The 72,089-nt window shown below is 36.6% G+C and overlaps 1 long non-coding RNA gene across 1 annotated transcript; it reads right to left on the minus strand.

The window, feature by feature from the left end:
* Nucleotides 1-21,452: 21,452 nt before the first annotated feature.
* Nucleotides 21,453-30,163, minus strand: LOC113943009. Its single transcript, XR_003526153.1, has 3 exons — nt 30,053-30,163; nt 27,396-27,638; nt 21,453-23,623 (listed from the first exon to the last, which is right to left on the minus strand). It is a non-coding gene; the product is annotated as an uncharacterized LOC113943009 (long non-coding RNA).
* Between the last annotated feature and the right edge of the window lie 41,926 nt (nt 30,164-72,089).

Genomic DNA, 72,089 nt, shown 5'->3' on the forward strand with positions numbered 1-72,089 from the left:
AAACAAGATGACTGTACTGTTTAAAGGTACAGTTGCCAAGTAGTTAAATATGAACTAAGTTATTTTTGCTATGTCTGACTATGAATGGAAGGTTACACCTTTCTTCTCTGCTTTCTTTCCTTTACACTCCAGTTTTTCAGAGCAAAATTACCTTCTAGTGATTTCTTTCTGGGAGAGGTAAAATGGCAACAAAAGTACCACTATTGGTACTGAAAGTTTTAAAATAATTGTATGAAGGAATATTGGATTTGGATGATTAATTCTTCAATTGTCAATCGGTGGTATTATATAATCCCATTTAAATTAATTGATATTGTTATTTCGTAACATGACAGAATTTAACATACTTTGAGCAATTACTAGTTTATTCTGGCCATTTAATTTCTGATAGCAAATTTAAATAAAAAGGAGTACATCAAGCCTTGTAACTATTATCGCTACAAAGGACGTTTTTGTTTTAATCTCCTGCTGCCATCATTTTGAAACAGCTTTTTTTCCCAGGTTCCCCTGCTCTCTTACCAAAACTCAGTCTAGATTTTAATGATTATGTCAAAAATCTTTCAGATTAGTCTGCAAGATAATATTTAAAAAAACAAGAACTCTAATGATCCAATGAATTTTGCGATAGGCAGAATGGAATCATATCAGTGAATGTCAAAATTGTATTTTGAAAGATTGAAAGACTACTAACAGTAGTGATAGTGAGCAAAGCCCTGTAGCTCTCCTATACTGGTGTAACTAGAAAAAAAGAGAAGAAAGACATTCATTGAATTTATATTGCATATGATCATGACTTCTCTAGGTTACCTGGACTGGTATCTGAAAATCTCTTCTAAAAAGTTGCCAGTCTCTAGGCAGAGTGACATTACTATCCCAAGACTGTCGTAAGCATATGTGTGAGTGGTATGTTAGTATGTCAAGCCCAGCTTCTTGAGATAATTGGAGTCAGCTTGGAAAAAAACGCTGTCAGTGGAAAAGGAAGTTATTCTAAAGCACATATTAAGTGCCACTGCTATTTAATACACACATAATTAGAAATACTATAAATAGAGTAGACAAGTTAGTCTTCTGGTTGCTTCAGCTGTAGCAGAAATGTTTACAGTGCATGATTGTGTAAGCCCCTTCTTGTCCAGCCATATGATGAAGGAAAAGATTGGACATGACCTATTCAACAGCATGCTGACATTTGTATCACAAGGTTAGAGCAACATGAGACAGAAGATGACTTATGTAATGAACTTTTGAAAACGTTTTTGGAAGTGATTCCAAGAGGTTGGCTTATTTATTAGGGAGAATCTGATGCTGGGCCCATTGGGGAATTTGAGCAGGGGCCCCAAGTATGTTCCCAATCCTCTTGCAGCAAAGAACCTCAGGAAGAGTGTGAGAAAATGAGAGTGGGATATCTTTGGAAGATTAATTACTGAACATGGAAAAAGAGTCTTGGAGAGTATCACTTCTTCCCTCCTCCTGAGATATATTTCCCGTGACTACCAAAATTAATCATTATTAGAAAATGGGTTACTTTGATTGTTGACAGATTCCTAGTAAAAATAGAAAAAAAAAATCAATAAAACTCTGGAGATAGAATGAAACAGAACTCCATTCTCTTTCACTGCACAAGTTTTGTGGAATTTTTTCTTCTTTTTCTGTCTTGTTTTAACCCATTTTGCTTTATTTTTTTTTAATCCACAGTTTATACCACTCATAACAGAATGTATTTCTAATTATTTTTGTCTGTGTAGTCACATACAAAGTCATAAATACATTCTATCATCTTCAAATCTACTTGTTAAAAACTTTTTGCTAAACTTAGTTGTTAATAATGTATTTGTTAAAATAAACTACATCAAGTTTCCTTTCTTTTACTGACCAATAGTTAAATACAGCACAATTACAATATTGAACATCTGAATAATAAACTGAGATCTAAATTAGTAAACTGAATTACACAAAACCATGGAAACATCTGACTCCAAGTGTATAAAACATACTTGCTTTTAAAAAAAGAGTCATCAAATCTTAAAGTTGTAGTTTGGGATAGAGTGTGTTTATTTTTTCACAGAATAGATCAGTTAATAAAAGTATTATGCATATTTTTCTGAGTCAGACTCTTTTTTGCCTTGAATTAGGTCTGATTTTTAAAATAATATTAAATCTGAAAATAATGATCCTGTAATTATAGTTAGGGTTTATTTACCTTTGAATTTCAGGATAACCTGCAATGATAAAAATGGCATTCTTGCAAAATATTGTTGGTTTTGAGCAACAAGTTCAAATTTTTCCAGTACCTATAGGCCTCAGATTAATAATACCACACTTGGAAAATAGTATGAATTGATTCAAGGGATGTATTAATACAGCAAAAGGTAAAGGGAATCAGTAGTGAATGCGTACCAGGTCCATTTTTTTCCCTTTCTCATTCCCTAAATGATAGAAAGTTGGGTCTTGGACTGTTCTCAGATGTTTTTAAATTCTTTAAAATCCTACTGTGCTTGTCCTTGAAAATCACCTTTTTCATAAACCCTTCTGAGAATTTCACAAAGTTCTGAGTATTGAATAGACAAATTGATGTACTAAGTCAAGATTAAACTCATCCTTACAATAGGATTTAGTGTATTAGCTTTATAATAGGATTTAAACCCTTACTAGCATGGAGTAGCAATGGGTGTAGAGAAAAGTAATGTCTCTGTAATGATAAGTCATACATATTCTAGGACAAGGACTAGTCCTTGATCTTACATCTACAAAACAAAGATTTTTGACCACTCCAAGTAAATGTTACTCTTTGGTAAACTGTCAATTTCAAATGGACTTTTATGTATTCTGAAGGAAAAAGTCAATCAGTGTTGAGAAACATGAAAAAATTCCCCAGTTGTAGTCCCATTAAAGTTAATGCTTAAAAGAAGACCAGCTTAAAATTAACAGAATCGGAATTTGAACTTAAAGGTGGAGGAGTCCTGAGGACAAAAGCACTGTTTGATTGTTACATATTTTCTTTACAAATAATGAGCATGTAATTGTTCAAGAAATGAAGTTTTTGGAAAGTTTGAAAGGTTAATAATTGAGTTTCAGCATTTCAAAAGAAACCAGGGGAAGAGAAAAGAACAGGATCTTTACCTCTGAAGCAATAAACCTTTGTATTACACAGGAAGTCTCACTGCCTACATGCTAATTGCTTTTAACATCTATAACCATGCTTATATAAAACCAAGAGGAACATAATCCCTTTCCTAGAAGTACTTTAAGTTATACAACATAAAATCACTTTTTATGTGGGAAGAATTAACAAGCACAGGGGGTTTTAGATGTGGGCCTTCTTCTAAACACTTATCAGAGTAACATTTAAGCAGCAAAACAGCATTTTAATGGGTAGTCTCTCTGGAAATGTGTAAATAATTTTGGTCTTGCTTTTTCAGTTTGTTATTTTCTTTAAATGGTTTTATAAATAAATGCTTTGACTGTATTTAGTAATCTTAGCTTTTTGTCATTAATACTCTTCATTAGGAATAACACCATGTCTGAGCTTAGCATGTATTAAATTTGTAAATACAGACCAAGTTTTAACCCAGGATTTCATTTTTAGAGTCTCTAACAAAAGAGATCACATCTGTGATATGTGTTCCTACATAGAGCCCCTGTGGCTTTGTACATCTGGAATGAAACAGATGCCTTACATTAGCTGGAGTTGAGTGTAGCATCTCTTAACACTATGATGGTTTTATGGAAGGAATATCTGATATGTATTAGCTATAGGAGCTGTATCGTACTATTCCCTATATTATATCAATTTCCATAAATGTGACAAAAGTCAATGTCCCATGAGCACGATGTGGGTTGGTACCCAGAGATGAAATGGAGTTTATTATCTACACTCATGATGTTGTTTGCAACTAAGAAGTCATCTTGGACTTTCTCCTGTTTTCAAGTAACCAGGCTGCAAGTAGTGATTAACCATTTTATTCATACGTCTCATTGTTGTTTTTTTGTAGTTTGTTCATAAGGAAGAATTTGCCATACATTGTTTTAGGCATAGTCTTTTCCCCACGTGCCATGATCCTCACTTTCATTGTAATAAGGTTTACATTACATCTGAAGATGAAGCAGATGACATAGTGTGATGGTTGGCTTGCAGAAAATATGTGTTGCTTTATCAGTAGCGGCTGCATAAATGGAGAGCATATATTCCCTCTACAGTAAATACCAGATTACCACGACTTAAGGATAGGTTCACTTAACAATTGTGCTTTCACTTTGAAGGCCATGTTTTCCTTTACTTAAGAGATAATTTTAAATCTCTGCCCCTGTTAACATTAACCTCTAGCATTTCTGATATATCAGTATTTCAAATACTTTTGCCCCAAAAAGTTTAAACAGTTCAGCTTCTCTCAGCCTCAGAGAACATCGTTTCCCCTAGTAGAAGTTAGTAATTATGATAAATGGATGTACTTACATGTACTTTCATTTAACAGAAGGGCTTTCTAAATTCACTGTCTTCACATCAGCAATTTACTTATCACTGTCATCTTCAGGTTTATCTAACTGAGGTTTGATCTATTCAGTTCTAGGACTAGCTGCAGAACTTATTTCTGAGTTCGTAGTGTAGGATTCAGAGATTCTTTTGCTAATAGAGAGCATTTTTCTTTGCAAATTAAAAGCAAATAGTCTTGGGGGCATAGGCCTCAAATAGATCGTTATAAAGATGAATGTTACTTTGACTTTTGTTAGCAGTTGAATTTCATCCATGCTGAATATTAAGAATAACAGTAAGACAGTTTAATTCTGAGGGCTTGTCCGATTTAGGAGGGTATCTATATAGCACAGTGGAGCATAGCAGAGATACTTCTACTTACTCATGAATGCCCTATTTCTGGAACTTAGTCTACCACTACCAGATTTTTTCAAGACCTTAGCTCTGCCTGACTCTATGTCATGTGGATGATTTAGATCAGGTTAGCATCAGCATTGACAGAGCTCTATCACATGGTAGAGATACACTTTTAATCCTTTTGCAATTGCTATGTCACTGAGCAAACCTTATGTAACATGCAAATTTTACTGTGTTGCCGCCTTCAACCTAAAAGGCATCTGACATCTCTCTTGAGGTTGCCTGGGACTTTGACCAAAACTCCCTTGCACAGAGAAATCATTTAAACATTAAACTGTATGGTTGCGGTTACTGGCTGATAGAATGATAGCAAACACTACTTTAAGTAATAATTTAAATTTTAAAAATTATGTTAAAAGTGCCTGGTCTTCATTGAGAAACTTTAAGTATTAACAGTGATTAGTCAGTCCTGTTAATTAGATACCTACTGCACTAGAGCAATAATTTTTAGGTTATATAATATTTCCTTTAAAAAGCTGGATTTTATTTGTATTCCATGTGGTTGTCACTTCTACAGTTAATGGTAATGACATTTTTACTGATGGGGAAGTACATATCATCTGAAAGAAATCCTGAAGGTCAGCCAAGCAATTCATCTGGTAGTATCAGTAAATCTTCTTTTGCTTTATATCACAGTGTGTTGACCATCAAATGCCCTCTCTGCTGGAGGAAAAAGTGCTGAGTGTTGTGTGATATCATCCCTGGGAGGCAGAAGGAAAAAAGGCAGGGTTAATAGAAATATGTATTTGGCCAGTGGATTGTAACAAACCCTAACAGGTGTTGGGCTGTTACCAGCATATTAATCTGGCCAGCAGCTGATGTGCTCCTATTTTAAGGTCACTCAGTGCTACTGACTTTTTTGCAAAGTCCTCTTGGTATGGTGTTTCTCAGGGAAGTTGATTGAAAAGTCTTATAGGCTGACAATGGACTGAAAGGGATTATCATTTACAAGTGACTAAGAGCAATATGGCTGATCAGATCACATTTGAGTGTCTCAGCTATTTAGAGAGGATTCTGAGATATTTTCAGCAATTGGTTGCATCTTTAGATCTGTGACTGCTTTCTTTCTTATATTTTAGAAACAAAAAAAATATGTATTTGTATCAGACACAATTATGGTGATGTGGAAATTCCTTCATTGGAATTTACTTTTTCTTGTATGCTAGGATCTGCTTATTTTCCTTAGAACTGGAAAGAAAATACACAAGCCTAAAACATGGTGAAGCATCTTGCCTTACCCATAGCATCTCTGTGTCAGCTTGTTCTTCTGATCTGCAGGTAAGGTGAAGCTGTGGAAATACTTTAATTTGTAGAGTAATTTAAGCAATTTTTAATGCTGCATATGATTACAGCAGAAATAAAAATACCAGTAGGTTCTTGGCACACAATGATTAACAGTCATCTGGAGGTATAAGTAATGTTTTGATTTACACTTTATTTCTGTATCTGTTTCTACAACAAATCAATAGCTACTAGACCAGCCTGGATAATTTTTGAAGGTACCTTTTGAGATGTTTTCTTTTATATTTCACTTTGTAGCTTGAAGAAAAATGTCCCATAACATTATTCATTGAAACAAAGTGACTAAAACATTTTCCTCTTTGCCCAGTGAAATGATAATTCTTGCAACTGAAATGATATATCCTTAGGTCACATTATGTTCAGCATAATCTTTTCCTTATAAATCTCTGGTATATAGTTTGCCACACAGTCTAGAAATTGTGATTGATATAAATCTTATCAGTTATTGATAATGATAATATCTTGATTGGTAATATCTTAACAGTTATACTTTTTCAAGTACTTTTTCAAGTATTGGAGTCTCTGTAGGGGCATCATCAGTATTGTGTCAAATAGCTGCTGCTATTGAGACATTAGACCAAAATCATGTCCTTTTATTTCTTTGGCAACATCTGACACAGGTATACTAATTCTATGTCACAGCTCTCAAAGCTAACACCAGAATAATATACACTTTTGAATGAGGATGCTCACTTCTAGTTATGCAAAGATTACTAGCACTACTGCTGTATTTGAACATTCTTCTGGGATAATGCAAGAGAGCTTGGATGGCTCTTTGGACTTGATGATCTTGGAGGTCTTTTCCAACCTTAATGGTATTCATATTATCTTTGTAAGGTACCACACGCATAGCTGTATACTGAAGAAGAGATTATTAGAGCAAGGAAAATAAGAATAAAAACACATAAATGTGCAAATTGTTTTTAAAAAACTATACATTTTCTGTAATGTGAATTTTTTTTTTTTTGACTCTCTGTTCTTGCTATACAAGTTGTATAGCACTAGGTTTTAGTGTCACTTTTTTATGGAATCTCCCTTAGACTTTCTCACTTTTCTAACTTGTTAGCCCCATTGGACATATCAAATTTAGCAATTCAATATGAAAGGGTTCAGTGAAAACTGTCCATCCTTTCTACTGCAAATTGCTAGGAGGGCTGAGTGCTTTTAATTTATTAGGCAATAGTTTTTGTTAAAATCTTTATAAAGTTGTATCTAATGAGTGAATTAGTAGTTTGAGAATGGCTTTGTTGCTCTAGCGTTATTCATTCTTACCACTTTCATTTCATACGCACCACTGACTTTAAAAAGGCTGCTTCTTTCAGTTAAGCAAGAGACTGAAGGAAAAAATAGGCAATTATTTATCTCCTTTAGCTTGCAGCCTTGTATAATCTTGATCTTGTGAGATGTGTTTATCCATGTTATATCCATATCTTAGTTATGAGGACCAAAAAGCCCTAGTAAAAGAAAGGGGAATCCATGTTTTATCTGTATCATGGGACACATAATCCATCTTTTCTGCACCTTCAGAAGCACATCACCTCTTTTTCAAATTGCCAAAAGCTTTCTGACTCTTTACATTTTTAACTTATCCTTCTAAAGCAGGTACTTCAATCAAAGCACAGTTCTCTAACTTGTGTTTGTGTTTTGAGGGGCTCACAGGGAATGCTGAAGGGTGTGTGGAAGAGTGAAGGCCAGGATTTCTAAGTAACTTCTTTATTTTGCAGTCTTCAAAATGGAAAATTTCCATGTTTTAAGAGTCTCTTCTTAGCCTTTCATGACTTCTTACGGTTGACAACCCCATTAATGTGATAGTTCTTTAAACTATAAATTTCTCTCTATTTAGTCTTCCACGAAGCCTCCTTCTTTGCATATTTGCTGCTGAAATACCTTTTTTCCCTTTTTCTTAGACCTTTTTAGTACAACTGCTCATGATGGTTTCCCGGAATTCTTTCTTATCTAGAAGCTAAACCAGGTAAATGAATTTAAACAGCAATACTGCCTGAAGCTACTCTTCTCTCTACAGAAAGATTCACACATAGAATATTGCCTGTTTCCAAATTGATTTCAAATTTGGAAATTTGAAATATTTCCAGTATTTCTGGATAGTTCTTTTTGAAAGAATCAACAAATCTGCTTCCTTTAGCTTTATCACCATCTGTAGGAAAATTCCATGTGTGCCAGTACTGCGAAGGAGTATGTTGTAACACATTAGGTTTAGTGAGTGCCAGGAAGGGCTAGAGGTAGAGCAAGACATATGAAGGATAACCTACCCCTCTGGAGGGGAAGACTTTGAAGTTCTTTGCAAGGACAGCTGGACACCATCTGATAGTTTATAGGAGATGTAATCCTATACCCGCACAGCCCTCTGAGACTCAGGCAATGGCTAGAGGTTTTGGAGTGTGTTGTCAGTGGGCTCAGTCTAACTGAATCTTGATTGTTCTGAGCAGTCATCATGGGCTTTGCTAACACAATGTATCACACTCCAAACATACTGATGACAACCAGTCATTGCTCAATGGCATAGTAATTCAGTATTGAACACTCCATCTGAATGACCATCTCTCCTTCACTTTATTTCGTGCTTATCCTCATCCAATATCTGAGACATGAGGGTCACATTCCAGTACCATGTCACACCATGCATCCCCCTTTGGATGGCTACAATACAATCATGAAAGGTACTGTTACTTCAGATATTATTGTAGGATATGGTAAGGGCCCAAATCAGTCAGTGCCATCAAAATATGTGAATAAAGACAAGCTTCTCTTTTTGGGAACTAGCTCAAATTCAATACTTACCACCAAGAGTTATTGTAGTGGGTTTCTGTGGCTAGGTTTGGTAGTGGGGGGCACTACAGGGGTGACTTCTGCTAAAAGCTGCTAGAAGCTTCCCCTGTCCGGTGGAGCCAATGCCAGCCGGCTCCAGGATGGGCTTCCTGCCCCTGGCCAAGGCCAAGCCACTCAAGAGTGATAGTAATGCCTCTGTGATAACATATTTAAGAACAGAAAGGTATTCCATGGAAAGAATTCCAGCCAGGGAAGAGCAGAGTGAGAACATGTGAACAACGTGTGAACCAAGGTCAGTGCAGAATGAGTGGGAGAAGGTACTCCTGGCACCAAAGCTGAGGCCTCTGCAGTCCATGGTGAAGACCATGGTGGAGCAGCTGTGCCCCTCCAGCCCATGGAGGACCATCGGGGTGCAGAGACCCACCTGCAGCCCATGGAGAAGGCCATGCTGGATCAGGTGGATATCTGAAGGAGGCTGTGACCCCATGGGAGACCCAAGATGGAGCAAGGTCCTGCCGGGGACCTGCAGCTCGTGGAGAGAGGAGCCCACGCTGGAGCAGGTTTTTCCCTGGTAGGACTCATGGCCCACATGGGGGACCCACGTCGGTACAGCTCATTTGTGAAGGACTGCACCCCATGGAGGAGTGACCCACGGGACAGCAGTTTCATGAAGAACTGTTGCCTGTGGGATGGACTCATGCCAATGTCTCCAGTGGGAGGGACTCCACAGGAGCAGGGGAAGGACTCCTCTCCCTGAGCAGTGGCAGAAACAACAACTGACTGTAACCCCCATTCCCTGTCCCCCTGCACTGCTGGGGGGGAGAAAGGAGAATATGGAATGAAGGAGGGGTGGGGAGGAAGGTGGTTTTAAGATTATTTTACTTCTCACTGTTTTGGTCTGATTCTGTTAGAAATAAATTCAGTTAATATCCCCACTTAGAGTCTGTTTTGCCTATGATGGTGTTCAGTAAGTGACTTATCCTAAGTCTCTTAACTCATGAATCCTGAGCTGTTTTTTCTTTCTCTCCTCTGTCCAATTGTAGAGAGGAGTGGGAGAGTGGCTGTAGTGAGTACCTGGCATCAGCCAGGGTCAACCCACTACAGTTATAAAACCTGATGGCAGACATTCAATTTATGCTCTGGAAATGCTCTGGTTGTGTCTAGCTTGACACAACCAACGTCTGGGCAGTCATTAGCTTGCCTACCAGAATAGGCTTTAACCTTCCTGTGTCTTCTTTTCTCTGCCATTAGAGGAAGATGTATTTATAAGGCAGAATGTATACACAAGAGATATTTTTCAGAACCGTTTGAATATACTTTGACTAGATTTTGTTTCATTATAAACACTAATTAATTATGATTACACTTCTTTACAGGAATAGGTCAATTCTGACTCCATTTTGAGTATAATATAATAAATAGAATAATAAAATAAAAATAATTGAGTCAAAGTCAGAAAAAAATTACCTTGCATCCGAATAACCAATTTATCTGTGTTCAGTAGTGATATGTTCTGTGGCAAGACAGCAGACAGAAAATGGTCTCCTCTTGGATTCAGTCAGCTGATATCAGATACTGTTTGTGTTTATTTAAATACTTCATTGTTTTTACCATTATACTCACTGCTGCAGTATTTTATACTTTAGCTAACTATTTAGCTATTTTATACTTTAGCTGGTGTGAACAATGTTCTGTAGTGAAATTGTAATTGGGTTTGTAGGTTTGGTGAGAAGTCCATCCCTAGGTTCCTGAAAGATTTGTTAAAAAATTGCAGCAAATTTTCATTCTCTTATGTCTGCACACATGTAACAGTTGTTCACCTACTTGGAGATCTCAGTGATAATTTTGGGGGCAGTTTATCACTTCTTATATTCTGAGTCCAGGCTTCTACTTCAGAGATTATTTTGTTCTCAATGCTCTGGGTCTTCGGTCTTTTTACTTCTGGTGGTGCATCTATTTATCTCATCTTTGTAATTCCGTCATTCTAGTGAGACCTGTGCAATGCCTCCACTAATTTTTGACCATCTCAACAGAGGCCATGCAGCTATCAATTTCTGTCAGTATATAATTGCTTTGCAGTTCTTCCCAGTTCTTTTGTTAAAATGGGTTAGTAACTAACTTTGCTGTTGCTTCAAAATGTGTTGAGGGTCACGTTAATCTGCCATATTTTCATACTCAAAGACTGCCTTTGCTTAAAATGCAGCTATGCACATGTGATTTGCCTAAACTGTATTTGTGTAATTTTGATAATAAGAACAGAGTGCTTCAGAGTTCTGGTGTCTGGCTCTAAGTAATCTCAGTGGTCATGAATCCCTAATGACCGCTTTTTCCTCAAACATAATGCTTAAGCATTTAGCATATGCAAACATCATTGCATATTGGTTTTTATATCTGAAAGACCCTGAGAGTTTAAAAATTCTGATACTCTCTTCATTAATTGGTACCTGTAGGATCTGAACCTGTGCTAAAATGTTTGTTTGTTGTTCTCTGTGAGGAGGCCTGCAAGTATCATACCATAGCTTACTTTTTTTTTTTTTTTAAGATCAATTTCCTTGCCTCTTTATGGCAGAAGTGAGATTTTTGTGTTCATATACCAGAAAGTGAGAGGTGTATCTGAAAATCCCATTAGAATGTCTTACTGTCAAAAATAAGTAGCCATACTAATTAACACTGACACCACTAAATTCGTAGTCACAGATAACAGCAGCAATAGTGTTATTTTTCCACTGCAGATTTCTAAAATTCTTATCTATCAACTGAAACGAGATGAAGAATAATTTTCCCACCCACTTCTATTTGATTGTACTTTTCCATGACATTGGAAAATATTATGTTTAACAGATCTCTAATATTCTTCACTTGTACGCATGTAATAACCTTATCTCTTTAGTGCTTTTGTTTACACTATTTGGGCTTTGCCTTGTTTCACAGGATGACAAGTCGTCTTGGAGATTTGTTGCTCTAGACAGGAAGCATTTTTTCATATCCTTAACTGTTCCTGTTATAATCATTTACTTGTATTCATTGAATAATGAATACATTCATTGTATTCATTAACTACTGCTCTGATTGTATATATATATATATATATATTCTGTATATATTCCAGAATTTCCTTAAGTTAGGAAATAGTATTGAAGGCAGATGATGTTCTAGGTCAGTCAGTTTATTCAGTTTGAGATATAGTATACCTGGGGATTGAGTTCTTCAAAAAGACTTTGGCAATTTTTAGCTATTTTGCTGCAGCTCTGTCAGGCTGTAATGTTCTCGTGGATAACCTTTTGTTTTATTTGCATATCTATTACAGTAATTATTTCTTTCAGATTTAATCTTAGATTTCTACCTTTTTTTTCCCTGGAAACAGTGACTATTGTTCTTGCACAATTTTCATATTCTTCATACTTGTGATTAGTGTTGCTTCTATGGTCTTTTTAAATTTGATTTGCCATTACTATACGTAGATACATCATAATGTTAGAATGCCCACCTTTGGAGAAATCTCTGCCACAATACTGTGACTAGAATACAGGTCATATGAGGTCCTGGTATCACTTCGGGAAATTGAAGGGAAGTTACTTTTTAGAACCTTAAGCAGGATGCTTTTGAACCATGTTTGTGTTTTAAATATTGTCAATGAAACCATGTATGTAAGTATAAAATGCTTTATATAAAACTGATGATCTGCATTTCTATGTACTGTCCCACCACAGTAATTCCAAAACATTATTGTTTTCCAGTTTTTAGGTCTGATTGCTAGATGTAAATTGCTGCTACCAACATATAGATAGGTGCTACCAGGGTATTCATGTAGCTACTAGGTTAGCAGAAAGCTTCTGACTCTAACTAGCTTTTTAGTCGATAGCCTTACATTTGGACTTTTGGAGTATATACTTGTACATCATGAATTAAGTATGTTACAAGTGGTTGACAAAGAATAGCCAAGGGGCAGTGATCAGTAAGATTTTCATATCTAAAACAACAAAACACCTATTTTAAGTAGTAATTTTGATATTTCATTATTGACCACAGTGTATTGCAAGAGAAAATTGCTACTATGAATATAAAAACCATCCTCTGGATGCTGACAATTTCAATACAGCAGCATTTAATGCCAGTTATAAGGATTTTATCTGTCTGGAATGTCAGTACAGTTCATATGCACATATAGATTTTATATAGGAACCAATTATACTTATTTTGGACCTCAGTTTAGTAAACTTTACTCTGGAGAACACCTAAGCATATGCTGTCTTGAAGATGAAAACATTTTAATAGGTGTTTCAGTGGTTTATCTATTTAAGAATAGTTTTGGGGAGAAACAGTCTTGTATGTTCTCACAGACAAGGAGTGGTTAAATTGGTTATTGAAAACAAACAAACAAACAAAAAAACAAAACACAAAATTCCTCCCCAGGCTCAAAAGCTTTTTAACTTTTGCAAAGGCACCAAGCAGAGTACTTTATTTCTGTTACCAGTGCAAGAATGGAAGGTTTTACATCTATGTAGCTTGGCAACTCTGGTAACAGCATTACTTTGCAAGAGGTGTTTGTTTACTTTGCTGATGTTGGGGTCCATTCTTTTGTATTTGTTTTCTTTTTCTTTCCTGGGGTGATAGGGTTGAAGCAACAGGATGAGAGATCTCAAGCATGCTGCTTGTAGTCTGACAAATATTATAGTCTGGCAAAACTGTATGGTTTCCTTTATCAAGACAGCTGTGTTTTTACATAAATGATCTTAATTTGGCTTGCAGATGGATTATGCTTGATACTCAAATGTATTACCTTGAAAGGTCATTCGGGATGCCAGTCCGGAAAGCCTCACAGACTGACATATATTCTTGTTTAGTACTTAAGAAAATAGTACTATTCCAAAATAGCAAAGAAAGTTATTGCTACTCACGGAATCACTTTGAAATAAAGATTGCTGAATGGGCTGCTTCATTTTGATCACAGGGAATAGTTAAACTTTTTTAAATTAGGCTCCTGTTAAATAGATTTTCATGTCTCTTAACTGTCATCAGGATTGTTCATAGAAGTATGACAAGACTGGGATGAGGAATAATTCAGAGCAGTTATATATCCAACACTGCAATTTGCAGCAATAAAAGAAATTGGTCTTTTATTTTAATAATCACTTATTATACATAATTTGGCCAATGATCACGAAAACTCATTCTAAAGAATGTCAAAGATGAACTCAAAGATATTGCCCTGTTTATTAAAAATCAGTTACATGAAAATCATTATTTTACACTTTCACAGAAGCTGTATGTTCATCACATAATATAAAAAAGGGGAGATTTAACAGAGAAATGGATCTATTGCTATCTATGGAAATATTATGTGATTTTCTTTGCACTTCTGTGCTAATCAATACGTATAAAAGACCTTTCATGTCATGAAAATTTTGAAGATGTTTTTGTAGGTCTAAATGCTGAAAAATTAATTAAATATGTTCCTGTGTCATGTAACTACAGACTTACAAATCCTATCAGCTGGCTAGGTAAGATGCCCAAAAATATGCTTTAGTGGTAGAATTCACAGCTGATCATGAGATCAGTAATCTTGAGGCTTAGGTTTTTATCTGATTTGGAATCTGGCTGAGGCTGAGGCTTTAACATCACAATGAAGAATGCCAAAACACGTGAAAGAAAGACATGTTTTTAATTTAGTGACCTTATGAAGAATGGAGAGGCTCACATTCAAGCTTTCTCATCTGCAAGTTCAGATTGGATACGGGTGCAGTGAATCAAACAGGAGCCATGTCCCACTTCTGCTATTTCCAGTTGTCTGGCTTGGTTTTTATGTGCTGCCCAAAATAGTATTTGGACACTAAAGCAGTAGTTATGAAACCTTCTAGTCTGGTGTTTCTTCTCAGTGTGCACACCATCTATAAGTACAACCCAAGTTTTTACATTCGGACACATACATACATACTTGGAACAAATTGCTTCACATTTCCTTAAATATGGTGGTTTTGTGGCAAGAAGGGGAAGGGAGGATGTCTTGTGGTGTAAACTTCTCAGTATCTTATCCTGGTTTTATCCTTACCCAAACATAGAAAAAAATGCCCAGAAAGAACTTTATGAAGTCATGGTTAATATCCCAGGTACAAAATGCTGAAATATTAAATGTCTTTACAAAGGAGAAGAGATAGAGACCCATGATAACTGTTCAGCATTCTGAACTAACCCATGTAAAATTAAATCTGCATTGTAGTGAATACTAAAAGACAGTTAAGTGATCTGAAGTCTATTTTTCAATCTCCTAATGTCACATGTACTTCCATTAGAATATAATGGAATAGGAATTGTTCATAATGAACCATCAGATTGTCTTGTTAGCAGAAACAGAAAGGATTCTCACCTAAACAATAATATTGTAAGTAATGATGAGTTTCAGAAAAGTTCTTTCAAGAAATTGGTATTTTTCTTAGCCTTACACCATACAGCACCAAGCAGCTTTAAGTCCTATTTCCTATGTGGAGAAAATATAACCATATCCTAGCAATTCTTCTATGTATTTTGCATCTTCCTTAGGAAGACTGGGCTTTGAAACTGTAGACCATTTAAAGTCTTGTGTATCCCTTCCTTCCTAGAATTAGCCCCTGCAACACTTAACATCGTTCTTCCTCAGCTCACCAATGACCAAATGATCTGTAAAATTTTCACTTTTTTCAAGAGATTAGGCTGTAAATTTGGGCACTTGTCTTCATATTCATATTTGAGACAGAACTAACATGCAGTAGTTTCCTGAAGCATTTTTCACTGAAAAGCTGAAGGCTTCTTAATGTTCTGTTTCTGTAAAGCACGTCTGCCTCATACATTAAAATGTTGACAGTAAGTGACTGGTGAAGTTACAATTTGTATTTCGTGTGACTGAATCTTACGAAACTAGAAATTAAGAATTCAGCTCAATGTAGAGTTTCGAAGAGTTGAGTAGTATACTTTCTAATTTACATACTTGCAGGAGAGATATTTGAAGTGCTCCTGATCGTCCACTATCATATTAGATTTAGATAAAAATATCTTAGATGTAATCCTTATCACTGTAATTTGATAGAATATACTTGAATTAATTGGTTTTTTCTGTGACTGCATTGAGCAAATTTTTTTCATTTTGGCTTGCCAGAATCTGATCCAGTCAGTATCACAAATTTTACATATGTAAACTGATAACTCTACCTGCTGGTTTCCATCATCAGTTCTCTAAGATTTCTTCTGAAAAATACTGGAAGTAACCTAGTGATGGTATGCAATCAGATCTAACACCTTTCTTTAAGCGAATAATTACTAGGTATGAGTCCACTTTACAAAATACCATCATAGTTAATGCAAGACACACATGGCAAAACCAAAACCATATGAGCTCTGAATTGGCATATTTCTGGACAGTGTTAGAATCTTTTACCCATTCTTTGGAAACAGTCACAAAGACAAAGTTGGTGTCACACATGGTTTAGACATTTCTTTGGCAAATACCTATGTTTATGTAATAAAAAGGGAAATCGGAATATGAATAGGTAATTAATTTCTCATTATTCACCTCCCTAGTACTGGACAGCTTGAAATATTTCAGATATTTATCTGAGATTTATAAGGAGATAATAAATCACATGAAATTAATAGTTACTGCTTGTCAGCTCTTCAGGGTAGATCATTGTTAGTATGTCACCTTAAAAATACATGTAAATATGTTTTTGAAAACTGGCATAACTTCTGAGTGCTTCATACAACGATAGAACTGAATGTCAGAGGTAACTACTCTCCTCCTTAGTCATGATATGATTTAATTTTTACCAAATGCCAAGGAATGTAATTGACACTAATCCCCGATTGTTCTGTTTTTGTTAAGGACTGTCAGTTCTGTTGGGAATATTTTAGCAACATGAAGAGGTGTAAATAGTTGTGATATGGCTAAATAGAGGCTATTATTTCCCTGTACTTTTATTTCAATTCTTACCTGGTCAGTAAGTTGATTAATAGCATTTTTTTAAATTAAGGAGAAGAACTGCTCTAAAGCTCATTTTTGTATTCTGCTGTCGCTTACATTATACTGAGGAGTCTCTTCTGATAGTTATGTCTGTGGAAAATTATTTTTCAGCAATTAAAACGTGCTTGCAAAGAGATAAGATCATGGTACAGCATAGCTGATTTTAATGTTCTCAGAACACTTTTCAGACCATAAAATTTATCATAAAATCGGTGTTGTCACTAAGCTACATAATGCAGAAGTGTAAATCAATGGTCTGGAAATACAGCAGAAATCATGCAGAGGCAAAAGTAATCATAGTCTTCCTAGAAGAGACATGGTGAGATCCAGTTAGCTTAAATCACATACAGGCTTCAGCTAACAGAATTGCTTCCAGGGATGCTGAAAAAACCCTTATTCTGACTGTAGAGAAAATGAAATGCTGCATTTATAGAGGCTGCTTCAATATACGCCCAAATTGTATCTATCCATACTGGGGGAGCCACTTGTTTCTTGGTCTACACAAAGCTAAGAGACCGGTTACTCAGAGGCAAAACATTATGTATGATCTCACCAGCAGTCATGAAGGCTAAAACTAAGGCAGAACTCATCAAAAAGAAGTGTAAAGAAGACAGATAGTGTGAATGCAAAAAAAGTTCACAGAGTCAGACATGGAAAATTCTGTCAAGTTTGAAAACAGAATTTCAGCAAGATATCTATACAGTGCTCAGACTTCCAACCACCCAGACAAAGAACTGGATAAGCTGGATGCTCATGCAGGACTTTTCTCTTATTTGTGACACGCAATGCAGGGCCTGGGAATTAAAAAAAACCAAAACACACAACCAAAACTAAGAACATATAACAGCAAATAAGTGCATGTATAAATAGACTAAGTATCTAAACCAGGTGGACCTGTTTCCATCAATATAAAGAGGAAGAAATTTAGAGTGCAAAACAAAAATTTTTTTTAATCCTACCTAATTTAATATGCAACAATTTTTGCTTTCTCTGTTATCAAGATCAAATGCCCTTTTCAATAACATAAAATCAATTCTCAGTAAAGGAATGCCCTGATAAAACTTCTTAGTCTGTGATTTCTAGGATCACATGAACTGGTCTAATAATCTCTTCTATCCTTAATCTTATTATCAATTTTGTTTGACTCATGGTTTGTTTCTTTATCCCTTTTTATCTTAGTATTTCATGGTTTTGTGTTAGCCTTATGTATATTTATTATTGTTATTTCAGTGGTATCCAGTGAATACACAAATGGTAGTAGGCACAAACTGAAGCACAGGAAATTCCATTTACTCATGAGAAAAACCTTTTTTACACTGAGGGTGACCAAAGACTGAAAAGGTTACCTAGAGAGACTGTTCAAAACCCATCTGGACATGCCTCTGAGCAACCTGGTCTAGTTGTCCTTGCCTTGAATAGGAGGTTTGGTCTCTAGAGGTGCCTTCTATGTTGAGTAGATAAAAGTATTAATATTATGGGAGAGTTGTATTTGTATTTATAGATCTGTTTAGAATTAATTACAAGAAAGTTAGAAAACAAAGATAATTCAAATTCATGTTATACTCCAAAAGTACCCCATATTGCAGTACTCACAGTAGGTTGTTCTGAATTTGAATACTTTACAGGTTTATTCATTAATGAGGCCCAGTTTGGGGGTTTTTTTGTACTTAGATGAGAAACCTCTCCCTTGTATTAATGTAGCAAGAAAGCAAAATTAAGTTTCAAATGTAACTAAGGAGGGCTTAGAACGAAGGACACAGGAAACATATAGTCTAGAACAAGCACGGTCTTGTCATTGCTAGTATCTGGATAATGTGAGCAAGTGATTTTTCTCAAGATTGATTTCCAGAATAATTAGTCCCATTTCCACCATTTGTACCTGAGGTAAACATTTCTAATCTTTCAAGAATGCTCAATTTTGGGTAGGATGGGAGAGTACATATGCAATCTTCATAGTCCACCAGTCAGAAGTCACTGCACTGTCTGAGAAGCTGTCAGCTCCTCTTGTGCTCTTCCACCACAGCTCTTGGCTGTCTGTTTGTGGCTGTCAAAGAGTCAAACATTTCCTGCTTGGCGGCCGGATGGAAAGGAAGTCCCATCTGCTTCCTGGTGCTGGAGGTGGCACAAAGAGCGAGGTGGCCAATAAAAGCAAATGTACAAAGTGAGACAGGATTTGATGACCTCTCAGAGTGAAGCTTTGTGTCATCCTGCTGGAAGGCAATCATTGTTCCTGTGTATAATTAGATGTCTGACTAACACCGTGCCACAGCCTTGCAGCAAAGAGGATTAGCGGGATTAAAGGTTTAGAGATTCTTGATTCTTGTTTCCTTTTTCTTTCATAAATGATACATTTCTAGACTTGGATCAGTCAGGGTTGTATCACTCATCACCTCAGAAATAAAGACTTTTACTGATTGTTTAAGATAATTTAATGCTTATGAAAAGTACCAGACAAGTTGATAGCCTTAAAGCCTTCCTCTTTAAATTCTCTGCAGTGCCTTCAGGCACTGCTTGAAACATGCTTTCTGCATCTTAAATCTGTCTCTTTATTTTCTGACTGGTCTTGAACTCTAGACTTGTTGGTGTAAATCACTATAATATTGTAAAATTAATTTATACTGCACCGGCTTGCAGGACATAGGGCTTTTGTCCAGAAAGTGTAGGTGTGTGGAATGTCTCTCTGTATTGAGTACAGAAACAGCAAACGCGCTTAAACTAGCTTGGAGGTCGTACGTTCAGTAAGATCTATTTCTACTATCTGAATACTTCCTCAGACACTTTAAATTGTCAGAAGACAGGTTTTCAGTGAGCAAAGAGCCGTATCAAGCCAGATCCACATGTTCACATCCATATTAGTGTTGTACTGGTCTACATATTGCATCACAAGAACTGCTACCAGCTGTGCAGCGCTTCTCTCTCTAACTGTGGGACATATACTAAGGTACTTTCATTTTCTTATGAGTTTGCCAGCCTTGCACCACTATCTGTGTCAAAGATGTGAAAATATTATTGTTTATATAAACAATTTCCATGTGAAGATGCTCATTATTAATGGAGGCAGATCTGAATATAAAATTTAAAGAAACCCCCCCAACACTACATTGACAGCAAGAACTTTAAATGCAAATTTTCTTAAGGAGTTGAGGTTATAAAATATGGATTTTTCTCTAGTGTAAATGATAAATGTATCTGCTGTTCCATTGTTTAGTTTATGTTTTCTGTGTTAGCCCAAATTTTACGGACTTTGTTAATACTGCACTACAGAATTTATGAGAGACTGGTAGCATGGCTTTCTGGAAAACCATAAACTTGAGATATATTTTTTTAATTACGTCTTGACTTACATATTATTAAAGAACAGTCAAAGTAGATTGATTTGTGTCAGTCTTAAGGTAGGTAATTTGCTTTAATTTTCTGTATTTCTTGTTAATGTCAGTTCATTTCTTTTGAAAGCTAGGGATTTGGTTTTGTTTGGGGTTTTTTCTATAGCCTTATCACACTTTTTTGTGTTTGAAGACAATTTTTCCCCATTATCTTTGATTTCATTGTTATTCTTCTCAGCAGTACAATCAACAAAGCATACAGAATACACTACCAATGCCAAGTTCTCTTGCAGTTGTATTAGGGAACTCTTTTTTCCTTTTCCCAGTAAAAAAGAAACAGAAGAGATGGTACTATGAATAGCTTTTAAACTACAAATTTTGGTGTTTAGCATTTTTATTCTCTTTCTTATAAAAAAAAAGGTCACAGATTGAACCATTGCTGTCAGTCTCTTAAAATCTAGATCATGCAAACACTATCATAGCCATTAGAAACAGTTTATCTGAATAAAGTGTTTATTTTTTCTGGTGCCACTGCTCTAGATGCCATGTCCACTCGCCCCTAGGCCATGATCCTGCTTTGCAAATGGCACTGTTAGGACCATTCACCTGGTAGCTAGCAGTGATGTCAGGCATGGTGTCTCTGATTTGTGCTAACCATGGTTTTACAGACAAAGCAAGGAGGGAAGAGAGCTGTCACAAGGTTGTGTAACTAGTTCACTGTTAATCACTTCTTTTATGTTTTCTTCAAGCACTGCTGAGTTTCAATTCAAAAATATTGAAAAGCAAGATTATTTACTTTTCCTTGTTCTCCAGTTGTCTTATATGATACATATTGGGAAGAAAAATAAATCTACATTCAATTAAAAAAATCAGTTTATTGAACTAGAGTATAAGTACTTTTATTTGCAAAGAATTTTTTTTTCATATGATTCTTTGACATCTCTAGAAGGGGACAACAAGATATGATGGGATAATTGTCTGGCCCAAAACTTCCATCTGAGTCCATCCCAGAAAAATCAAGTCATGAGGCATGCAAACTTCAGCTTGCATTAAGAATAATTTTGAAATTGAAATAAGTCTGGTTTTCATTTGAAATATTTCACTATTTGAAATTCTGTCACAAGTTTTGTCAGAATTGCCTGTAGAAGATATAATATATTTCCAGCAGAAAATATCTTTTTTCAGTATGCCTGATCCTTTTTCTCCAATGTTTCAGCCCTCTACACAGCAGCAGTTCATCTGCTAGGACAATTAATGTAGTAATAGGAGAGAGTTTGAGAGAGGACATGGTGGGGAAGAAAGTTATGTGACACAGATTTTTTCACTGCTGTTTTTAACGATACAAGACATAAACAGTGGGGAAGAAATATGGATTCTAGTAGCAGCCTTCTTTATTTCTGCAAAGACAGGGATCAGGGTGACTTAGTAGAAAAGAAAACCTAGAAGCATCTACCAACAGGGCTTAGGCAATAATGAGCGATATTTTAAAGGTATAAGACACCATATAATTGCTATACATTAGGGAGGACTTGAAGTGCAAGACATGGTCCAATATCACTTGACTTTTCACTTTGCATCATGGTATGATGCGCTTCAAGGACATGTCCTAGATCTCCATGTGATATTTAGGAGGTTAGGGATGTTAATAATAGAAGGATGGCATCTGCATGGTTCTGGAACTCTAGCAATTACTTTATTAACAACATTTAATAGCATCAAAATACTCAGTGGTATTGTGCTTTCTTGGTCTCAGTCTTGTGAAAGATTGAAATGATACTGCCCATCATTTAATGAGACAAACACTGAACATGTCCAATAGCAGTTTTTGAAGCTGTGTGGGGGGAGCTATAGCCAAATTGCTTGTCAGATCTCACTCAGAGTCCAAAAATTGATCTTGCTGAGGTCAAAATCAGAAAAATTATTAGAAATACAGGATTTAAAGCTGTCTCTGAGAACAAAAAGGATGATTAACACTGGGCTGACTGAAAGGTACCTTTATCCTCACATTGGTGCTGGTTTGAACACTTGAATCAGTTTTGGCACAGACTTCTCTGTCATGAATACCAAACAGCAATGGAGATTTTAAACCAGAACCAAGCACTTTCTTTTTACTTAAGTATGGGGTATTTCTTGGTGAGGTCAGTGTCTGAACTTGAATCTATTTGAATTATGCTGCCCTCCACTTCTTGTTCTAAAATGATTTGCAAGGCATTGCATTGAAGTGTTTATGTCCTTTAAACCTGAAATGCTCAGGTTTAAAAGTAATTTATATCATTTAGAGTACTTGCCCATTTTCAGTTATTGAAATAAAGTAATTTACAGTAATTTTGAGTGTTTGGACATTTGTTTGTAAAGTAAAATTTCTTGTAATTTCTGAGAGAAAGAGATGTTTATCTTAGAAGTTAACTTGAAGCAATTCATATTTTCTCTTCAAATTTTCTTACTTCAGCAGAAAAATAAGTTGAGGTTTAGTCTGAAGGAGTGTGAAGAGTTATATGTAATATAATTGTCTCATCTCTACAAGCAATTGCAATGAAGATATATTTTAAAAATTAATACTATGAGTTGAGGCTATGAAATGTTAAAATTTGAGATGGCAGTTGGTCTTCTATCAAATCTCTCAACCTTATGCAAACCTGTCTTTACTTCATCAGTTACGATTATATCGACAATCTTTATCTTTGCCCTGTGTACTGTTTTCGTAGCCTATCTTATCTCTTTCCATCCCACTCAGTAGTATCCTGTGACTTACTCTCATCACAGTTTACTCCCTTCTCTCTGACCAAGTTCTTTTCTCCTCTACTTTTAACTCCCTAAATCAAGGGGTATCATTGGGAAACCCAACAAAGTGTTTGCTGACCTTAGTTTGGGTGCTCAGACTTTGCACTTGAAGCTCAAGTCATGATAACATCATGTTCAGCCTCTTAGGGGTGACAACTTTGCGGAATTAAACTGTTAAAATCTTGATCTACTGAACATGTGTGAACTTCCTTCTCCACACACCCCTCTCCACCCCCCAATAGTATGAAATTTAATCAACTAGGGTCAGATTTCAGAGGGATGCCAAAAGTCACATCCTTGATATGAAGTGTGCTCACTCCTCCCTCTGTCCTAGGTTTTAATCTGAAATGTGAAACACTCAGTTTAAGGTCACTGGAGTCAGTTCACATGGACAAAACTTCTTTTTCCATAGCCTTGTCCTTGAAAGCAGCCAAGTTATTTTTACTGTAATATACCCAAAACAAACAAACAAAAAATTTAAAACTTGTCAAATGGAGACACCTAAGATGGAAAATTTTATCCCAAATGATTGAAACTTGGCAATGTTACAAATACCTGAAAAAAAAAAGCCATTAAATGGGAGGTGTCAGGGAATCTAAATAGGTTTTACTGTTAGCTTTGGCTTTAAAGTATGTATTAAAACCATTAGTTTACAGTTCCCAAGGTGTTAATCAAATGCATTCATTTTCCTTCACAGTTGTCCGCAGATATAGTAACCTAGGCAGCAGCTCCATCACAGGTAATGGTGACTAAATATAGGTGCTAATACAGTGCCTATGCTTTGGTCTTCTGGTTGTCTGCAAGAAGCCCAGCACTATTCCTATGCTTTCATGACCCACAAGATCCATGTAAGTCTTGAAAGTACATGGTGAGTTGAATTTTTACTGTTCAAATGCTTGGTTAGCATTTTAAGTTGGCCAGATGATGGAGAAGTAAAAAGTGTAGGTAGAGCAACCAAAATTGCCCATTCTTGTCATCACTGAATGTCACTTAATAAAAAGAGATCCTATGTGCTCCAGATCTTGAACAGATTCCTATCTGTGGAGGTGGGTTTTTCAGACATCCTTTGGCCTAAGATATGGTATGAAGAGTTAAATTCCGGTTGGATCAGTGGAACTGATCAGTGCTATTTAAATCAGAGTTTTAACTTATTACTGCCCATGTTAAAAGACACAGTTCTGTAGCTATTGCTACCCAACTTCAGATTTTTCAGCTTTGAACATCATTTGAATGCTTCTTTCCAAAGTTTAAAAAAAAAATAAAATATAAACACCTCTGTTATTACAAAAAAAAAAAATCATGTTCAGATCTAAGTAATATTTTTTCTAATTATTTTATTTGAGAAACTCGTGGACATAGTAAAATACCATTTGCTCATGGAACCACAGCATGCGCTATTACAATTAAGCCGGAATAGCCACATGCAAATGAACTTTTCCTTCAAAGTTCACAGGATGTTCACATTGGGTCCATTTCTTTAAGACGAGATCCATACCATTTTTTGTTTTGCTTTAGTTACCACAGTTGGTATCTTAAAAGTACTGCAACGGATTAATTTTTGTTTGGTTTTTTCCTTTTTGATTTTTCCCTGTAGAATAACCATCTGAATATATTGTGATTACATTACTCTTTTTGAGAAATGAAACAAAGATACTGAGTTTTAAACATTAGTCTATTTCCTCTGTTAACAAAACAAGAGTGGTCAAAGTAAAAGATTTTCTAAACTCTGAAGGAACATTGTCTTTCACTGCAAAAAAGTGTTGAAAAATCAGCTGCTCAGTATTGACATCTTCACACGAAGTGATGGACAGAAACGGTCCCTGAATTGTGTAGAGGCAAAGATTTCTGATAGCTGAACAGAACTTAGTTACATTCCAAGATAATTTGCCAGAACTGCAGAAAAACAATAATACTACCCAAATTATGCCATTCTTAAACCGTTTAAAGCCTGTTTATTTATCTGCTAAATTAGTTTTAGTAACAACAAGGAGTTTGTACACTTTTTATACCAAAACTTTAGGCCCTGACAACATCAGGAGGTAGGTAAGGTTCTGTTTGCCCAGTGCTTGTGGTTTTGCTTTCCATCAATATTCTGTCACAGGGATCCCAAAAACATTTGAGTAGACTACATTCAACCCTAATGCAGGCAGTGTCTCATGATCTCACTTACCACATGATCACTGAGACCATTTCACATACCCTATCATCATATAACATTCCTCTGGAAGGAAGGAATTTGTTTACATGGGAAACATCTCATGTACTTTAGGATTTCTTTTTCATGTGATATAGCAGAGGAAAACAAAGATAAAAGTAATTTTTCAAAGAGGAATACAAACATGCACCAAGTAAGCCTTTAGAAATACTTTCCCTAGCTTTAATGCCATCAGAAATGTTTATTTTGGATTTTTGGACATTTGAAAACAGATCTCCCCTTTGCAGTAAGAAATCTGAGACTGGCATATACAGTCATGCCAACAGCCGCTAGTTCAGCACACTGCTTCTGCTAGGACCTCTATCAGCTGCTTCAGAAAATGTTACAGAATGAACTGGCCACAGAGATGTTCTTCTTAACCCATGTTAGTTAGACGTTGTTCTGCCTTGAAGCCTAACTCCGTCCACAAACTCCTGTGGGCTTTTAGAAATGCTTATTTTGGATGTTCTTCTTACCCACACATGTCCAAGACTTTTTCTGAGTTCTGCAGGACTCTTGACCTAAATCATACTTCATGGCATGAATCCCAGACTGATTGCATGTTCTGGGTAATTGTTTCATTCATATTCCATTCCCCACACCACAACTGGGAAGCAAAGTTTAGGTTAAACAGCTAGCTACATATGCCAGCTCTACAATAATGCTTTTTTTCCCTTCTAAATGCAGTTGGAACCTACCAGCAACTCAGTATGGACAAGCAGCTGCAGAAAATACTCATTTCTGGATTATTCATCTGAGAGCGTTTGCCTTCTCTTATACCTGACTATTTGTTCCAGCTCCTATATCTGATTACCCACAACTCCCACTTTCCCCTGCTCTCCCTTCCCTTATATTCTTCAAACTTATCCCCCTCTAAAATAAGGCCATTTGAAACATTTTTTAGTGACAGAGGCAGCTGAGTTAACCTATGTAATGTAAGACACGTAGGTAGCCCCAGAAATGCCAAGACAGTGAAAAGAATTCAGAAAGTTTGTTTGGAAGGCCAGAACACAAGAAACTTACAAAATACCTAACAGTGTGGTTTACACACTGCCTGAGGGAGAAAAAAAGGCCAGTTCCCTCCCTCCCGCTCAGGGCCTCTTTATCCTCTCTGTTTCTCCCCCGCCTTCCCAAGGCCTCTGTGCATGTCTGTTAGGGCTATTTCTCTCCAGCATAGGAGAGAGAGAGAGATAACATAGCTCTCTCTGTAATCCCCTCTGGACTGCAGAAGGAGAAAAAAAACCATCTAACCCTCTTGAGAAGGCACTTTGCAGTCTTCCTAAGAGAAAACAAGAATTTCTAGCTTTCCTGTTACAAATGCTTCCAAAAGCAAACTACCTTTACAATCTTAATTTCTCAAGGAATCTGACTCTCTCTTACATTTTTTCATGTTTTCATTTTTCTTGAGGACTTCAGGATAAAGACTGTATTATTTTAATGTTTGCAAATTATCTAGGATATCATGTAATAGTCCGCATTTTTGTCAGCCTTAAAAAGAGAGAAATCTTTCAGACACTACAATTCACCACCATTGTGAGTGGCTACTGACACATGGGATAATACACAAATAAAAAAGCAGAAGAGTGGAATGTGTCCCTTATTTTTTGTCAGTTTTTCATCTGGATTCTAATTCCATTCAAAACTACATATTAAAAATGCCATGATAATTTCACTAATTAGTGTTAGCCAGGGTAGCACTTCAGTGTTTCATATACTGTCTTATTTAGTTGGCTGTATTTTATACCCTAACATCCACTCAAGGTACTGCAGAGTATCCTTCCTCAGTTCACACCAATAAGAGGAGACTGGCTATACAACCAAGAGTTTCTACTCTTTAGAGAGACAAGGAAAGGACCAATTCAGGAAACAATGCTGGCCACACAGTGTTGACCCAGTGCATCCCAGATAAATGGTCTTCCGACATGAGACATCTGACAGAGATGGGACCCCTGTGCTCACACCAGTATAATGCCCATCCTTCCTTTCACACAGCAGGATCCAAAAGCAGGCTGTGAACCATAATGGAGGCTGACTCCAGATACCTCCAGAGTTGACCTGGAGGCTACATTCACTGGGGCTTGGGTGTGGAAAGTGCTAACCTGGAAGAGGTTATCCTCTCCCAAGACTACTCACCTTGAATTTCTTGGCTGCTTCCTTTTCTTCTACAAGGTCTTAGTTTGTGGGATCTTTTTTGCACTAAGTTTGTGTGCCACCTTTGATTCAGAGAAAGAGAAGGAATGGGAGATGCAGACGTGATCAGAAAGCTAAGGGTGAAGACACATGTCCGTCTGCAAGACTGAGAACTGACTGCTGGGCTGACAGTGTGTCTGGACAACCATGGTTCCACATGGAGTGAGAAGAGTTAGTATTAGATCTCTGTAAGAGAGAGAAGGAAAGAAAGTAGAAGAAGAGCACTTGTCCCTCAGGTATTGGGATAGGAACCTGAGGTCCGTGTGGGAAGGAGGGTAGTACTGTGACTACAAAATTTAAATAGGATTGTGTTCTAGTCAGAAAAAAGACAGTGTTCCAAGGGTGTGATTCTTATTGTATATGTTGGAGGCAGCAATGGCCATTTAAGGTATTAGATGTGATCTTTAAAGCTGTGGATACTGTAAAAGAAAGTATTAATGCTACTTGAGTTTCTGCCCTTCAGTTTTGCATTACTCACCACTGAAATGCAGACAATTACATCAAAGCGGCTCAATAAAGGCTCTTGCAAAGAACCAAGCTTGAAAAGAAGGGATGCTGTATCTCAGTCTCAGATAAATTGGCTTCAAAGTAACTAAGAACTATGTTAATAGTGGATGGCTCCCTCCAAACTAGGATAATACTGTAGAGGTTTGAACAGTAAAAGGAGGAGAGCGAATTTAGGGTGAGGTAAATGCTAGGCTAAATATATAATAAGAGATTGGAAGACTGTTTTGAACCACTGGATATTTTTTCAGTTATATCAATAAGACCAACATTTTGCATAATTTGTTTTGTTTCAATTATTTATTTTTCCTCAAAATATGTTTGTATTAGTATAGCATTCAGGAAATATGCTGGTTTGATCTCAAGAGTGCTAGAGGTCTACTCCCAGGACGAATACCTCAAGGGTAGCAAGAGATCAAAATGCTTCATAGTGACATACTTAGGGTCTATTGAGTCAGAATCTGTTGTCCTTTTTTTGACAGATATTCTGTTTTTCATGTGATCCTTTTGAAGTCATGGGGCTATCCATTGTTTCAGGGATTCAAAATCTGACAATAGAACAGTTCCTTCTAAGAGGAGAATGCTGATTATTTGTTCCACCCTTGATATTTTGGATAGCATACTTCACAGTCATGCTAACTGGGATGACTCTTGTTTTTGTGATGTTGAAATTGTTGGCTAAAGCCTTCATCTGCGTAATTCAGTATTTGATATTTCATCTGGAGGAAGGAGAGGAAGGAAGAAAGGGTAGTCTGACTTTTTTCTTCAGTTGAAGTTTTGTTTTCCCAAATAATAACAGGCATATTAGCTAAAGAACTAAAAAAATAATTAGAGATTAAGGTTACTTTCAAGGTTCTTTTATAGTGTGGTATCATTAAAAGCAAGGAAGACTTGATATAGCCAATGCACAAAATTAGTCTAGTCTGTACTTTATATATAAACATGCGTGGTATCAGTAGGAATTCTTTTTATATATACGAAAGGATAAGCAAATCTCTCAGTTTATATATTCTAGGAAAATATTTGTTTGCTGAGTACATGCTGAGCATCGTTCCTGCCTTTTCTTAGAATAAGCCCTCATCTCCCTGTGGTTAGCCAAACTGAATACGCAGTTCATATAGTTTAAGGATTACTTAATTTAACAAACCTCCATCCGTTGTACTTTGCATTTATGATGCTGGCACATCACAACAATGGCCGGATGTGCATTACTAATACAGTGTTTTTCGTTTTGATTTTGCCAGCTTCATATGATATTTTTATCTGAATCATATGTGCAGCACTGGATTGTTACTGAGACTGTAAAGTTAGCACGTATAGAAGGAAAACTTCTTCCTTCCTTTCCTGTTAACAAGGGGAGAACTGATGAGAATAGTGCCAGACTAGTTTAGCAGAGGCAGAAATGCAGTATAAGCTAGTCATCACTCCCAAATTCTGTCTTTTCAGTCTAACACCAGATAATGCAACTGCCCTGGTTGACAGGAACTGCAACTTCTCTCCTAAGGTAAAAGGCAAGATCTGTGTGGCTAAGAGTGGCAGAGGCAACAAGTGGGTGAAGTTGTTTTTTGTTTACCCTGATCATTTCCATGGTGCAGTTTATGAATTGACACCAAAACAATTTGTGTATCAGTAGTTACTGATTGCTGTGCAAAGGAATCATAAAGTCATGTAATCATCAAGCTTGAAATAGACCTTCAAGATCATCAAAACCAACTGTGAACCCAGCACTGCCACTGTAACCCCTAAACTACTAACCCGAATCACACAGGACCACAACAGACACCTTGTAAACACCTCCAGGGATGGTGAAGGAACAACCAGACTGGGATAATAACAGCAGATAACATCTCAAGCTTAAAAAGCTTTATTATCAGAAAAAAACATACCTAGAATCCAGGCCTAAATCTCACAGATTCATCTTCTTTTGTCTTGCTCCTTACCTTTGGCTCCTCTGCCCCCAAACACCTACGTTCTGTATAAATCAGGAATTTGAAACAGAAAAATTTCTGTGACACATCTATTTAAGTTACCTTTCTTGTATATGTGCTGTATACACCTTGAGTCGCTATCTCTATACATGTTTCAGTTATTCTTACCTGGCAAATTCATAACCCACAGCCTCAACATCTGAGAAGCCATTTTTTATAGTCTGCATTTCCAGCTCAGTCATGGTCACAAATTGAAAGTGAGATGAATTTAGGAATGAGAACAAATGCTCATTCGTCTACTTAAAAGCCACAGGGCTTCCATTTATTCAGCTCTTAACTTTCTTAACTACCTTAACAGCAAGGTAGGGAATGAGCCAAGAGGTAGACAGAGCAGCAAAATTATTTACTCAGAGCAACTGGAATTAGATTAGATATTAGGAGACATGGACCTGAGACAACAGCAGGTTTAATGAAAGTGCTATGGGAACATAAGTACATTGATAAGGGCACTTGGGAGAAGTAAGAAAAGAAGTAAGAAAAACCTTTCAAAAGACTGTGAAAAGGGTTAGATAAACAGGACGACTGATGCAGGCATTCAAAGAGTGGGTTGCTCTGCAAATTGGGTTTGACAGTAACCATGTCTTTATACTCCACCGTTTGGAAAGAATGATACAGGAAAAGTCTGGCTGGTCCCTGAGTTGGATGTGTTCTTCCCATGAGCTGGCTACATATGTCACATTTGTGAGGTCTTTCTAAGCAATATTTCTTCCTTAATGGGACTCACCACGTTATCCTTTGGCAATTTCTACCTTGAGTGTGTCATGCTGGTGATTATATCCAGTGATTAACTCCGAATTCAGGGCAGTTTCAGAATGAGTCTGATCCTTCACAGGCAGTCACCAGCCTTTACCCCCCAAGAAACCTGAGGAAGTTTCTGAGGACATGATGCTTATCCATCTCCCTGGTTATCAAGTTGCTCATGGGGACAGGGGTTCAGAGGAGGGCTATACGTGGACCAGCATGCCTTGGACACTAGGGAACAAGAAGAGAATATCAATATCAGGAAACCTAATTCTGGTTTGCAAATCATCAGCTGCCACGTACCTATGCATAAACTCGCTTTATGGCATCTGTTATGCTAATCCTAAAAGTTACAGATATCTGACCTAATTTCCTAAGGCAAGTCTTCATTACCACTGTCTGACTAAATCTCTGGAGAATGCTATAACCTTCAGGAAAGATAAACCACAGAGATGGGAAGGGGAATGGAAAAGGGAGAGCTGCCTGCAGTGAAAGATGAAAGGGCAGATTAAAAGGCCTTCTTCAGTAAGGGGACAGGATACATCAGACACTAGCCCTGATCAGTCAAAGGAAACAAATGCAGGAACACACTGCATGAGAGACATTATGGTTGAGTAGGAGGAACAGCCCCTGTGGGATGGTTGCCTTCTGTAAAAGAAGTTGATGTGGATAACTTTCCAAGAAAGAAATAAATATTTTTCAGGTGAATAAAAGAGTCACAAACTGGTATGTTTAAAAAGACACACTGACGTATTTTGAAAATTAATATTGAAATCGGATGAAAATTAAGATTTAATAAGAATATCACAGTTACCCTGAAACTGTCTCAGAGGAAACTGATAGTCAAACTGATAGTCAAATTAGACTTTAATACTTGCTGCTTTTGCTACCTTCAGCACTGACCAATTTACTTTGAAATTACTGGCACCCACTACACCAGATTTTTACATTAGCAGAACTCCAGAGGCAAAGTTAGAGTTCTTCATTGTTAGACTCAAAGCTGTCATGGCACCAGCAGGGCAGAGGACATGATGGTGAAGGGATACGGGAGAGGCCAAGCTAATACAAAGAGACACTTATTTTGCTTGGATAGTTGAGAGAAACAGGCAAGCTTTACAGTTCACATGCCTTTCCCAGTCAGTACTCCAATAGTCAAGCTGAGGGTGGTTCAAGCATTCAGTTCATATCGATGCCTGAAATTGCTAAACAGAATTCGAGAGCCCGGTTGCTTGCAGCACTGGCTCCTTCCACCTGCTCTTTGCTCTGTCTCCTGCAATGACAAGATAAGCCACCACTGAAGTGCGTATGCACATGAGCAGGGGGCAAATGTGGAAGTCAGTGCTTATCTTTCATCGCAGAACACTTCTAAATCCATGAAAGAAGATCACTATAAAAGGTGTTGGTATTTATTTTATGATATTGCTAGTACAGCAGCTGCTGGACAGTAAGTGACATCACTTCAAATGTTCTCAGCAAAATTTGCTATTTGTTCTGGGCACTGATTGCTTGGATAAACCCTGTGAAAAGTTTGTGCATGCAGTATGATATGGGCAAAAATACATGTTTTATCAAAAATACCATTAGTTTGAATAGAGCTACAAAGTATGTTAAAAGTATTTTCTTGAAGGCTTCAGGTCTACTAAATTGACCAGGCTGATTGCCTTAAAATTAAACACAAGAGAATAATATATTTTGAATAATTTGAATGTTACATCTTTTTCTCCTCATGGGATAATAAAAAATATCCTTTTTTTCTCAGTTGCTTTTTAGAAATATTCAAACATTCTGTGATATAACTGAACTTTAAATTTTATGTGAGGATTTGGTATTTATTTCAGTATGTTGTCTCATTGTTAATGTCAGATGTCATATGAATTCATTATCACTTTCAAACAGGTTAAGTATAAAAATTATTTATTGTGAAGAATTTTGTATTGTATGATTGTTAACCCAACAACTGTCAACACTAGCACATTTAATGCAATATTTTGTGTTCAACAAAAGTTTAAACCACTTCATCCTCACTGTGATGTCTACGAAAGCATCAAAAACAAGGGGCACAAACATGAATATAGCTTGTAATGGAAACTATTGCCAAGTTGGTGCCAGTGAATTATTGCAGACTTATTTGTAGTATTCAGTCTTCCCTGATGAATTGTTTGTTTTAATCTTTTGTCCATCATTTTCACAAAAAATGCCACTACACTCTATATTCTCTGTGAAAACATCCTTGATCGTAGGAATTTGGAATTTGTACACTTCCTGCTCTAACTTATTTTCTCCCAGAAGCTTCTACAATGATGACAAATTAGAAAAGCAGGTCCTAACTTGAATTGAGCAGATCTTCCCAGTCAGCGTCTCCTACGTACTTTCAGATAGTAACCTGTTATCCTACAAGATATTTAATTTGAGTCTTTTGGAGTATTCTTTCTCAGATCTCATGAATTTTCAAGTCTGTGAAATTCCCCATATCTGTGGATCAGATGTGGAATTTTACTTTTCCAGTGCTTAATGAGAGTATATTTACACAAACTGTCAGAATCTGCCACCATTTTCTTTGCCATTAACCAAAGGCTGGGTTAGAGCAGTGATTGTAAATCCCATTCACTACAAATTGCAACATAAAGTTCTGCATAATGTCACACTTGTGGGGCAAAATCCGCCCTAGCCCATAAACTCCAATGGGAGTAAAATTGTGTGTATGCTTTGATTCTTATGGACTTCTCTGAACTGGGATCAGCTGAAGGAGAAGATTAGACATTAAGAGTTAATAGTGTAGAGTTGAGGAACCTGCACAGAGATGGCAGATATGAAGTGCAGCTTTCAAACTTCTCCTCAGATTGGATGGGTCAGCATTACCGTAATAGACTCAATGAGAACGTCACAGTTGATCGTGGAGCAGTTGAACACAAACTGTACACTCCATAAACTGAGATCAAATACGGTGAAATAATGGCATCTCTAAGTTATTGTCTACACTCAGTACTCATTAAATATCTCTTTTGGAAAGTGCTTCTCAGAAACTAGGACCTGAAAAAACACACTTATTTTATAAGTGTATTTTATAAACTGATTTTATAAATCTACTGTAGGAACAGATTTATGTAAGAGCTCCAGTAGGCTCTCTTCTTTGCCTTGTATAGGTGTATGAGTACTTTCTGAGCTCCCAGGTTAGGCACAGTCCCACAGGCTGTGCCTACTGTAGGTCACACTGCTGTCAACTCCGAAATGCAAACAGGGGCTGCAGTCTCTTCAGTTTTCTAATAAATCTGTGAGTGTTTGGGGAACAATAGTGACCTTTAAAGGGAATCTATTATTTCTGTCTAATTCCAGAGCTGGTTTTAGGCAGGACCCTCTGCTGTGGAGTTTAAAGAATCCCTCTGTGTTTTACAGTTGTCCTTAAAATTGTTGAACTGAGATGTGCAGAGGTTCTAATAAGTAAACTAGAAAAGGGAGAAGTTGCAGGACAGCAAACCTGGTTGGGAGAACAGGGGTGACAGGGCTGTATGTGAAGCTGAGGAAGCTAGAGATGGTAGCAGATGCTGATCACTCATCAGACGAAGTGTGTAAATAAATACCTCTTGCAGTGTGAAAGTTTTTTTTAGGAAATCACAAAAACCTTTCAAAAAGATGCTGACTAACTTCTGCTTGCTCATGCTGGCAGATGTGGCTCTTTAGTTCCTACAGGAGCCAGGTGAGGCAGTATCTTTCCTCTAGAGGAAGTTAATCCCAAATAGGCTCTCCAAGGGCATTACAAGTGTGACCACCCTTTCAGTGAAGAAACTTTTCCTAATATCCAAACTAAACCTCACCTGACACAACTTGAGGCCATTTCCTCCTGTCCTGTCTCTTGTTACCTGAGAGAAGAGAATGAGCCCACCTTGCTACAGATTCCTTTCAGGTAGTTTTAGAGAGTGATAAGGTCCCCCCTGAGCCTCCTTTTCTCCAGGCTAATCAACCCCAGCTCCCTCAGCCACTTCTCATAAGATTTGTGTTCCAGACCCATCACCAATTCCGTTGCCCTTCTCAGGGCATGCTCTAGCACCTCAAAGTCCTTGTAGTCAGAGGCCCAGAACTGAACACAGGATTTAACATGTGGCCTCACCAGTGCCAATTACAGGGAGTGACATGTCTTGAAGTTCTATCCATTGGGAATTCAGTAAAATAATGAAGTTAAATTTAGCGGTTTTGATGATGGACCAAGGGCTTTTTTGAAGGATGAAATGTCCTTGTTGTGAGCTGATACAGCTAGTGGAGCTTTCCCTTTGTAAGGCCTGTTCAAAGCATGACAGAAACTCTACAAGCCCAAAGCACATGACCCTGAATTCCTTGGGTGCTCTCCCAGTGGGAGGGCTTGCTGCCCTGGACTCTGGCCATCACCATCGGTTTATGGGTGTCATCATTAATTGCTAACATTAAAAGAAATGAAAATACATTTGCACTCTCCCTTTCTTAGAAACCCAAATACTAGAGGCACTGACTTTCATAAAGTGCTTTGCCAATATGCATACCCTAGTTTATCCCATCAGATTGGACTACAGCTGTGTGGGACATGCTGTACTTCCTCAAGGGCACTCTTTTACACAGACCAACAATATCAAAACCTCGTGGGCAGCAAGAGCCAGTCCTTCACATGCTTTCAGACTGGAAATTCATTTAACCAGCAAGGGCTGCAGTATCTCTGATCAAAAATTATACATATAAAGACTCTTCTGATTTTTTTATTCATTATGGAGTCCCCTTGTGAAATGCAGATTGTCTCCCATGGGCACACATAGCAGGGAGGAGTGGATATCAGCAGTGACTCCAAGCTAGCATAAATACTCAAAAGCACAAAGAGGGACCCTAACAGGTTTCCTCTGCAATTTTCTTCTGCAATTTTTTATATTTGTGCTCTGAAGTTTGGAGACACTAGAATTCACCAGTGAAATATTTGCAAGAATTCAGTATGAGAAGAAAAGTTGTATCTCTTTAACCATACTGAAAGAAAGCAAATTTTTTTCCTTTTTTTTCTTTTTTTAAATGGGAAAAAAAGATCAAGACTGAAGCAATAAGGAAAAGAAAATCAATTTGAATAAGATCATCAAAGTCATCAATTCTGGATAAATTTATAAGCAACTTGATCTGTTCTATTTTGAAAATTATTTGGTGTTTTGTTAATGTCAGTCCATATATCAAAAAAACAGAAGATTCTGACTGCAAGACAACAAGGTAACTCTCTAAAGGCAATTACCATGGATCTGTTTGTCAGCAGTAGTAACCTCTGTGTAATTTCACGTACAAGATCTTGGTTTGCCTAATTTCTATAACATGCTGATGTCTGGAGAGAGTATGTTCTCTGTTTAGGCAGCAGTCCTGTAATCTGAGCCACCTGAGGAAAATCAGGATTACTGTTTAATCTGCTACTCTTCCTCCTTGAAGGTATCTTCTAGGCAAATTCAGGAAGCACAGATATTTCAAGAAAAAGGTAGTAAATATTAAACTAGCATCTTTGAGATTATTGCAACAAATTTATTCTGTATGATAGAAAAACCTAAGAGGTGTTTAAGACTTTTAGCTCTTGAGTACTCTCAATGGAGCAGTTGCTGACCTCAGAGTGAAAGTAACCCTTTGGTTAATATAATATCAAAAGAAGGCAGTCTTGGCGCTAGTCACATTAATAAATTTCTTCTTTTAAAAAAAGATTAGAAACTTTTAATTCAGACTTCACAGTTGTTTAAAAAATGCACAATGACTTACTTGTTCATCAAAAAGATATTTAGTTTCCTTCTAGATGGAAAGCTCATAAAATTCATTCGTAGCAGAGAAAGAAAGTGGCAAGCTACAGATTAACATGTTGTGGGATGCATAATGCATTGCCAGTTATACAAGCAGTAAATGGGAAAATACTGAGCTTTTATATGCATGTTCCAAGGAGAATATAGCTCACCAAGAAATATATTAAACATATAATTGAGCTAACATAATACACTGAATAAATTTACCAAATTTATCATATTCAGCAGAATAATGAAAATATAATAAAATGGGAGCCAACCATACTGAACAGGATAAAAGTCTTCATGAAACTGATAAATGGGTCACTGCGCCAATCAAGTCTAATCAGTCAGTAAAGCAATTAAATGACATTTGTAACAAGCATGTGAAAGATACTTAATCAGAGGGACTACAGGAACAAATGAGTTGTGCAGTAATAGATTTAGCTTTGCAAACTCTATAGGTGTGTTGGTTTTGAACTATACATCAGTTTCATAGGACTTTTACCCTGTTCAATATGGTTGGTAGCCATTATATTACATTTTCTTTGTTCATGTTATTGTGATGCTGCAGTAAAAGGGGTTGGGGGTATTGCTACAGTTCTAAATGAGGATTCTTACAAGCTCAGGTGGTGACAGTTTTGAAGAGCTTGTCCCCTATATGGTCTTGCCTGAGAAGGATCTGAAGGGAAGTGTAGATAAAACATTCATAGAACTTAAAAATAACTCAGAACTCAGTGACTGTTTTTTCTTTCCGCCTTGTTACACTGTTAGTCTTGCAGCAAGTACTTTCTACTCTCCTTACAAGATTTCAGTTTTTGTCCCCAGATTGTTTACATTTTTACTCCTTGTAGGCTATTTGTCACTTCAACATTCTAGCAAAAATATCTTCAAGAAAAATCCCTGGTCAGTTCTGATATTCATTCTATTCATTTAAAATGGAAAAATCAAACTATCAACAGTTGTCTCGACATTTGAGATACACAGATAAAAAATGCTGGAGAGATACAGATGTTGAATTCTAATAAAATAGTATAATTTCAGTGTGTTGGGGAGATCAGCTTTTTTTAAACACCCTTAAAAACTTTGAATAATTTTCTAGAGGGACGCTGTGTGACCCACAGAAACTGATTATTCAAACTAATTTTATTTTTTCTCTCCGTGTTGATAATTTCTGGACTTTCATTCTTTGTTGACACAGTTGGTTGTATTTGATGTGAAGACTTATTGTGTCAGTACTGTACAGTGTACTCTGTAGTGTCCTGGTATATAATCATTGTTGGAACTAATCTAGACAAAAGATTTTGTTAAATTAATTGTTTACACCTTGATGGGCATTTTAACAAGATTCAATTATGAAAGATTTCTGCAATTTGAAAAAAAAATCCCAGGGCAACGTACCAGAATGTAGACTCCTGGTGGAGAATTGTACTTCTGAAATGGCTCAGAATTAGTATAGTCCTTAAATGGTTATGGGAAGGACCACCACCAAAACCAGAATACTTTCATAGCAGTGCTGTATGACTCCTATCTTGCTTACTGCAGATGCAGTTTAGAGTGAGAAGACTGGCTGAATGAGTGAGAAGTGTTTTTGCCACTGTTACGGAATTAAATTTCATGTCACAGCAGAACCAGATGCAGAATTTCTGGTACAACGTCTTATAGGCTAGATAGCTGCTATAAGCTTAAGACCTCCTACTATGATCTGATTTCAGACAGCTGTGTTGGTTTAATTCTGCATTATTTTTTGCTGTAGAATATGATAAAATAGAGGTGGTGTGTTGAATTTTCTCCCTCCAAGAACTTCGTAACACAGAAAAATGGCTCAAGTTTAGGTATTTTCATATAAAAACAATACATTACACATGAAAAGACAGTTACATATTGAAGCAGTTACCTCTTGATTTTTGTCTACTATATTTGCACATAATCTTTGCACTACAATGTTTAAACCTTACAGAGTGTTCATCTTTGCTAGGATTCATGTTTGGAGTCATTAATAAATGTATGACTATTCATAACAGAAAAAACTCTGTCTTAATAGAAAATTTTTCTTTCCTTTCATGGTTAAATCCAGGAGATGATTCCAAATTAAACAAAAGAGAACTTACCTTAGAAAAAGTAATTATTTCTCTTCTCCCTTGAAGAGATTGAGGCTAAAGTGTTTGTCAAGTTTAAAACTCAGAGTCTGGAGCAGGTTGGGTCTGGAGCAGATTAGGAAGAGTGTCAAAGAAGAACAGAACGAAGCACGATTGCTTCTTGTTTAAAGAATGGTATCTCTTTAGCTGAAGCTTCTGTGTAATTCCTGACAGTTTGTGTGCAAGAAAACATATGAATAAAAAAATTACAGAGAATTTACTTATAATTGCTCATAAGTGATTTCTTCACTGAATGCAAATGAGTGTGTTTCTTTTCCAAAATAGCCATGCTATTATTGCAAGCTTTCTTACTTTCTTATTCATTGCTGCTTGCTTTTTCTCTTCATTGAAGTCACATATTTTCAAGTGTTCAATGACGAACATTCAATCAGAAGATGAATATTTTATCAGCCTAAACAACAAGGAATCATTAATTTTAAACTTGGCAGTGGAATATGAGCCAATATTGTACATGAAACAATGATTTATCAAGGAAAATAAAGCAACAGGTTGTAAAATTTAAACGGTTAAATCTTAAGACACACAGATATAGCAGTTCTCCATTAAGGAATTATTTGAACTAAATATACAGATAAATAGCAAACTACAGTAGATTAAGTATTTATTTACATGAAGACTTTACTGAGTCAAATTCATTCCACTGGCAAATATTACAGAAGATTGATTTGTCACTCGCACAGAACCAATAATCAGAAGACATCTTCTGTTGGAGGCAAAGAAAAAGTGACCCTCTTACAAATTAGACATAGATTTATCTATTCTTACTAAAAACAACCTAGAGAAAAGAAATATCCTATGTGTGTTTGACATTAGCCACATTCCTTTGAAAACATTCTAACATGCACAGTGGCTTGTAGTGAAAAAAAAATAATTATTGGAATTTCACACATGGCATAGTAAACACTGACAGATACTGTGTAGTATGCCATTATATTAAATGTTCTCTAGTGAGTAGAGGCTTCCACATGTAACCACTGGGTTCCATTGTCCCTTCGTCTAAACAATAGAAAAACTACTCACAAAATAATATAGAACTTCCAGAAAAAGGACAAGATGTAATATCAGGTTGTATTTAGCATGATTATTTTATAGAATAACACCAATGAATCATAAACTGTAGGTATAAATGATTTTTGTTTCCAATAAAAATTCCTTCACTTACAGAAAACATCGGTCACCAGTGCAAGATGTCAGTGTAAACTCCTCCTCCAATGTAGTTTGTGCTACGTATTTCATGTTCATCGTTATGAACAAAAGCCTTTTTATTGTTTGTAGAAAAGAAAAAAAGAAGATAAAAATAGTGACATTAAAAAGGTTCATTTTATCACAGTTTAATTCCTGGAATTGTTATTCTAACTAAGATATACCAACATGTTCATCAATGGTCTTTTAAGGTCATGCAACTGTAAGTGCAGTAAGTCTTTAGAAAATAATATCCTAGGACATCATGCAGCAACTCTCAGTCATTACTACTCTGTTATTTTCATAGGGTTAGAGTTATACACATATTTAGGTGAGAGTAGAAAGGAAGGAAAAAGTAGTGGAGACTTCCATATTTTAATGCAGGAACTAGACAAAGGAAGAAACAATTCTCCCTCATGTCTACTTTTACAAAGAATGTTCTCTGTCAGCCCAACTAATCTCAAAATCATAGAATCATAGAGTCATTAAGGTTAGAAAAGACCTGCTATATCATCAAGTCCAACCTTTGACTGGTACTATCATACCCACTAAACCATATCATGAAGTACCACGTCTGCTTGTTTTTTGAACACTTCCAGGTATGGTGACTCCAACACTTGCCACAGGAACTTATTCCAATGTTTAAGCACTCTTTCAGTGAAGAATTTTTTCCTGAACCTTCCTTGGCACAGTGAATGTGATTATATGAAAAATACACAAATAATATAATTTAAGTAAAATAAACACCAAGTTTCAAATCCTGAATCCTGTTGTAATGCTATCTTTGATGTCACTGAATATCGCTACTTCTGTCTATCTATAAACTTAAGTATTTATGAATGCAGGATTTTTGAGGAACCTTTGAGAAAGAATTAGATTAGTTTAAAATGGAACGAATTTTAATAGTAGAAAGTAGTAATCTTGTTAATAATGAGAATAACCTCTGTCAGACTGATATATACTATCTGGTAATAAGAAAAGAGAGGAAAAAATCAGCGTAGGTTAGTTAATTGGACCACAAGTCCTGTATTTGTTGTGGCTGTGAAGAAAAAACAAAAATCATCCATATATCTCTGTACATATCCAGAGAGGTATCTTCTGGAAAAGACTGGGGAGTCTGTTGAAGACTTCATTTATAAAATTGCATGCAGTTCTACTCACTTAATTTTTTGGTGTATTTGTTCAAATAGAATACAGATGTAAAGGAGGCCTGCAATGGCAATCAAGGAGATGGACAGACTGCTACATTAAATAAGAAAAAAAGGCTTGGTGTTTATACCCTAACTAAGTGAAGACTGAGAAAAAATGAAAGTTGTTCTCTACAAATGCATTGAGGTGGTGCATTTTACCAGAAAAAGAGAATAACTATTAAACTTATCATAAAAAACTTAAGTGGGACATTGGAATAGTATTTCTAACCGCAAAAGGTACAAGACTCTAAAAGAAGATCCCAGTAGGAGTAGTGTAGGTAGACATTCTAAACACTTTTTGATTCCTTCATAAAAAGGACTATATGACATGGAACAGCAAGAGATTGATACGCTTTTATGCTGTCAGATATATAAAATTAACATTATAATTCCACCTAAGTTTCGGTCATAAAGATGACTTTTTAATGACAGACAAGAATTTACCTGCTTGGATAACAAAGGAAAATTCAAGAATGCACATGGTATTAAAGGGGGGGGGGGGGGGGGAGAAGTGAGTAGAACTGCATACAATTTTCTGATGAATGCTTTCATGGAACACTTAATCTTTTCTAGAAAACACCTCTCTGGATATATCTTGGGATTTTGTTGGCCTTTTAATAGAATAGAATTTCATTATTTAATGGAGTTTTCATTAATTTCATAGAAACTAATAGTTTGGGTTGGAAGAGACCTTAAAGATCATCTAGTTCCAACCCCCCTGTAGAGTCACCTTTCACTAGACCAGATTGATCAAAGCCTCATTCAACCTGGCCTTGAACACCTCCAGGAATGGGGTATCCGTAACTTCTCTGGGCCACCTGTTCCAGTGTCTGAACACCCTGCCAGTGAAGAATTTCCTCCTAATATTTAAGCTAAATCTTTCCTCATTTAATTAAAAACTATTATCCCTTGGTGTTCTGAATTTTTCTGGAATTGGATATAAAGTTACAAGAAAATATTCAACGCTACTATTTGCTTGTAATACTTGAGAGTGACTGTATCTGTCCTTGTGCATGGATATTAGCTAATTGACTAGCATTCAGTCCAGTAAGCCCGAGTTAATCTTGGTAAACTGTAGGAAGTAGTTGGATATATGTAGAGACTGTACCTGTTCCTTTTATTGAATGTTTCTGTTTTTCATAACTTATGTTTACCAAATACTCCAGTGTTGATGCCAGGCTGCATCACATTCCAATATTGCTGTGGAAAGTTATTCCCATTTTTGGTTTACAGATGACTTTGGTCTACTCTGAACACAGACCAGGGCTTTTTCCATTTTGAGATAGATTGTTTGCACATATTACTAGGCTTTGCATTTAAATCATTCCAGAAACCATAGCTGGTACACAAGTGACACCTGACACTTAACCACTGCATTTTGGCAGCATACAGGCGAAACTGAATTCTCACAAATGTCCATGTGAGTTTCCAGATGCAGCTGAAGATATGGATTGTTTTGCAAGAATGAACTGGAACCTACATAATTCATAAGCAGTTTTATACTCTCTATCATTCTACCACAGCTCTGCTCAGTAGAAGCATTTGAGCTGGATTAAGAAAACAGAAAAAAGAATAAGTGAAAAAGAAAGGCAAAGAACAAACAAAGATAAGGTTTTTTTCTCATCAGGGACCTTCAGTTTCGAATCTAGTTTTTTCTGTCTCATTTATAGTCTCATAGTACCAAAATTTAATTTTGTGTGCACATGAGAACATTAACCTCTTTACCCAGACTGTGAAAAAAAGCAAAACAGAAGAAAACGGCATTTGTAAGAAAGGAAAATGTTGTTGGATTTTATTTTTATTGTAGATTTGCTTTGTTGATAGGAGAGCTTAGAAGCACCTTTAAATATCAGGTTAAAGACTGATATACCTACTCTGCTTTTATATGTTAGATTTTACAACAAAATAAAAAAGAAGTTACTTGCATTTCAGTAGGTAGTGTGTGACTGAATCCCTGGAGGCACCAACTATCACTTCTGTTCTTCAGAATACAAGATTTCAGTCATAACTTCTTTACTTCAACATCCCAGCTGTCAGTACTGAAAACATCTTTTTATTACACTCAGGATATGGAAGATATGTATAAAATCTAATGTCAAGGTTTCTTCTGTTTGTTTTTAATTCCAAAGAAAGGCTCTCATTCTTTCTTGTGTGGGGATTTTGAGGAAGATGACAAATAAATTACAAAGCTTGAGAAAATTGTTTCCAGACAACACTAGAAAAGAACAAAAAGCCACTGAAACCATTTGACTCAGCCTTGGTCTCTTCCAATGTAAAAAAAATAAAATAAAAAAAACCCATCTTGTCTCAGAAACAGTGGATTAACTTTAGAATGAACTGAGATTATGATGAGTAAAATACAAGCTAAATGAAAAAACTTTGCTTGTGTGCATACATGTGAAAAATATATATACCTAATTGTGACCTTTCAGTACCTAAAAGGGACCTACAAGAGAACTAGAGAGGGACTTTTTACAAGGGCATGTAGTGGTAGGACCAAAGGATAATGATTTTCAATTAAAAGAGGAGAGATTTAGATTAAATACTAGGAATAAATTCTTTACTGTGGGGGTGGTGAGGTACTGGAACAGGTTGCCCAGAGAAGTTGTGTATGCCCCATCCTGGAAGTGTTCAAAGCCAGGTTGGATGAGGTTTTGATCAATCTGGTCTAGTGAAAGGTATCCCAGCCTGTGGCAGGGGAGTTAGACCTAGATGATCTTTAAGATCCCTTCCAACCCAAACCATTCTATGATCTATGAGTCTATGAAAATAGTTTCAATGAAATATTTTCACTTTGGGAATCAAAATATATTAATTGCATCAAAGCATCATTAGATCATGTAACAAGTGTACCAAAAAAAGTAATAGGGGAAGGCCTGCACATCTTGATGCATTAGTCTCCCTTGGCTTCCTCCTGTCATGACGTAAAATATTAAATGCATCTAGTTTACGGGCTGACAACTGCATCTAGCAGATGGGCGTCAGAATACTCCAGGGATACTTTAGAACTGCACAGCATAATTGTAACATGTATGTCTGGTTGGGAGAGTATTCCTGGGAGACAGCTGTGAGAGTCTCATATTCCATGCATGATACCTGACATCTGGTTTTCACTAAATGGGCTTCTGCATGAGACTGTGATCAGAGGGGAGTGGGTTGGCTCAGTTTAGAGCATGGTGCTAACAGTGCCAAGATCATGGGTCCAACCCCTGTTTGGGCCATTCACCTAAGAGCTGGACTTGATGATCTTTATGGGTCCCTTCCAACTCAGAATATTCTGTGAATATCAAGAAATATATTAGTATGTTCAATATTTCAGTTATAGGCTCATCAGAGAAATTATATTAACATTTAGTCCAAAAGCATTGATATGTTTTAGCTATAACCACGCTGAACATAGTACAAAATATAGAAGTATGAGAAAGTGCCCAGCCTGCCCAACTCACAGTATAACTTCTGAAATAAACGCATAGTTCTTGGAAAGTGGATGCACAATGAAGTTAAAGGGCTTGCCTAAGTAGCTGGTCAGAGATACCACCAGGAATACAACTGCCTAATGCCACTCTCTGATGCCCCAGCTACTGAAATACTGGACCAACAGTTGACTAAAACCTATTTTTACTTATTAATGAAAATGTAAGAAGCTGTCTTACTGAAAACATGTTCCAATTTATGAAAGCGTCTATTTATCTTGGGCAATTTGCCTGTGATTTTCAAGCATAAAATTCAAACTATTTTTATATTTAAAATAAATGAAGTTGCAAATGAAAAATACATGTTCCCACCTCACTAAGCTAGAAAGGTGAATGAAAAATGGAAGGTTTTCCTTTTAGCCAAAGCTTCTCAAACCAGAAATGAGTCCCAAAGAGAAACAGCAGTGTTGGCTCCTTCAATAGTAAGGGCCTGAGGCAAAGCAAGAGCCGGGTAGTGTTTTCATCTGCTTCAGCTCAAGCAAAGAGACACACTTCTCTGCTGAGGAATGCAAGGCCCTTGTCACTGGGTCAAGTCTTGGGAGGCGAGCATGGGCAGTGCCCTTTCACTCCACTTTCACAATGTAGTGGAAAAAAAGACATCCACCCATATACTTGCACACACGTGCCCACTCACGTGCACAAACAGTATGTGCACAGACGATCTTTTCAGCGTTTACTGAGCTGCCTAACATGCTTCACTTTCTCCTTGTTTCTTTTTATGTAATCCAGCTAAGGTAGACTTCTCAGAGCTGGAAAGGAAATATCAATAATAAGGGTTTCTGTCTCACTGAAACGACACCTGACTGCTTTGTATGAATTGCTTGTGCTGCTGGGTACCCATTCCTACTTCACAAGCACATTCTTCTGGCATTAATTCCATTGTTATGAATTTTTACCATCCTTCATCACTATCTGAACTGGCACTAGTTTTGATAGAAAAAAAACAGTTCAAGAAAACCTATTTGAGCCTTCAAAAACATTTGATTGTAGTACTAAACCTGCATTATATGGGAAAACTGTTGTTTAAACATGTCTTAAAATGGCTTTTGGTGGTCTCTTTGCAAACACATGTTTCTTCTTCCCAACACCCCCCATGTTATCCATGCAGGAATGTCCTGCATAACCCCCCCGTGTTATCCATGCAGGAATGTCCTGGGAAGGTGTCCCGAGGTGTTTCCCATTGGCCTTTGTTAACCTCTTCCTGTGATTGGGTGTTCCTGTAAGCCCCTTGAGACTTCTAATTGGTTACTCTGTGAATCCTCCTAAACCCTATAAATGTAACATCCCCAACAATAAACGCTCTCTTGCCTCCTCTCCACACTCGGTGTCCTGTCTCCCTGCCGGCCATGGGGCCACGTGCGGGGGTTGGGAGGGGGAGCACCTCTCCCTTCCATGCTCAGGGTCAGAAGAGACCCCTGAGAAACCCCTGGAGTTCCCTTTCCCCATCCTTCAAAGCGTCGCAATGGTTCTTCAGATGGAAACGGAACTAGAACTGGGCCGCCCCACGCCTTTACCATCCTTCATCACTATCTGAACTGGCACTAGTTTTGATAGAAAAAAAACAGTTCAAGAAAACCTATTAGAGCCTTCAAAAACATTTGATGAATGATCAGAATAAAAAAATAAAACCAAACATTTACCAGGAGAAGTTCAGATTAGAGATTTAAAAAAAAAAAATTCACTGAAGAAGTGGCTAGGCATTGGAATAAGTTGCCTAGGGAAGTGGTTTTTCCGATTCTGGAAGTGTTCAAGAGGTGCCTGGATATGGCACTTGCAGATATGGTTTAGGGGTGATTATAGTGGTGACTGGATGATTTGAAGGCCTCTGCCAATGTTGATGATTCTGTAATATGTAAGAAAGTATTTTATAGTTTACTGTGTAATCATAGAGACACACATCCTATAAATCACTGAAACTATAATGTGAATTTGGCAAGGACAGCGCCAAATGACACTGGGGTGCTGTTAATCGTGATTTTCATTTAAGCCTATGGTTATTTTTGAGCTGTGTGATTTACCTGAAAGAATCCTTTAATCAGGTTATTTATCTGAGTTTCTTGGGGTGATTGACTGTAGTGGGGCACTTAAAAACATGGACCTACATTTTGCTGAAAAGTCTCATTGCTTTCTAATGAAGAATTCTTAGAGGAAAACCCTGAAGATGCAGATGAGAAACTCTGTTTCTGGTATCAGTGACAATAAATCAGCAAATGCAAGGTCAGAAATAAGATATTTGGATTGAGTTTGATAGTTGATTCTGTGAAATCTTGTTTCCGAAAACAAATACACACACTTATTTCCTTAGGCAGAAGAGTCCTATCTTCTCAGACCCATCTCCTTTATTTCACCAGCTGTTCTCCCTATGCTTGTATGGCCTCAGCAATGCATACTATATCCTTCCTTACTTTGATTCTCTCTAAACAATGTAAACTTACTTTAGTTTAATAAGGTTTAAAAATCTTATTTTGGTTTAACTTTGGTTCAGGAGTTTAACACCCCTGAAATGCAGCAGAGTACAAAACTGATGCTATCTGACAGTGCTCCATTCAGAGCCTGCAGCAGACCAACTGTGCTAGAATGCAAATGCTCATTTCCACCCCAGCTCATTAGAGCTGGAAGCAAGCTGATAGTCATGTTTTCCCTTGCCTTTCCTTTGTCACTCAATGTATGCTTTGCTATCGGCACAGCAGCCGTTTTGATTGAAGGAGGGATGGAGTCAAGATTATCAACATTCTCCAGAGAATACTGCTGTGGACTTCCTGGATCTCCTAGTATTGATGTTAATGCATGTTTCTGAAGCCTTCACTTTCTTTTTGACTGTGTTTGAGCAGTTCTCACTGATTTCAAGAGAATGGATAATCACATCTAAAAAGCAATGTTAAGTCCAGGGCAAAGTGTATATCATTCCAAAACAAAGAGCCATATGTCTATAATTAAATTTGTTAGGATGATGGAGAACTATATAAATTTTTAGAAGCAGTTGAATTTAGGTTTTATCAAAAGGCTCTCACAACACATGTGAGCAAAAAACCGAAACTGGTTTTCATATCATCACATTTTAGCAGCCAGCACAGTGATTACTACTTTCTGATAAAATGCAGCCCGTAGGTATCTAGTGGCCAGCTAGTGGCACTAAGTCATCTTGTTTGACTTCCTGTGTAAGACGTGCTATTTCATTCTCTTTACTCGTCTAACAAGTTAGTGCTATGGTAAAACGTCCTTAAAAAGACACTCAGATAATATTTGAAGACATCAGGAGAGCAATTACTTTTTGCTGTAGTTTTTTGCAAAATGATTCAGTAATATATTAAATATTTATTCTTAGAGTTACTGCAGTACTGCTGAAATTTTGATCAGGGCTCACATCTCATTATGACGATTTTCACAGGCAGGTAGTACAAAAAGACTGGATGGGTTACCAGTCAATGTAATTATTCAAAGAAGCGCTAGTCCCTTTCTTTTGGCCAGACCCTATCCAAATTGACTCTGAATTCTCTTGAAGACCCTATCTTCCCAGGATTACTTATCTGTGTTGATTTAGTTCACAAATTAAAGTTTTAGTAATTTACTATTTTGTTGCCGAATTTCACACTGTTCGAACAAGTTTTGTCCAGAGTTACAGCTTACATTTTGGTTAAACCAAACTGTAGTATGGAAGTATTCTTCTGTAGCTGTATGTACACATCTGGGCCTGCAGAACCTGATATTTGAAAGAATTCAGTAGAATAGATATACATGGTTGTGTTTCTGGTGAATAAATGCTAGTGAGCTGAGCATGCAGTTCAACCAGATAATGCCAATTTTAGCACTTAAAAATCACTTTAAGTTCTTTGAGACAGAATGTGTTTTGTGTTTGGACGGGGGTATAAATGGAAAAAAAAAAGAAATCAAATAAAGCAACAGTGTACATATCCTTTGCTCACTTTTCAACACCCATACTTTGTACACTACAAGTGTTTTTGCCTCTTCTCCATAACAAACTCTGTATTTTGAATATACAGTTAGTCACAACCCACACATCTGCTGTTGATATTTCTCAGGTCTGATTTCATTGCTTCATTGTATGTGAGTTATTTCATGGTTGTTTTATTAGCTTTTACAAGTGGAGACAAGACTACAGTGAAAAGTGCCATCTGGAGTAATGCCAGATTTTCCTAATAAATTTAAAAAATACTGTGAAGATTTTCTTAGACGAAAAAAGATTATTATTATTTTGAATGTGGAAAAAAAAGACTACTTCTTTTGGGAGAATTAATAAATTAAATAGTTAAACTTCACTCCATTATTAAAGTTTAAAGTTAAATGTATGTATTATGCAGCTAAAAGGATAGCTTTATGTAAATTGGTGACAAATCAGATTTTTAGCACATTTTCACAAGTTAAATACTTCCCATTTCAAACCACAATGAAATGAGTGAAATTCAGAATTTCCTCTGAAGATAAATTATATAAAAAATGTTCTTGTTAGGTCATTTTCTTTGGATTTTCTTATTTCAGTTTCTCTACTTTTGTATAAAGGCTATATTTGTAAAAAATAAAATGAGAACTTTGAAAGATTTCTGAAAAGGAGCAATTATTTTATTTTTCTTTTTTAGGGATTGGATTCTTATCGTTGCATGAAGCATCTTGCTTGTGATAAACTTGCCAAATAGAGTAAAGAAATCCTTATAAGAATTCTAATGAGCTTGAGATACTAGAAAAATATGTTATAAATGAAACCTATGAAACACTAAAAGAATCTCAACCTCCACCTCAGCTCTTCCTGACAGAGTAGGTCAGCAGCAACCAACCAGAGAACAACAGCAAATTTCTTCTTTTTTTTTTTTCAAATTTATGGGCTTCAATTGTATATGATCAAAGAAAATTATATTTTCTATACAGTGAATGGCAACTGGAATGGACAAAATCTGTTTTGCTCTTTTATCTCTTATCTGGAACTTAGAGGTCTTCCACCTCTGCTTTTCAGCACTTGTCCTATTAAATATTGGCCCGGAATGATTGAATAAACCTGTTTCAAGATCTCTTTATAGTTTTAAAAAAACCTAGACTTTTAAAAACTCTGAATGTTTCCTGCAAAAATGAAGTCAAGTTTCTGTGTGGTTTTTTGTGAAAGAAAAATTTTGATAAATGCTTCCTCTTTTTCTCATTCAGTTGCTTAATTTGTGGCTTTTGATCTGTGCCATGGGCTGCCCTCAACCTTCTCCTTGTTTTGAATTTTTAAAAGAAGAATGGATTTAGTTGTGTGGTAATGCCTGCTGTGTGGGAAGTATTTACTGATGGAAATCTGAACTGGCAAAGCTTTAAATCCTGTTGGAGCAAGAGTGTAGTAAAGTACATTTACATTAAGAAATAACTTTTTAAAGTCCAAGTATCATTTTTAGACTAACACTTAAAGGTCTAAGTTGTACTGAAAGCTAGGCTTAGATAGACATATTTTGGAAGTCAAACTGGAAATGTTCCATAAGCCTCCTTAGCTGAAACCTGCAAAGTGAGACACTTCTCTGTTGAGTGTTATCTACATGCGTATTCATATTATGATGTGTTTTTATACTGCAGATGCTTAAGTCAGACTTGTTTTGCCTTAGATATGCCTGGAAGATGGTGTTTTTCCTCTACATGCTCGTGTCCCTTATATCATCTCATCTACTCAGCTGAATCAGAACACTTAGACAGTGAAATGAAACATTTTTGCCAAAAAACCCACTTTCTATACTTTTTTTCCCCCCAAACAAAATGCTTTTCATATTATTTCATTCACAGGTTTTGGGTGGGAGTGCTTTTGTTTTGTTTCCTGTTAATTTTTCCAGCTCTGTAAAACAATATAGAAGTTGCACTCAGCTCTGACCCCATAGTACCTTTTGTTCTTTTTTTCCATGTGGCACCTTAAAATTTCCATTCATGTTAATTAATAGTTTACCACCACATTTCTATCATGACCTTGCCAGTTTCTGTAGGTAGTTTCATCCTTCATCAGCACCATCTTTTAACAAACATATTTTTGCCATAGACACCTATGTTTAGGCTTTGAACAGACGTTGAAGTTGCTGTTCTTTTGATTCCTGGGCACAAGCAGACTGTGATTTGTATGTGCAGAAGTATTTCTTGGCTAGACAATGTCTTCGTTTTGAATCCAGGTAGTCAAGAGTTTTTCAAACAGTCGAGTCTTTGGCACTCATGTTGACTACTAATCCATCTTTGTTGTCAGTTCTGGAGGAGACCGATGACCTCAGCTCTGCAGGTGTCAGTCTTCTAAACTGACATTTAAAATACTCTTGCATCTTCACTGTCCTGTTTTCCAGGTAGATAAGAAGGCAGTTCCCTTTGACCACTGGTGCATTGGCAGGAGAAGCTTGGACAGAGTGCTGAAGAAGAATGCAAAAGAACCCTAGTCACTGGAATTAAGTTCCTTTGCCTTCAACACTCATCCATATGCATTAACACTGTGGGTGATCCCATGCACTTTTTATACTCGCTAATTACCTAAAGGTAAAACTCCTGTTATAGCTTCTTCTGAAAGACAGGGTGGGGGGACTGGAGTCAAAACAGTCATTACTGTGTAGATCCAGAAACTCTATTCCTATGCAAGAACAATGCCAGAGAAGAGACAAGAAAGAGTGATATGGTTCTGTTCTGAGTAAAGGAAGAAAATAACTCACAAAAGTCTTTGATGAATTCTAGCAGTATGGAAACTGTTCAGATCTTCAAACTAGTTCTAATCTGTATTATTGCAGCAGCAAGAATGGGAATGAAGTGGTATGAGCTGAAGCTGTTCCTCGAGTAAGAATGTTTCACATAATACCTCAGAGTGTAATACTGCCAGGTACAATTTATAATTATATTTTTTTTTGTTTCCTTCACTTTTGTAGGTTTCTAGTCTTGAAATCAAGAATTTAAGCTCTTGATTTCCTTGATTAAATTTTAGTTTGTGCTTCTAAGCTTTTGTGGTGAAAAGCCGGACTCTGGATAAAAATTCAAAGAAAAACCAAACCAAACTTCTCTAGAGACTAACTAATTCAGTAAAACTGTTTCTGCAGGCAACAACCTTCCTCCCTGCAAGAATCTGGTATATGACTTTTACCAGCATCTAAGGACTAGTTTGAAAGTACAATGAGCAAGTATTACAGTTTAGTGGCAGAAAGATCATATATAGCTAGAGGTACATCTCAGATCATTAATGTGCTAGTTTTTTAAATTAAAGTTACATGTTTTTGAAAATTTCATCCCTAATCAATAATTCTTAAAAACAACCTAGTAAATCTCATGATTTTGGAAAACAGAAAGAAACTTCAGAATCAGACAATCTTGATGATTTACCAGAAAGATTATGTAGTCAATCTTCTGAAAAATGCCCTGGTAACAAGCTCCAATCTTGTTTTCTAATTGTTGAATTATTTGTTTTTCTTCACAACTCCAGTATTATCTCACTATTCCTAAAATCATCTGTCATCAGGAAGGCAAAATATCTGAATCATGAGTTCTAAATTTTTCTTAGGTTCTATGGTCCTTCAAGACAGAATTTAGCATATAGCCTTGAATGCATTACTACTCTGATTAGGATTTGTTCCTATACTCTTTTCAGGATGAAACATTTTTCTAGACTGAGGCCACAAATGGTCTGATTCCCATGACCACCAAATTAAAGGTCAACTTGAAGAGCACAGTTCAAATTTCTTTCCCTATAGTCTACTTCAGAAATCTATGAAAATATCGTACATATTTAATAATGTCTGTTCCACAAGACTCTTTAATTCACTTGATAATGTTGAACTTTGTTCTCTTGCCTGACACATATAGATTAATTTAAATTCAGCAAGTCATACCAAAAATCCTTAATTTAGTAGTTTTGTCTATGGTCTGATTGGAACAAAAAATAATGAATAATTGGTGAATGTTTAGAAGAGCTAATAAAAATCAACCAACTGTTCCTCTTTTACCTTTTTCACCAAGGAAACAAGTGCTTGGCATCTTTTAAAATTTAGGCTAATGGTCTATCAGAATGGAATGCTTGTAAAACTAATGTCTTGATCATGAACAGATATTAAATATTGGGCAGCTGAGAAATTCTAGTGGAAAATTTTCTGTTTTCAAGAACAAGTCAACCACTACAACATTGTTATTTGTGACACTGCATATGATTTTGAGCACTGTTCAGATGAGTTGTAAGTATTTCAGATTTCAAGCCTTTTGATGATAGGCAGGTGTCAGTAGAGTCTGTGATACCTGCTGTTTGATGCAGCTGCCCTTTGAACTACTTAGTGTCATCATTTCCTATTCCTCTAATCCTAATCCTAAAAGCACCTTAGTAACAAATGCATTAGCAGAACAGAGTGGATATCTGTGTCCTGATGTTTCAGCCTGGGGTTACTTTGTACTTATGCCTCTCTGCTGTCTCAATGTTGAATTTGCTAAAATTCAATGAAGCAGGACCACTCCACTGTCTTCCTGTCGCACTTGGTTTTATGTAAGCTACAAAAGACTCCAAATTCTAGTCTTACTTGTGACATTAGCACAAAAGCAAACACAGTTGGAGAAGATGACTCAGGAAGTAGGGACCATCAGACCTACTGGATAAGGGAAGCACGAAAAAAATCAATCCCAAACAATTTTTCTTGCAGGAGGAGTGTCCTTTCTCCAAGTCCTCCCAAAGTCAACAGTCGGCAGTGACTTTGTGGGTTGAAATAAACACTGAAGCCTTCTCTGCATTCTTAGGAATGGTTCTCTCATCTGTTTCCTCCAGAGCTCAGCTTTGAATCAGCACCATGCTGTAGGCAAGCAGCTCGGTCCTCTCAGGAGTATCCCAGTCTGTACTCATGGTGCTTACTGTTTCTCTTGCTGCCTTTTCCACTCTGCATTTTAAAAGTTCTGCAGAGCTGAGCTTGCCCTTGATAAAACAATAAATTCCCCCCTTCCTTCTCCTTTCCAGAAGTTTCATTTTGACTTAGAATACAGCAACCAGAATGAGGTAAATATACAACCTTCTTCTTGGTTGCCACCGATGCAATCTCTATAATATAACAGGAAATATACACTGAATTCATGCAATAAACTTGAAACAATCTATCATTTGTAACCACAAAAGCAAAGTGTTTCCAAAATTAGACACTTTTTAGTAACAACTTGGGTTCAATAAGGCTTTATTGTACTATATAGAAATAGTTTCATCCACTACTATTTCACCTGTTCTGGGAAATATTGGTTTGTGCCTTTCAGCACATAGGACACCTATTCTCATATCTAAATATTTTATTCTTGGATTTCACAATGGATGGAGATTATTTTTAAATAAAAGCCCTTCCATTTAGATTTCCTACAGCACTTCTGGTCCTCAACAAGGTACTATGAGTCTTATGAGATTATTTTACATGGGTTTGTCTAAACCTGTTTCAATTTGGGCAACTCCTTGAGCACAAAACTAGCAATATACATCTGAACAATTTCTAATTATTTGAAATCAGTTGGAGATCTAAGGAATTCCTACTCTTGCAATTGGGTGAATAACGTACTGGGGAAATTGTTCTTCCAGTGTTTGTCTGTTATACTCTCTGCCAGTCCATAAGTTCTTTGACTCAGATTCTGTCACTTTGTATGTGCTTCTACAGTATCTGGCTCCTGCCTTCATTAGGGTATTTAAATACTGAGATAATAAAATAAAAATTAATACAGTTTTAAGCGTCTTGTTCTGTAAATGCAGAATTTGATAGAAGGACTATGGTTTCTTTTGTTTGAAAATCTGGATTCTAGGGAGCAGAAAGTAATGTCTGTTTTTCCCAAACGACATGGGAAGCATATTTCCAGTATGAAATAAGTACTCACAAAAGTTCCTAAAACATATTCCCTCTATGCCAGTAATTTTCAGAACTAAATACAAAACTAATTTCTTCAAATTAAGTTCACCTCAGTAAGTATTTTAGCAAAGGTCTTAATTTAAGCACAAAACTGATGAGACAACATTGGTGGTAAAAGCGAGCACTTTCCCAATACACACACATGTTTCCCAATGTACAAGCATGTCTATATGTTTTCACTTGAAGTGCTAAACTAATAAGAAAAATCTGTTTCAATGTCATTCCCTTATTACTTTGTGTTGATATTATTAAATGAAATATCAGTTATTAGTATCCTAGGAGCTTTATATTTATTAGGAAATTGGTGAATATAACCTACAAAACTCTACATCTCCTTTCAACTACAAATGAGAAGTATAGGATTCCCAATACACTGTCAAAATGGGAAGCTGAAATGAAAAAAGTTAGATAAAACTGAAGCAGGGTGAGAGCAAATGCTTCAGAAGAAAAAATGTTTCACCTTGAAAACCCCTAGTCATCAAATGCATCTGCACATTAAGGATATGCAAAAAACTAGTCAATGCTGGTTTGAAACTATTCTATCCCAGCCAGCCCTTCCTCAGTTTACTTGCTGGGTGGGGAAGGAGGCATCTTCATGGCTCAGAATCCTCCCTGGACAGGTGGCTGCTGCCTGTCAGCTCTTGGCTGGCCACATGAGTGAGTCTGGAGCAGCGTCCAACCTTCAGGCAATATTTCTTATGGGGCTGGCTTTGATTAAGCCAGTTCTTATCTTCAGAATCTTATGACTGCTTTGATACTACTGATTACTCAAATAGTGTCACAGCAAGAATAAGTAACTGTAAATTTTTAACAAATGCCCTTAAAGTTGTCTCAAATATTTCTCCACTTATCCTCCTGTATATATTTTTTATGGGGAAAAAAAAAAGCCCTCTCAAATATGTTCAATACATATTATTGGAGAAATCTGTACATTTGTAGCACCAAAACCTGCAAGTCCTTGTTATATAAATGTACTTACATTGCTCTCCAAAATCAGTTCCTGGTCTCCTTAGCAACACAGGCTGCAAAGAGTTCACCAGCCTGGAGTTCTGCTGTGTGTACAAGCTTCCAAGTCAACTGGAGGAGTTTTGGGTTAGGATTCAGAGCTTCCCTTAGACCAGTTCAAGCTACTTGTGAGGGAGATTCTTATTCTGTGTATAGTCTCACGAAAGCTATAATTCATTGAAATATATAAGCAATGAACTAACAGGAGCTTCTGAGGAAAGAAAATTTTCATGGCAGAAGACAGAGCAATTTATTCCCTCTTCCTGCATACCCATCCCATGTCTCACAACCATAGAACAAAATATTTTTATAATGAAACTCAATTCTTTAGCATACCTCCCTTTAATAACTTATTCACATAAGGATACAAGGATGTATACAAGACTAATACAATGTCTTTCCCAAAGCTTCTAGAAACCAATGCATTTTTCTTGTATTGTAAGACAGAAATGTAGAAATCTTATTTTGCTATTACATCTGTCATCAGTGTAACCTGGTGAGATGCTATTACAAAACTTGTAGTTAACACTATCATGACTGGATTTAACCATTGAAGGTTTAAATCAACTCTGGAAATGAAAATCTCCTTTGAAATCATTCCTCCCTCAGTCCCTTCAGGTTAACCTGGGGGTTTGTTTCGTTTTTTGGTCTTGTTTTTAAACTTCATTTTCATGCTAGTTTTGTACACACACAAAGTAATAGTAATTTTGTTTAGCATTAAGACTGAGATTGTTTCACTGCACTCCACAGCATTCCATGATGTCAACAAATTGACGAGGAAATCACTAATGAAGGCACATGCGTTTACTTTCAAACTTTATGTTACCCAAAATATTCACAGGCTTCTTGATTCGCTTACCCTGTGCTAAGAACCAAGATAGGAAACCCAAGAGACCATCAGTCTTGTAGGTCAAGTGGCTTTGAGCTGCAAGTCCCAGGATCCTATCTTTGCCTCCAAAATAGGCTACTGGGAAAAATGATAGAACCATGAGGTCACTCTGTACTTCTACAGAACTTCCTTTTACCAATGTACTTAAACACACAGGGAACAATTTCTCTGTTAAAGTGAGGTCCACTACATGAAGATGGGCAAAGGTTCAACCAAAGGGAAAGAAAAATATGTTCTTGTGCCAGGAGATTTTCCTGCCTGAATAAGTGGGGAACACCTTTGTTGCTCATTTGCTGGAAAGCTCTGGGACCTGGAAGAACATGTCAAACAGGCATCATGAACTTCCCTCAGCAATGGAAGTCAAGATGGTTTTGGTTTTCCTTCAGGGGTTTAAATTATAGGGAAAAAGCTTAAAGGTTTGTGACTGAGGACTTCAAGTAGAGAAGTTACAATGCCCAACTGTGCTGGTGGCGCCAGGTTACACATCTTCCCGCCCGAGGTCTGGGAGCATGTTGTGTTTGTACTCTCTGTGCTCTGACTTCTCAGCAACACAACATGGCTGGGTCTATCACTGCCATAATTTTCTGCTTCAGAGCAGCACGAAACCACCAGCCCCAGAAAAAAAACCCATTTAATTAGATTTTCCCACACATCCAATTGGATCCAAGGGACGTGCTGAACATTGTGCTGCCTCCAGGTAATACAAGAGAAGGACTTCTCCAGTCTGTAACAAACTCCTCCCAGGAGGGGTTTACTCATGTTACTGTAATGCTCTGTAAAATAAAATTTAGTCTGACAAAAACCAGCTGCAAGAAAACAACAATACTGGTTTCTGACGAAAACTTGAATGACTGGATTATATTGCTGTGTATTTTAAGCAAAAATATTTCTTGTATCTAGCTTTTGTTGTCATATAGCAAAACTGTAGCTGAAACAAAAGCAAATAAACTTACAAGTAGATTTTATATCTGTGTCACTTACAGGATACGTTAGTACCTCCAGCCTAGAAGCACACATATAATTATTTCTCATACTTAATCTGTAAATAAATCTTAATTCGTGAGAGTATCTCAAATTGAAACAAGTAAGATCCTTTATTCTCATTTTTCCCTCTGTTAATCAGAATGAATTCAGAATAGGAGAAGTGGTTTCCAGATCTGTCATTGCAAACTAAATAAAAAACAGAAGTAAGAAATACAGGACGACTTTCTGTATATTGTTTGTTTCCCAGTCTTTTATTAGCCTTTTGACCTGAAAGTAGTTTCCATTGAGCAGCTGTACCAGTGAAAAACATGGAGAAATTTTAATGCAGCAAGATAAATGTTAAATTAGCATTGCCTTATTGATTTTTTTTGGCCAGTGATAGTGCATTAGAGAGGTCTGCTAATTTTCATTTAATGTTCTGTGTTTGTATGAGTGATTGTAGCTCATTCTTCATTCACTTCAGGCAGCTAGGTGGTTATGGAGTGAGACAAGTCCTGATTTAATTGTCCTTTGCTTATGCAAAATACTATTTATGAATAGTTATTTGACTCAGTAGTATATGATAGCTTAATGTATTATTCTGCAAAATAATGCATTAATTACAGTATTAACCAGAGTATTCATACAATTAAAATTGACTTTGTGTGTTCAGCCTGTTTATGAATTAAATTAATTTGCACCTTATGTGCAAATGGGCTAGTTTCAATACCAAAAAGCAGAAAAGGACCTGACATTATTTTGGGGATGTTAATATAGACAATAGATTCAGACAAAGCCTTACATATGGCTAAAAAAACCTACCTGAATTTGAAAGTATCCCCAAACCATGTAGAAAAATAATTAGGTTTTTCTCCATAAAACTAAAATCTGCTCTGTAAATGCATATGCACATGGGAATAGAGACACATTTCCATGTGAAATTTTAGCTCTGGAATTTCCAAACTTTTGGGTATTAATTGTGCAATCTTCAAGCATTCTTAACTTGTTTCTTTTACTTTTTTGAATGGAGTACCTATTTGTGCTGGAGACAGATAAGGATCAGACATCTGACAGTGGATGTACCAGCCAACTGCTTTCAGGCTTCACTAGGAGAGGAAGACCCAGTTTTGGGGTCCAGAAACACCAGCCTCTACTCAACCACACTGTCCACTTTTCCTAAGCAGGCTATAGGGTATAGTCCTTCCAGCAGAGGGCAGTGGAATGGTAGGTATATAAGACAGTATTTTAAAGTAATTTAGGAGAGAAAATTCAAATATTCATTAAAAAAAATTGAAACAAAATAGACAATAAGCAAGAGAGATCATTTGTATTTTCCTTCAGGCATAATGTGATTTTGCTTTGGCTTTATTCCAAGAAATACCAAGGAGGCCTTTTAATTAACAATGGTATGCCATTATGAAAAACACTCTAATGCTTAAGAATTAATAAAACGTGAATTTCTGAACTAGAAAAAGTGTACTCTGAATGTCTTAATTACTAAAGGTCTCCTTTTGGTGTGGTCCCATTTTAAGCACATGTTTTTCACAAGTATTTTTTCTCTGAGGAAAAGATTAGACTAGTATTTTCTATCAAACATTTTCACAACAGTACTGGTTGCAATAAGAAACTATGCAGACACATAAAGGACCTGTGTCTTTAACTATTTATTGCGAGATAAGATGTTCTTTTCAGATTTCTGACCTCTACAAAGATGAAAATGCTCCGCAGATGTTAAGACTGTGGCAGGTTGGAAATCACATATCTTGAGACTGCATTGCATGGTTATGAATAAGTATGACTCAAAGCCTTTATTGATAGCTACAAACCACCTTCCTCTCCCCCCCCCCCCCCCACATTTTCATGTAGAATATCCCCTCTGAGGACATCATGCTTGATATCTGAACCTTAGCAGCTTCAGTGGTATATGGCAAATGTTAAATGAACATGCTTCTTACTCTCATGCAGGCTGAACTTCTGTTCTCTTAGAGCTTCCTCTAGAAGTTTGGTAAATGGAACTGCTCCTTCTTGTTGCTACACTCATTTAAAGCAACAGAACAGCAGAATTATCAGTGCGATTGAGAGCAGTATTCAAGTAAAGCAGTGCCACAACTAACAACAGTATTTTACAAGAATGCTTGAAAATAAAATAAATGTAATAGCTGATTGAATGCTATTCAAAAATTTTCTGGTCTCTCTTCTGGATTGCAGGTGCCTGATTTAATGTCCATTTATTCTCTAAATCCAGAGTCTGCATTTCTTAATCACTTTTTATTGACTAAATTTAATCCTGGCATAAAATTTTGTAGTCAATGCAGTCATCCCCCAAAAAAGAGAAACTGAAGAAGGAAGAGCAAAAAATGAGAACCTTCAATCTGAAGTGATGTATTAGCAAGATATTGAACTGTCTGTTTTTTTCCCTAGGCAGAATAACTGTGTTCCATATCCTAATCAGCTGAATCAGTTGCTAGGTCAGACACAGTGTTGGTCTACCCCAAAGTCAAATAACTCCAAAGGCTAAATATTCCAAAGATTGCTTTTTAAATTTGCTATGATGAGCTTTCATACTACAATTTTTTTCTAGAATTAACCAACATGATACTGGTTTTTGTGGGTTTACAGGGTTGTCTTCTGCACTTTTTTACAAGTATGTGAATGCATTTTGCATTTTCATAGAATTTTCTAATATTTTTTAATTTCTATTGCATTAATGTGAAAGAGATGAGTGACAATTAGTAATCAGGATTTAGAGAAAGGTAGTGAGTTCTAGATGAGAATGTAAAATTCCAACTGTGTGTAAGTTAGGTTCTGAGCTAAACTCTTGAAATGTACTTCAGGTTTGAGGTATTACCGGTAAGCAAAGAATCAGATTTCCAATTCCAGCTATTTACTTTATATAAACATCCTGCCTGCAAATTAACCACAAAAATGTTGAATGAAATCATGTCTTTCATCTAAATCTACAGTGAATCTACAGCAAAAATAAGTATGTTGTTTTTTACCAGTACACCTCAAAACTCTTGTCGAGCTTTCAGTCTGTTTTGTTTTGATTGCCTTATAATTTCAGCTACCCATAAACATCATCTTTTGATGTATATCAGTCTTTCTACAAAGGTAGCTCTGGAGCAAGACTGAACCTCCTATTAAATAAATAATTCTGCTCTTCACTTCCAGAATTATAAATAACATGAGGAATGTCAGGGCAACCTTGGGGTTAAGCCAAGTCTTAACACAGCTGCTATGACCTTGTATGTCAGCATCTTAGCCTTTATTAGTGCTTGATTTGTGTACAACATGGAATTTCTTGGGGTTTACATTAATTTAATTTGTATTTCTTTTTTGCTACATATTAGGGGAATCTCAAATATAGAAAATATTTTCAGGCTGCATAAGATTTCCTAGAAGGCTTACTTGACTCTCACTCTTTATTATTCACAATAAAGAAAATTTTACCAATTTACCCTGGTACAAGGTAGCCACTGTAGCCATACTGTAAGCCTCTGTGGGCTAAAGCCAGTATCCTCACTATAAAAGTTTACCTCCTGTAACCTACTACATAGGACTAAGAGCCAGAAAAGAAGATTTGCTTAAAAGCAGAGCTGTGAATAATGGAAGTTTTGTAGGAACTAATTATCTTCCCACTGCAGTTCTGTACTTCAATTAAGTATTCTTTAATGAATGGCTAATTTTAAACTTGCAATTAGTCAGAGTGAGAACAATACCTTTGCTACCTGTGCTTAATTTCCTTTACATGTCAAAGTTGTACTGACTTCAACAGAAGTGTAATCAAGTTTCTACAGTTCAGTAGTTACTGGATAAAAGCTAACTTATGTCTACAGTGAAAGACTGAACTCAAATTTTCTTTTACAGTTCACTAAGGTTTTCTTAATACCTCTTATTAGGTATGTATTCACTTACGTCACCACTACACTTTCCTAAAAAGTGGGCCGGCATCATCAAGATGCTTCTCCCAGTATCTCTACTGGGCTCAGTTATTCCAAGCAGTAAAAAGCACACTGCTTTTTTATTACATATCTTGAGGTTTTTCTGAACCAGAGCACAAAATTTTGAGGTAAGTATAGCAGTAGTATTTAGAAAACCCACAGCTAAGAAGCATATAATATTATTCTGTCTTTGATTTTTAACATTGCTGATCTAGTTTCCATCTCTTCTATACTATATTAGTGGGGCTTTTTTATTTGCTGTGTCCACTTTATGATTACAGCACACGTACTTTTGCTGGGAACAAATATCTAGCTGCTATATAAGGACTGGAAATACTGCCCAGTCCTCAAATTCTTGTGTCAACAGCAATATGAATTCCAGGTGACCTCCAGAGAAGTTCAAGAAGCTGTTAAAGAGAACCCTTTGGTTTCCATGTCAAAACTCTGTCTCGTGAAGGGGATTGGTTTTTCTCCAGTTACTTTAGCTAGCAATACCTGTTTCACAAACATTCAGCCTAAACCTCTGCTTGAACTATACTTGCCAAAATTCAGTATGAGTCTCAAGTTCAGATTTCCAAATCCTAATAAGGATTCTTAAATATGCATGCCAAGAACTTATGGACACATAGAAATCTGTTTTCTAATAAATTTCTCTCTTATGACTGCTGAAGGACTCATTAAAGAAAGAGAAATCACAGTTCAACATGACTGACATGCTATAACATGATAGATCCCAAAGCAGGATTTACAGAAAAATTTCTATAGATGGTTGTTTAAAGATAAATTAGACTGAAAATTTAGATGTGCAGTGATTCTGCTGTTGTTTCCTGGAAGCACAGTGATATTATTTACCGAAGTATTTCCTGACACTGTGTGCATAAACTAAAGAATCTGCTTATGTTTTGAATTATACACATGTGGCTTAGCTTTACCTTTGTTTTTTCTTATTGATTGTCACAGGTCCAATTAATGGAAGGGAAAATGCTGCTTATATTCTTTTCTATATATTACGCTTTCATTTTAGCTCAGATGGGAACAAGAGAAAATATTATGTTCTGTTAACATTAAATTTTATGGAAATCCACAGAAGTTAAAATTCATTACAGTGCACACTGTTCCAGTGCTCTCACAGCATTTTCTTTTCTCAGGCTCTACCTGAAGGTAAATTTGTGTGGAATCCATTCAGCTATAAGGAGCTATCAAAATGCAAAAGGGATATTTCCTTCAGTGAGGGAAGTCTTCCTTCATTTTTCTTTCTCTCAGTCCTTCCCCTAACCCTCATTTCTTCAACATACATGTTCAGCGAGTAGCTTGAAATGTTTGCGTGGCCTATATACAATATTTACTGAGAAATATGTTTTCAGCTGTGTGAAAGCAAAAAGGTGGAAAATCTTGGAAATTACCAAGTCTAAGAATGTATCAAATGGCATTCACATCCGTGTGGGCAAGCAATCAAAATAAGATGGATTTTCTGTGAATATTTGTTCTAGTAAAACTTAAATGTTTGCCTAAAGGTATGCTTAAAAAATGTATTACTATGAATGAAGTAAATGTGCTTGAGTATGTAACTCTCTCTTAGTTTGCACTTAGCTCCCAGCAATAGCACTTCTCAAAGAAGATGCCAAGATAGACATTAGACTGAGTGGCAAATATTTTTACAGGTTGTCCTAGGGTCTTGGCCTCATCCAAATCCAGATGCTTGAGTTTTCCTCCTGTAGGAAACAATATCCCTAAAGACACTTGCTGAAGATCCTCTGGGACCAGGGTACAACTGGGGCATACACCAAGATCTCAGACCTTCTCAGCTGTGCAGTACAGGCTACACTCATTAAACACAGGTTTCCAAATTTACTTCAGCGTATTTGGCTTCCCAAAGCTCTACAAAGCTTTTCCAGACCCCAGCAAGGTGTACATGAATGAAGCAAGTGCACTGCTTTGCATTGTAGGTGGTTGTTCAGGTATAAGTAAAGAAAGAGTGAAATTTGATCATATCAGAAATACAGCATTTTATGCCAATATTACGCATATTTGTCTGACACAGTCATGCCAGGCATCTGTTTATTCATTTAATGTAGCTGTTTTTTTGATACATGTTTCTATTTTGCCGCCTTGCTCAGCAGAAAGACAGTATTTGACTACAAAGTAGCCCATGGAAAGACAAAAATTACAAAGTGCGAAACAAGGAAAGCAGACTAGCAAAGTGTTACTTTGCCATATGCCCTTTCGCTGGGAAGATGAGAATCTGCATTTAAGCCATTGTTTGCTGTGGAGAAAGCACAAGCAAGGGTGCAGATATTCAGTGCCAGCCCATTGACAAATGTAACAAAACATATGGAAGAGTAGGTGTCAAGCCCCAGAAGCGCAATCAATCATGTGTGCTGTTGCTGCACGCTCTGGAGAGGTGATGATGTTCATTCTTCTTCAGTTGGATACTTTCAACAGTACAGCCAATTCAGTACAAGCAGAGCAGCTGGACACAAAGCAGCATCATTAGTGCAGCATTGCAGCCTACTAGAGTAATTGTACAGCAAACTAGGTTATTTGCACACCTACTTCTCCTGTGTATCAAATATGGGATAATGAGTAATTACTTGTGGTCTGTTCGGAAAAAATGAGTTGTTTGTTCAGCACTTTGAAATCATAAATCAATACATGCTGCAAATGCGATGTGCCACATAGAGCCTCATTCAAGAGAGAGTAGCATTGGACAGGGAAAAAAGGTGTCTCTCTCTGGCTCTCATATGCTGGCCTCTGCAGAATGTAGTGACGGGCATGATTCCCTCGTCTTTAGTTTGAGAACAAATACAATGCAAGGGGGCTTATTCACCACCTTCTCTGGACAAAGTGAGCAAAAACTAGATGAGGCAAGAGGAAGATAGACTTGGTTGCCTGAATCACTTTGACTTCCATGGAGATGACTATTCAGTTAACAATCAGGTGACACAAGTATTTTCTTTGGCACTCCAAGAGCCTCTAAGGGCACATCAAGCTGATGTTTTCAGATAAGGCTTTAAAAAGAAAATAAATATCTTTCTTATGGTTTCTTCCAATGTTGTCTTTTGAATCCAAGGTTGAGCACTCTTAGTGAGATTAATTTCTCTACCTTATATTGATGGACAACATAAGCTGGTGTATTCCCTAAAATGGCTTGCAGAAGCTTTCAGGGCTCCCTGATTCAGTGGTTTCCTTGGGGTTTTTCAGAGTTACAGCATTTCTGAGCTCCTTTCAACACCACACTACTCCATTTCTTTTCCTCCACTCCAGAGATCTTTCCAGGGATGCTCTGGAAAAAGGAAGACTGAGTACTTGTACGATTGTAGCTGCTTCCAAGAGACAGCAAAGAAAAGAGCTGAATTAGGTTCCCTGCATTTATTATTTTTCAGCACTGTTTAACTGTTCATACCTCTGTATGATATTCTATCAAACAATTAATAAGTCCTAGTGAGTTTGTGCATCAATATTTTTTTATATAATCTCAAGAAACTCTAGTTAAGTTTCCATTTTCAGGATTAACTCTGTCTTTATGTTTTCTATGCCGTAACCATAGCACTCCAGCTCAAGGAGTTAAACTAGTCTTTACAGTGAATCTAGAACATAAATTGATCTATGTGATTTTGTAATTATAATTCTGAATTATATTTTTTTCTCTTTTGCTCACAATAATGTAGCTCCATGGAGATATGATGACTGAGATGGAAATTCACTTACATTCAATCCCCCACACCTTGCTCAAAATACATGGATGAGTGTTACAATACTGTAGTTATCCATAACAGACGGAAAGAGGGAGAAAAAGAGTGTGCTTTTTTTTTCCTTGTAATTAATATTAGGCATTTTGCTTCAAAAAATTCCTCATGAATTCAGTAGACAGTTTTATTTATAGTTTATTTTAGCTTTATCTTCTATACATGTGACCTACACTAAGGGGGAATCAGCAATCCTCACAACAAAATGGAGGGAATAAGGATAGCCTGGTTATGCAGGAACAGCTGCTTGTTTTCAGCAGCATCAGTTGAGAGTTTTTCGCATTCTCCTTCTCCGCCTCTCCCCAAATGTTCAGCCTGCTGTGTGCAAGCTGGGTGTTTACAGTTCAGGACTATGGAGGAGGAGGAAATATTTTGCCTATTGTTCAGTGACGTCAATGGCTTCGCTCCCAGTCACTTGAGGGACGCTGGTGCTTAGCAAATGTCAGTACACTGCTGCTACTGCATGTGCCTTACAGTCTGCTTGCAGGAATTTAAGGTCTCTCCTTCAAGATAGAACCAGTTGGCAGACAAGGCGAGTGTGAAAGGCAAGGAGCAGTAGCCATGGAAAGCTGCTTTGCTGCTTTTTACATGTGAAAGCCTAACATTCTAGTTATTTGTTGTGGCATTAATATGGCATATTTATTAGCATTAAATACTGAATTTAGCTTAAAACTGTCTTTTATTCTGCACCAAAGTCTTCTCTCTGGCATTCTTTTCCTTTGTATTAAGAAGAATTTTGGAACCTTGCAATATATCAAGGATCTAAAAAAACCCTCAGAATACACTGACAATTTTATAATTAAACAGGATAAATTAAAATCTAACTATACTCATTGTTTTTCTGATGCCCTCTCATCATCTATTTTTGTTACCAGATATTGAAAAATGAATGGTACATGTATTTTGCTGAAGATTTTTTAGGCTCAGGGTTGATTTATTTTTTTTTTAATGCATGTTTTATGAAAGTATCTGTAGTCAATGTTGCTAAAGGGGGTGCAATTGGAAAGCCATTCTTCAATCAATTTTTCAAATAGACAATACAGAAAGAAGAGTATGTCATGAATTCTGTTGTTATAACAGTCCTCTGTATAGCAGGTATAAGAGTTTTTGGAAGCAAAATCTATTGCTAGTCTTTTGAAAGAAAAATATTACATCACTTTCTGCTTCATTGGGGGTGGGTAGAGACAGAAATGAAGAGAGGAGGTTTCGTTTCCTCCCTTCTTCCCTCCCTCCCTCTGTCTCCTTCATCTCCTTCCTTTTTCTTCTCCCTTCCCTCCCATTCCAGCAAGACATCTGTCTAAAGCTGTTCGGCTGTGTACTGTGGCTCCCTCATTTTAAACTCCTCCAAAACAACTAAGAAAATCTCCTTTAATATAACATATGATGGTTTGGTCAACTAGTTGTTAGAGTCATATTCATTTTGTTAGAAAAATCATTTTGAAGTAGATGGAAAGTATGAAATGTGAAAATTTCATCTGCTGGCAACACAGTTAAGTTAGATAGTTGCTTTGGTGCTACCTGTGATTGTAGCCTGTATTTTGGAGAAAATCTGAGCACATGATTTTATATTCATTACAGTATTATATCCACCCCTTGAGCTTTTGTAATGGCTTGGGCTTTACTCTTTAGACCCCTTAAGAATTGCTTTGGGGCAGTTGTTTCTGAGAAGGTTTTTCGTGAGCTCCACTATACCACATGTAGTGATGGCTCACAAGCCAGACTTGTCAAGAAAGCAGAGGACCATTCTAAGGTAGGCATGTGTCTCACTTGGGCTCAGACTGAAGACAAGATTTACCTTTCAGGCAAAAACAATATTATTACAGAACAATTTCTTCAGCAGTAAGAGAGTGGTTACTAAGGAATAAGCATCTAGCTGTTTTCATGAAAATCAAACTGAAATGAAATAAGAATATAGTGAACCTCTTCAAATAAAGAAGGAAAGTACAGTCCTTGTGGGGAGAAATAATGCCACTATTTAACATCATATATTATTCCTAAATAAATATTATAATAGACATTAACATTAAATATATTTATAATAGTGTATCAGATCTTCTGGGAGTCCCATGTATTTTGCAGGCTATTTCTCAATCACAACTGCAATGCAGTGGGTGGAACATCACAGCTTTCTGTATCTGAAGAAAGTACACAGGATCTTTCAGCAAAATGCTGTGTGGAAGAAGCAATCAGATTGGAAGCTGGCAAGGAAATATGGAGAGGGGAGGAAAGAAAATATGCTTTTTAATTTCTAAATAGTAAGATGTAGTTTCATTTCTCCTCTACAAGCTAACAGCATGTCAGCATGACATGCAAGTTTCCTATCAGCATACTAGCTTGCATCTTCAAGTAGCAGCATATTGAAGGAGGAAGAAAAGGGAAAAAAAAAGAGACCGGAGGAGGGGAAACTTGGTATATTACTAGCCCATAAAAAAGTTTGGGAGAACAGTACATGTTGGAAAGTATTCCTCCCCTTCCAGGATAGCACTGGAAGTGGGGTAAACACCAGGTACAACACAGAGGGAAGCTAATGCCTAGAGGGAAAGGTGTCACTTGATACTTGGAGGGGGTAACTGGTCTAGAAGAAGAGGTCTTGTTCCTCAGGTAGGGAAGTTTATTACAACAAAGAGTGTGACCAGGAATGGGAAATGTCCCCTAATACAGAAATGGACATTTGTGTCCGGACTCAGTTTGGTTTGAATGATGAGAACAGTGTCAGCATGATGAAAAGTCAATTTTGGAGGGACAAATTATTATCTGAATTTTGTGACTGGTAGTAACTTTTTTCTGTCATTTGTGGCAGTCCATGGCAGGCTGCAATGCTGAGCCACTTGGAGATGCTGAAAACCCAAGGAGTAGAATGATGCTATGCTGAAGAGCAGAGATCCATACAATCCCAAATCTGAGACACCTTTTTCAGTCACACTCCCGAGCCTGTGTGCAAGACTAAGGGGATAGCCATCAGGATTGCACTGGGAACTGAGATGGCTATACCATCTATGCCAGATGTAGCATGTTAGTCTGGGCTGAACAGATCACTACTGGCCATCATTTAACCTCTTTCCACAATAAAATAGATTATAGAGCTCTCACGTTAATAGGATCAAAATTCTATGTCATTCCCCTTACCTGCCATTCTAAGCTTAATTCAGCAATGGTTCAAAGGAGAGAGGAACCATGAACTGCCAAGTGCTGTAATCTCAGTAATTTGCAGCCATTTTTAATTTCTTTTTCTTTACAGAGGATTTTTATCATTTTTCTGTTTCTTTTAAATGGTTTTATAGCATTTACTACCATAAAAGTAGTATTAGAAGCAATAACATTTGAGTTATGCTAGTCCCCAGAAATTCCAGTGAGGGTAGAGATATGTGTAAATAAAAAAAAAAAAAAAAAATTTTTGTCCCAAGGAATTTATATACTGAATCTTGATGCAGTTAAATTGTGTTTTCTCCATTCTCCTAAATAAAAATGCTTAATAATGAATAAAGGAGTTACCCTGTAAATACAACAGGATTCCAATAGTGCATGACTCTCTTTTTTAACTCTCTTTCTCCTGTTCATTTATTGTCTGCAGTTGAATTACATTGCTTTTCCACTTCACGCCAAGAACGGGTAGGATTGTCTTGCCACATATAATCAGATCAGGGCAGAAAAGCTCCTTTCTTTTTTTTTTTCCCCTTGTGTAAAAACTCTTTTCCCTGGGTGGTGAGTGAACAAAATTCTTACACTCAAACAGCACTTTTAATGTCTTTCTTACACACGAGATACACTGTTTTATCTTGATAGCCTAACAACAGAATTGCCACAGGAATATTTTGTTCTATTCCCTTTGGTAAGCTATTGTATTTGAATACTGCCTTAATTTCTATGGAAGGATGGCTAGGAGTGATGCACCCCCAAAACAGCAAAGTTGTAACAAAACATTATTTCACACAGGTTTTTTACACAGGTTTTCATGTGGGAAGCCAGGCTGTGATGAATAAGCCTGTCAGGCTCTCACAGAGGATTAGCATGGCTGTCACAGTGTAGAAAAGATTGTTGAACTATGTCAACATGAACAGTACATCAGTCCTGCTGCCTCCTAAATTGCCACTTAATCAGTATTCTCCCAGTCCTCTCTTCTTTTTCTGATGACCGTTTAAGGCAGCACTAAGACATCACCTGAGATGTCTGCTGCTTCCCTTTGATGCCTTTAACATGGTGCATGAGGATAATTTTTTCTGGATAATTGAGTTCTTATCTTACTGTATTTACTTGTGAATGTGTGAGTGGCACAATTTTTCTGTGTCTCCCATCAGTATTTGTGATTGAAGGAAGGAAAAGAATGAGATAGGATAAAGATGACATTTCACAGACCTGTAAAGAGTACATGAGAATCTTGTCATTTCAGTTTGTTCCTCTTGCTGATTCCAAAGAGGAAGCACAGGTAAATGATACTGGTGGGCAAGTGTCCATCCAAGTGCATCTGAATGCAGGAATTTCTTGCAATAAAATATATCCTTTGAAACAGTGACCAAATATAAAAAAATTGAAGATAGGGTGGGCATTAGTTAGCGAAGGCATGAAAAGATGGGACCGTCTCTGACGTGAGGCTCAACAGAGCAGCAAAGTAGACTCGGTTTATGAGATGTCTATTTTGCAAATAAACTTTTTTAGTTAAAGTTAAAAACAAGGAAGGAAGATGTATTGAGGACCAGTCCCACCTCAGCTATTGATAATGACATAACTGTTGGGCTGCAAAGGTTGGTCTCAATGTCCACGTGAACATGATGAAGAGGTTTGGACAAACCGAGGTAAAACCTGAGAATGAAGCAGAACAGAGGAACTTTGGCTGGGTGAATATAATGTCTCTCAGTGAGTAAATGCTCAGAGACATTTAACAAATAAACTTGAGCAGAGTGTTTGTAGATGGAATAAAACCAGCGTACCATTAGTTTATTTTCTTCCTGTAAATACTTTGGTTTTAGTTTTAGAAATTAGCCATATTCAAGCAATGTTGAGCAACAAGACTGTCAAATTGCCATGTTCACCTCTTTCGTACTTCCCAAAACCAGATGGAAAGAGCAGAACCCAGCAGGCATGCTAGTTAAGTGTAGTGGACAGGTGCTGATGTCTAACTTTCAGCTGTACAAGAACCAAAAAATTCCAGCTCTGGGAGAGGCATAAGGCTAAAGAGAAGAGAGGTTCTTGTAGCAACGCTGGCCAAAGGATGCAGGAAAAGCTACATCTGTAGCAGATGAATTAAATAGAGTTCTATAGCTGTAACATTTTAAAGAAGATCATACACTTAAAATTTATTTGAATGTCCATCCGAAAGACAGCATGTTCTTGGTGGTACCTTGCAGCTGAATACGTTTCTGAAAACATCTGAATCCCTAGTGATCTTGATTCAACCCTGAGTTCTATATAAATGGTCCTAAGATCATAAAAAATACTGAAGACTGTTGAATAATATTAGGATTATCTGCACTGCTTCAGCTGGATATGTTTTTCTGTCTTATTGATTTTACTGGTGTTTAGGTGATAGGTAGACTTTCTGGCATCATTAATTTAATGACTTTCTCTAATCCTACAGATTACATTTCCGAAACAAGTTCATTATTTCTACACATACGTGCTAATAGGGATTTTCTGAAGTTTCTCTCTTTTTGTGTGCATAGACTATGGCTATAAATGTCTTTATTACAAATCTTTTTTGACAGCAAGAATCTGAAGGAAGTATGACTGGACAACACTTTGTCTTATTAGGCATGTACCAATTTGTTTGGTTGCTATGACAAATGCTCCAAAGCCACATGCAATGCTGAGCTCTCATAGGACTAACGATACAGGGCAAGTACAATAAAATGAAGTGTTCATTGATCTTCAGTGTCTTTCCAAAGCAGCCCACCCTCACTCTTTGCCTGTTTTCTCCATCCTCTAAGGTTTCTTCATTTGACCACTGTGGAACAAAAATGGAAAATGTCTGGTGTGTAATACAGAATGAGCCAATATAAATTTTAAGTTAACACATAAAACCAGGTATACTATCCTTTCCCTCCCACAACATGCTGCTTTTTCTTTCCAGCACTACTGGAGCAAGAATATTTTTTTTTTGTCTGAAACACTTCTTGGGCCATTCCCATTTCAAAGTACTAAGTCTATCTTTTGTAATAGTCAAGTGAGTCAATTAGAACAGACAGTTAATAATTTTCTTAAAGTTTAAGAAGTTTTAGAAAGAGACTGAAGAACAATTTACTTATTCATAATTTCAGTAAAAAAAAGCTTCTTATATTAACAGAAACCAAAGAAAAAAAAATCCAGTAGCTTCACTTAGAAGGAAGATGTCCCATAATTTTAAATGAAAGTAAGTTGAGTGAAATCAGCTTTCCAAGAGGCAAAGTTAAGCATGCAGAAGAAATCCTTCACAGTGAGCAGACATTCATAGTATTTGCGTGTGAAAAGCATTGTGCTAAGGAAAACAAACCAAAAAAAACAACAAGTTGTCAGGTCTATAGGGTTCAAATATTCCAAAACTCTCAGACTTAGTTGGCAGTTGCTGCTCATAACGTAATTCAAGAGTGGAATATCATATGGTGTTAACTGTCAGGATTGAAGTCCTTCAGTAGCAATGTGTGTGGGAAGCCTCCAGAGCCTGCCTGCAATGTGCCTAACAACCAAAATTTTTCATTACATTCACCCACAAATTGAAAATATATGCAATATTTATTCTAGTACAGTTTTTGGCATAGTTTACACCTCTAACACTTCAAACAATTTAAGCAAGTCTAGGGATCTTATCGAGTGCAGTAAATTAGAATATTTTATTTGTAGAAAAAGGATTTGCTGTACTCCACCGTAAAAGCTAAGCCAAAGTTGAACTATGTCCTTTAAAAACCAAAATAAAACATTTTTATAAGATAAAATGCCTCCATCTAGAAATCAGTTAAATATGACCTTATTGACAGCAGCTGAACAGACTTGCCACAGAAAAATGTGTAATTTTCAGTGTATTTGAATTAAGGGGGTTTTCCCCCTGTTTTATTGCTTTATATAATTATATTTCTTTATTGTATACAGACCCTCACTGGCATTTGAAAAAATAAACACAAATACTAGAAACATTTTATAATTATTTAAGTTTTTCAAAAGTTTACTTTAAAAAAATCTTAAAGTACATATGCACTTTTCTATCCTTTTAAAATAGTACATGTATAGGGGTACAGACCATGTTTTAGACCGTGAAAATAAGAAAGGATATTTGCATGACTGAAATCTT

This window comes from Corapipo altera, unplaced genomic scaffold (genome assembly GCF_003945725.1).
Source record: "Corapipo altera isolate COAL_440 unplaced genomic scaffold, ASM394572v1 2b, whole genome shotgun sequence".
In the NCBI taxonomy this organism is placed as follows: Eukaryota; Metazoa; Chordata; class Aves; order Passeriformes; family Pipridae; genus Corapipo; species Corapipo altera.